At 42.9% G+C, this 66,736-nt stretch overlaps 4 protein-coding genes across 4 annotated transcripts; all 4 read left to right on the forward strand.

The window, feature by feature from the left end:
• The first annotated feature begins 2,263 nt into the window (after positions 1-2,263).
• Positions 2,264-15,911, forward strand: LOC118094587 (vomeronasal type-2 receptor 26-like). Its single transcript, XM_060282042.1, has 6 exons — positions 2,264-2,397; positions 4,388-4,670; positions 5,638-6,501; positions 7,228-7,431; positions 7,839-7,965; positions 15,013-15,911. The coding sequence occupies exons 1-6, from the start codon at positions 2,264-2,266 to the stop codon at positions 15,909-15,911; spliced, it is 2,511 nt and encodes an 836-aa protein (XP_060138025.1).
• A 3,512-nt stretch (positions 15,912-19,423) lies between these two features.
• Positions 19,424-25,765, forward strand: LOC118094588 (vomeronasal type-2 receptor 26-like). The gene is made up of 6 exons (XM_060282043.1): positions 19,424-19,482; positions 19,799-20,081; positions 20,502-21,365; positions 21,601-21,828; positions 24,080-24,206; positions 24,867-25,765. The coding sequence occupies exons 1-6, from the start codon at positions 19,424-19,426 to the stop codon at positions 25,763-25,765; spliced, it is 2,460 nt and encodes an 819-aa protein (XP_060138026.1).
• Positions 25,766-28,202: 2,437 nt separating this feature from the next.
• Positions 28,203-40,473, forward strand: LOC118094589 (vomeronasal type-2 receptor 26-like). The gene is made up of 6 exons (XM_060282044.1): positions 28,203-28,304; positions 30,267-30,536; positions 30,957-31,820; positions 32,682-32,909; positions 38,225-38,351; positions 39,575-40,473. The coding sequence occupies exons 1-6, from the start codon at positions 28,203-28,205 to the stop codon at positions 40,471-40,473; spliced, it is 2,490 nt and encodes an 829-aa protein (XP_060138027.1).
• A 4,987-nt stretch (positions 40,474-45,460) lies between these two features.
• LOC118094590 (vomeronasal type-2 receptor 26-like) lies at positions 45,461-59,345 on the forward strand. The gene is made up of 6 exons (XM_060282045.1): positions 45,461-45,483; positions 47,348-47,630; positions 49,140-50,003; positions 52,461-52,610; positions 57,109-57,235; positions 58,447-59,345. The coding sequence occupies exons 1-6, from the start codon at positions 45,461-45,463 to the stop codon at positions 59,343-59,345; spliced, it is 2,346 nt and encodes a 781-aa protein (XP_060138028.1).
• The last annotated feature ends 7,391 nt before the right edge of the window (positions 59,346-66,736 follow it).

Here is a 66,736-nt window from a genome sequence, read left to right on the forward strand (position 1 = left end):
ACGCACACGGGTACTACCGGTGGCAGAGGTGGACCGGTGGGTGGAGGGAAAACGAAGGGACAGTGTTATATTGTATGTTTTGTTTGTCTTGTTTGTATAAAATTAATAAAAATTATTATAAAAAAAGAAATAATTACAATTAAAAAAACAAATTCAGAAGGAAAATGGGGAAAATATAAAGATTTATTGGAAGAAAAAGAAGGCAAATTGAAGATGAAAAAATATGAGGATGTAAAACATTACTTAACGGGATGGCTGCAATATCATCAAATAAATAGCAGATTTAATGAAGATTACACAAAGAATGGCTTCCTGGCCGAACCCTCTCTATTAGAAACCAATTTGTTACAAAGCAGTAGGAAAGTTGTTTCTAAAATGTATAATACTGTATATTATTAGAATGGGATCTAAAAGATGAAACAGTGAAGGAGACCATGACAAAATGGGCAATAGATCTGGGAAAGCCCATACAAATGGAAAGCTGGGAAAGGCTGTGGAAAACATCGTGGAGATTTACGGCATCAGAGGATATTAAGGAAAATATAGTAAAAATGTTTTACAAGTGGTACCTAACCTCACGCCGGTAAAAATACAAAAAATGTACAAAACCAAAGATAATCTCTGCTGGAGATGTAAAAAAGAAGTGGGGACATTTACGCACATATGGTGGCACTGTGATAAAGTTAAAACATTCTGGAATGTGATATTAGATGAGTTAAAAAAGATATGTAAGTATAATATATTAAAAAAAAATCCAGAGCTCTTTCTATTAGGAATGGTGGGGGAAGAGGTAAAGAAACAGGATGAGAAAGTTATTTTATACGCAACAGCAGCAGCAAGAATTTTACTTGCAAAATATTGGAAAGAAGAAGAAATCCCCAAAATTGGAGAATGGCAAAAGAAATTATTAAACTATGTGGAATTAGCAGAATTAACAAATGTACTTAGAGGGGGAAATAATAAAAAAATTGTTCAAAACTGGGAAAATTTTTGGCGAATATCTAAAAAAAGCAGTGCCCCATGATAAAAACTTGGATTTACTTCTAACATCTCGCACAGATTAAAGATTGGAAACTAAGTGAAGCAGTGTAAAAAGGTATGAGACTTTTAGTCCGGAAAGAAGACAAGTGGAAGTCGGTTTATAAATGAAGGATGTAAATATTGGTTCATGAAATATAGTTGATTCAGAAGAGATATTGGAGATAAAATTTTTGATTTATGTATAATTTTCGATTAATGTTTTAGTTTATTTATCTGGTTCATTTGGAATATTTGTATTATTTTCTTTGTGATATTTTATTATTATTAGTTCTTATGTTTTGTATTTTTAACCTCAATAAAGATTATTTTAAAATTTAAAAAAAAGGGAAAAAAGAATGGTATGTTTGCAAAAGCAAGAGGCCTATTGATTTCTTGCGTGTAAAAAGGAGGGAACAAAAAAGAAATCTAATGAATGAGATGATGAAGCTCAAAAGGAAGTATGAAAGCTTTCTCACAACAATAATATACAGTAAAGGTAATTAGAATTATTAGAAAAATTTAGAATATACTGATAAATGAAGACACCTCACCCCTAAATCAGCAAACAAGACACCTCCCCCAATATATCAGAAGGGATAATAGAATAAATTTTAAGATTTTTTTTTCTTTTTTAATTGCTAAACCAGTGAGTACTATAATCAACACACACACGAGAAAATTATGTAATGTTGTAAACCGTGACAATATCGTCTATTGCTTACTACAAAGAAAAAAAAATATTATATTTAATTTTATTATGGAGACTTAATGAGCAATTCCATAGCAAGGTCTGCTTTTGATGAAATGTCACAAACATGCTTTTACTCCATTCTGTTGCTGTTCCTCACACAAAAGGACCTCATATATAATTATCACAGTTGTCATTACTGAATCTCCTTTGGGATAAGGTCCCCATAGATTTTCAGAGAACACAAGCAGAAGTCTTTAGAAAAACCCTCCCTGCCATTCCGAGCAAGGGTGAGGGAAGAGTAAAAAACTAGATTTCTGCTTTTCTCTGGAAGAGTTGTAAGATAGGATTTTAATCTGTTTGTTGGTAGATAAGTGCTGTTTATGCCAGGGCAGAATATTGTAGTGAGCCTGGTCCTGAAGCTAATGGTCATTTTCCAGATGGAAATAAGGGTGTCAGAAAAGAGAAAAAAATTGCCTCAGTATGCTGATGTTTATTCTGTCCATTCTCTTCCTTTTGCCACATACAGTGTGCAAACATATGACTAGTTGCACCATGCTTAGGATTCCACATGAATACTACTGGCCTGGTGACTTCATCATTGGTGGACTTGCCTCTCACCTCTTTGTTGCTTTGGATAAAGAAGACTTCAAAGAAATGCTAGCCACACATCAACTGCTTAATCTCTTGTAAGAACTTCAAATATCAGATTACCAGATGATACACAATCATCCCTCAACTCTAAGTATGCTTACTCAGAAGCAAGTTCCACTGATTTAAGTGGGATTTACTTCCAGGCAAAGGTGTGTGTGTGGGGGGGAACATTTGCAGTAGTTGAGGGAGGAGCTGGCACTGGACATTTTGCTGCTGTAGAAAAAACTGAAATGTCTCCCAACCCCGACACCTTCCTGATTGCCCATTGCCCTCAAGAGCCAGAGAAAATTATAATAATGGTGGTGGTGATGATGGTGGTGATAAAGTTAAAAAAATATGGAGTGGGAGAGCAAGAAAAGTATAATAACGAACAGCTTTATGTTGGGGTTGGCTGAGAGGAGATGAGGAGGAAAGTGACAGAGATCTGTGAGCGGACAGGGTAGAGAGGCATCAAGAGAAGAGTGAGAAGGGGCTCATTCACATTTTGCCCTGAATTTTCTAAAGCTCCATGTCTGGAAAGAACAGCTAAAATAGTGAAGGGGTTGAAGCCACTCTCCCATAAGGAAAGGTCACAACTTTTTACTGTAGACAAATGGCGAGTAAAAGAAGATCTGGTAGTAGTGTATAAAATTATACCCGCTGTGGAATAAGTAGATAGAGGGAAGTTTTCCTTCCTCTTTCATAAGACGAGATTTTTTTTGGGTCATTCCATGAAGTTGAATGGTGAAAGATTCAGGACAGACAAAAGAAAGTGCTTCTTCACACAATGCACAATTAAATTATGGGATGTGTTGCTACCAGTAGTGGGTGGTGGTGTCCAACTGGGATGGCCCTAAAAGAGGATTAGGCAAAGCCATGTGGGCTAGGAATATCAGTGGCTGCTAGATATGATTGCTGCATACTAGATCCATTGTTGGAGACTATGTGCGTCTCTCTACAAGTTGTTAGAAATTGTACGTGGGTAGACCGCTGCTGCACTCGGATCCTCCTTTTGAGCTTCCCATAATTATTTTGTTGGCCACTTAGAGAATAGAATGCTGGACTAAATAGGCCTTTGTAATGGCACAGCAGGATTTTTCTTGCTTTCATGTTCTCTAGAAGCCCTGACCTGCTATACAGTGTGCTGGGGTGTTGGGAGGGGTGGAGAAGGAAACAGAAATCCTCCTGTCTTCTGTGTTCTTCTTTAAGCCCTGCTACCATTATTCTATCCAGATTTTAAAGTGTGTAAAGAAAAGAATGCATTGGCGATGAGATAGGAAGCTCTTCTTTGCTCTGAATATTGAATTGCACCTCAAAGGAGTTTGAAATGAAGATTATTAAAATCCCACCTCTCCTCTGAGGTGGACTTCCCCCTCCTCCTCCTCCTGGTGGACTTCCTCCTCCTCCTCCTCCTCCTCCTCCTCCTCCTCCTCCTCTTCTTCTTCTTCTTCTTCTTCTTCTTCTTCTTCTTCTTCTTCTTCTTCTTCTTCTTCTTCTTCTTCTTCTTCTTCTTCTTCTTCTTCTTCTCCCAGGTGTTCTCATTTAAGTCAGGCTTAGAACAAAGTCCTGGTGAAAAATGTGTCACAGGTCTGAAAATGATGAGTTTTTAGAAAGTGTCGTCAAGCACATGTAAGACCCCAATGAAAATATCAGTATCGCCTTATTAAGGGTGGGGGAGAAATTAAATTCAGCTCACATTTAAACATGAACCTGCCAAAATTTGTGTGCGCCAAAACAATATAAGAACAAAAATACAGCCATCCCTCGAAATTCACTTATCTAAATTTTGCAACACGGTTCTCAAGCCAAGTAATGTATATAAAAATGCATATACTGGGGTAAAGTGTCAACAAAATATTAGTGAAAGTAGCGCACAAAACACATTATTTTTTGTGTAAAAATGTAAATTTGTGTATATTAGGCAATATTGCATAAAATGTGTGTATTAGGAGAAAATTGCACTAAAATGCTGAAGAATCTTCATAAGGCCTTTTAAAAAATCCACAGCATATCTCCCAAGAAACCAGCATAAAATTCTCATTGCAGTGTGGTGCCAAAGAACTACCAGCATATTCTGGCCTTGGCCTTTGCTGTCAAGGAGATCAATGAGAACCCCAAGATCTTGCCTAATATCACATTGGGATTCCATATCTATGACAGTTACTTCAATCAAAGGATGACCTACAGGGCTGCTCTGAACCTTCCCTCTACACTTATGCCCAACTACAAGTGTGACACCCAGAAACATCTGATGGCAGTTATTGGGGGGCTTGACTTTGATACCTCGGTCTACTTGGCAGACATACTGGGCATCTACAAGATCCCCCAGGTAAGATACTGCCTTGGGCATTTCACACTCATCCTCCATGATCTTTTCTATCCAGAGGTTCTGCACAATAGGTTTTGTACACTAGAGAAATAGTTATGACTTACAAAGGAGGGCAGTTTGTTCACTGTCTGGATTCCAAACCATTCAGGGCTTTAAATGTAAATATCAGGACTTTGAACTGAATCTGGAATTTGGACCATATGTCAAAATTGTGCCAGCTGTCTCTGTACAGGGTACATGCCAGGGTCCCCTAACCGAACTGAAAATTAGGCTCGAGCAATTTAATACAGCTCAGGGAGTACTGCATGGATTGGCGGAACATTTCTGCAACCTATCATTAATTGGGGTATACCCAGCCCACTGGGGTTCTCTGGCAGCACCCTCCGATCTACCTCAGTTCTCTTGTACCACCTGCCCCATCTCTCTAAAGTGTGCAGCTCAGAACTGGGTTTCTGCAATACTCATTGGCTGGTTAGGCCTGCCCCCTGGGAAATCCCTGGACCCAGGCCTGCCTGCCATTGGGCCAATCTGCAGGCAGGCCTGCCGTTCTCCACAGGCGGCCTCCAGATTGCTGATATGGGGCCATGGCCAGGCTGCATTGTAGGTAAGTGGACTTGCCTAGCCAGCTTGCAAATAAATCAGATTGAATGCTAAATAAATAGCTGGCATCATGTAACCACCCCACAAACGTTGTGAAAACAAATCATGGTGAATATTCAATAATAAGATTATCTGGAAATGCTCTCAGACCAGTGGCTGTTGGCTTCTCATCCTTTCCCCTCCCTGGCACTGCCTCATGGGCCAGAGAGTCTAGGGAAGTTGCTTTTTTTTTTTACTCCCTTGTCCATGGGAGAGTGAGGTAAAGAGAACTCCCTACTGTCATTACAATTGTCTTTGCCACGACATCCGCTAGAGGTGCACATACCAATTCCTTCTACTATATTTATGTCCCTTTATTTCCTTCTAGCTCACTTATGGTTCCTTTGCTCTAGAGTATACCGATGAAAGCCAATCCACTCCCTTTTACCGGATGGTGCCAAACGAAGCCCATCAGTACACTGGGATTGTTGAGTTACTTTTGCACTTTGGTTGGACGTGGGTTGGGTTGCTCGCTGGAGATAATGACAGCGGAGAGAGATTTGTTCAGACCCTGAAACCTCTGCTGTCCCAGAAAGGCATTTGCTTGGCCTTCTCAGAGAAAACCCTGAAAACCACATATTTGACTGAGTATTATGCCATGTATTCCCAATGGATCCAAATCTATCATGTTGTTATGGAAAGTAACGCCAAAGTTGTTGTTTTCTATGGAGAAACAAAGTCCATGCTTGGCTTGAGAGCAATAGTAGCTCTTGGTGAATTGGAAAATGTGACCAAGACATCTGTGGGCAAGGTATGGATTCTGACGGCACAGCTGGAGTTCACAGCATTGGCCTATCAAATGAGTTGGGATATGCAAGCCTTCCAGGGTTCCCTCTCCTTTGCAGTTCATTCAAATGTGGTACAAGGATTCAAAGCCTTTCTTCAGGTACAAAATCCTTTGGAGGCAAATGGAAATGGCTTTGTCAAGCAGTTCTGGGCACAAGTCTTTCTCTGTTTATTTCCAAACTCCAATACGGAGGAGCAGACCAGTGACACCTGCACTGGAGAGGAGAAGCTGGAAGATCTCCCTTCATCTGCTTTTGAGATGATCATAGGTGGCCACAGCTACAGTCTCTATAATGCTGTCTATGCCATAGCACATGCCCTACATGCCATGTTCTTGTCGAGGACCAAACACAGGGCAGCGGTGGAAGGAGGGATGCAGGAGCTTCTAATGCTACAGCCTTGGCAGGTAGTGCCTTCCATGAGATACAATTTACTTGACATGGACAGTAACCTGGAAATTAGTGTAGATTACCACCCAGCACTCCAATCGGATAAAATAAATAAAAAACTAAAACATAAACACCCCAGAATTGTCATTTAATTTGTCCATCCATGCTGGATGTTGATTTAAAAAAAGACATTGGATAGGGAAACATTATTTTAAGCTACCTTGTGTGCTCAACATTTGTTTTTGGAAAGGGACAAAACTAACACAATTATTAAATCAAAAGTAATCACCCCTTGCAACACAGGGCTCATCCATACTGCCATTTAATGTAGATACGGTAGTAACCTTCCCGCACCTCCGTTAATTCTCTGCTACCCGTATGACATTCTTCACATCACTGTCTTCCCAAACTTCCCTCCATCAGTATGGGCTCTCTCATTGTATGGATTCTTCAAAAAGAAAACGGCACGAGAAATTCTGGATTGAGGGAGGGAATGTTTAAGAAGGTAGTGATTTTGCGGAGAGTAGCTTTGGGTACCCCTAGATTCTCACTTTTTCTGAAATTTGCTTGCACAAAGGTTACGTGGTGGTCACTTCCCCAACCATTTTTAAAACCACAAAACATGTGACAAAGCGCTTTTACTTCTGCAAACCTAATATTCTGGCATGTGCCTAAATCCACCCCAGAAAATACTGACTATTTGGAGGCATTACTTCATAGTTTCTGTTTTACTTTCAATGCAGATCCATCCCTTCCTTAGGAGTGTCTCCTTTAACAACTCTGCTGGAGAAACGGTATCTTTTGGTGAGAACAGGGAAGTACAAGCTGGCTTTGATATTACTAACATGGTCACTTTTCCAAATAACTCCTTCATGAGAGTCAAGGTTGGAAGGATGGATTTGGAGGCTGCCCCAGGTCAGGAATTCTCCATTGATGACAACAGAATGGTGTGGCACAGAAGTTTTCACCAGGTGGGGCATAATTCCAACATCCATGAGATACAGGAAAACAAAATATTACGCACTTATAGATCATCAGCCCAGCACATACCTGGTTTTCTAGCCTCATTCAAAACATTTTCTTCTAAATTACATTAGATGTGCTTGCTGGATCAGGCCAATGGCTGTCTCTGGTAAACCCACAAGCAGGAACTGAGTACAAAAGTGATGTTGTGGTTTTCCTCTTGTGGCTTTTCGGGTGCCTGAAGGGGGCTAAAAAATGGTCAGTTTGGTCCTGCCTTTGGAATAAGTAGTTCAGTGTCTTCTTACTTCTAGCTGTGGGTTGGAAAACAGAAAGCAAACATGCTATTAATTTCTCTGTGCTAATTTTTTTAAGCGTTTATTTAAATGGGCAGGTTCCACCCCTTTCTGTGTGCAATCCAAGTTGTCCTCCTGGTTCCAGCAAGGAGAAGAAGGAAGGGGAGCCATTCTGCTGCTATAATTGTGCTCCTTGTCCTCAAGGCAAGATTTCATCCCAAAAGGGTAAGAGACACAAGTGGTATACTTTTCAAACTATACGTCATTTTAGAAGTTATGGAAAAGATCAAGCAAACAATTGGTACATATTGTTTGGTTGGAGAATGGCAGCACACATTTTTAGAGAACTACACGTACTTCAGGGCAAGAGTATTTGGGTTCATATGTTGGTGAAAGGAGTGAAATTTAGATAACCTTCCCATTCAAAGGGCAACAAAACCAAAGTTCTCCTCCATCCCTATTGGCAGACAGCCCCCATAAAGGAATATGGACCTTAATAATAACCCAAGATCTCATCTTTGTCAGAGATTTGACTTAGTATAAGACACTTAGTATAAGAACTGACTTAGTATAAGACACTTTCCTTAGCTTCAGAGAAGGATGGTTTCTATTTATAGTTACCCCCATTGACCAACTAAACTGCACAAGCGTCATAAGCTTAAAATTGACAGCACCGACATGGGTCTAAATGTATAGCCTAATTTACTGTCGGTTTCAGTTTTAAGTTTTTTAGATGTTTAGATGTTAAATGTCTAGATGTTTTAAATTTTGTATGGATAAATGTTTATTTCTGACTGACGGTCGAATAAAATTGAATTGATTGATTGGTGACAAGGAAAAAACAGGTACAGTGGTACCTCTACTTACGAATTTAATGCGTTCCGAACACACATTTGTAAGTCGAAAAAAATTGTGAGTCGAATCCCATAGGAATGCATTGGGAGAAAAAATTCGTAAGTAGAAGCAACCCTATCTAAAAATTCGTAAGTAGAAAAATTCCTATCTAAACCGCATCCAAGATGGCGGACGGAGCTCCATTCGTAAGTAGAAATATTCATAAGTAGAGTTATTCGTAAGTAGAGGTACCACTGTATATAAAGGAGAATGCCAAGATCCAGGTATGGGACAAGTACTTTTTGGTTAGAGAATCCCAGCAGAGATTTAAAATAAAAAATCAAGAAATAAGGGAGGACGACATGGGAGCTGAATGCATGTGAGCTGTGCAGGAGCAAGCAAGCTGCCGGCTAGCTTTGCAGAGCCTCTTTTTATTAGCAGAGCCAGTGTGGTGTAGTGGTTAAGAGCGGTACACTCGTAATCTGGGGAACCGGGTTCGCGTCTCCGTTCCTCCACATGCAGCTGCTGGGTGACCTTGGGCTAGTCACACTTCTCTGAAGTCTCTCAGCCTCACTCGCCTCACAGCCTCACTCGCCTCACAGGGTGTCTGTTGTGGGGGAGGAGGGGAAAGGAGATTGTTAGCCGCTTTGAGACTCCTTCGGGTAGTGATAAAGCGGGATATCAAATCCAAATCCAAATCGAAACAGTTGGAAACAGTAGGGAAACCACCCTAAACTTAACATATTTCCAGCAAGGGCACATTTCTAGCGTTAGCGATATACATGTCAGGCAGGTGTTTCCCCTGATGTCAGACAAAGTCTGATCCAACTGTCACACTCCAGCCAAGTGAAACATTAAGCAAAGCTGTCTGTGAGGGAGGCAAAGGTCAGAGAGTGGGCATGGCGGCTAGGCACGCTGTGGTGTCTTATGCTGAGGTGGGGGGCATCTGCCATCCCCACACAAAAATATTAAGAAAAGTAAAGCATGGCAATATATAAGCGGTTAGAGCTTTATTGGTAAGTTAGAAATTGGTAAGTTAAAAATTGGGTTACTACTATTAAAATTTCAAGTAAAACTTGGATTAGCTACAGTAATAAAAGTACAGTGGTACCTCGACTTACGAAGACGATCCGTTCCGCGGCCGTCTTCGTAAGTCGAGGTCTTCGGTTGTTGAAGCGCCGCTTCTGCGTATGCGCCGACCGCGCGTGCACCGCTTTGCGCAGGCGCGTGCGCGGCGCGCGGGGCAAAAAGACTTCCAGGGTTGTCGACTTCGGAAGCCGAAACCTTCAAAGTCAAAGCGTTCCGTTGTCGAGGTACCACTGTACATAAATTATTGGTATAGGAGCACAAGAATGGCTTGTAACAGCCACACAGTCTGAGCTTGGAACAAGCAGTTCAGACATCATCAAACTCTGAGCTTCTAATGTAGACTTAGGACTCGGAGGCTTGATTACCTAGTACTGTACAGTGTTTCTCAACCTTGGGTCCCCAGCAGGGCCGGTGCTAGGGTTTTTTGCGCCCTAGGCAAGATCACCTTCTCCCCCCCCCCCCCCCCGCCAATCATATTTCAAACACAGGTGTATTTCTCATCCAACCTGTTCCTTGTAACCATGATCTCTGCTACATGTTCCAAGTTTGTTCTGGCTATAAGCTTTTGTATGCATGCACACTTCTTCAGGTGAAGTGTGCATGCACACGAAAGCTTATACCCAGAACAAACTTAGTTGGTCTCTAAGGTGCTACTGGACAATTTTTTGTTAATCAACTTTTTCAGCAGGGGGCCGGCCCACTGTCCCTCAGACCTTGTGGGGGGCCGGACTATATTTTGAAGAAAAAAATTGAATGAATTCCTATGCCCCACAAATAACCCAGAGATGCATTTTAAATAAAAGCACACATTCTACTCATGTAAAAACAAGCTGATTCCCGGACCGTCTGCGGGCTGGATTTAGAAGGCGATTTGGCCGGATCCTGCCCCCAGGCCTTAGTTTGCCTACCCATGATCTAGTGCAGGGGTCCCCAGACTTACCCGGCTTTGGGCCGGTGCCCACTGCGCCGATCGCACGGTGGCGCGCTTCCAGGTCGGAAAAATCGCCGAAAATCGTTTGTGCGCATGCGTATGGGCCTCCCCCAACCCGGTCGTGCACCGGAAATGACCTCTTCTGGTCATTTTTCCGACCTGGAAGTGGAACTGGCGATTTTTCCGACCTGGAAGTGGAATTGCGCCGCTGCGCTGCGCGCCGTAAGAACAGGCAGCGGCAGCGGGCGGCGGGGGTCGTCGTGGGCCGGATTGGGAGGCCAATTGGGCCGCATCTGGCCTGCGGGCCGTAGTCTGGGGACCCCCTGATCTAGTGCATTAGACTGTCAGACCAGAACTAGGAGTTCTCATCTCCAGAGCTATGAAGTTAGACTTAGACTATTTACTATCTCTCAACCTAAACTACCTACAGGGTTGTAGTGAGGATGAAACAGGAGAGAGAATTGTGTGGGACATGCTTTATGCTCTTAGCATTTTGTAAGTCACTTAACAGACTTCTTGTGTAGAAAGCAGCTGATACTTTGCAGTAAAAATAACAATGCAATTATAAAATTGGCTTCAATGCCCTCCAAGTGAACACAAAATGCCCCTTTATCTCCACTTCCTATGTGGCTTCTCATATGACCAGACACTCCTGTGCCCCAAATTCTTTTAAAGAATTTTGGTCTTCTTCCAGCATCTTCCCTCTTCTCATTTCAAGTTGACAAGAAGCCCCCGGGGCCCAGAGTAGTGATAAGAGACCCTATTGAGATCATACTATCTGTGGGGATGGCAGTCGGTATGGGGAAGGGTGTGGGAGACGTGAAGGAATGGGTGAGTGATACAGATTTGCCCTGAACTTACCTATGAAGCGGTCTTTTTCCCCCCCCCCCATAATAATCTTTATTTACTTTACATATTTACAGCCGAATACATTTCACTTATGTCAAATTTTCTGTAACATTATTTTCCAGCAGTAAATAAAAGGAGAAAAAAGGGGAGAGGGAAAAAGGAAAAAAAAAGGAAAAAAAAAGAAAAAAGAATAGGAGAGAAAAGAAAAAAAAGGAAAAATTCATTAACTGTAAATCACATAATAATGCATAAATTAAAATGTGAGGGCGATCTGGCTGCGACATCTGTCACCCCATTGATCGCCAGGGTTGATTCGGCTGATCTGGCTGGCTAGGCGGGTGTCCCCTTCCTCCCTCACCGCTCCATGTGCGTCCCTCCCGAAGCTGCGCGCTCGGTGGAAGAGGACGACCTTCCCAGATAGAAGGAGTGTACCGTTCTTCAGTCAAGGGTATACGATAGCTGCGCTCCCCTGCTAGAACCTCCAAACGAAGCTGTCTTACATATATATACAGTGGTGCCTCACTAGACGAATTTAATTCGTTTCACGGGTCAATTCGTATAACGAAAGATTAGTCTAGTGAATCCCATAGGAATGCATTGAATTTTATTTTTATTTTTTTATTTTTTTAAATAAATCTTTATTGAGTATTTCAAATAAAAGTACATATGTACAAGTTGCACACACATATTCATAAAAAGATGTTTATGAATCATGTTTCAAAACATTCATGACAAAAAAACTTTAATCAGAGAATATAGACAATTTATATAGATAAACACAGAAAAATAAAAAATAGAAGGAAAAGAAAAGGAAAAAGTGAAGAGCAGAAAAATTAGAAAAAGCAAAAAAGAATGAAAAGAAAAGAAAAAAAGAAGGGAAAAGAAAAGAAAAGAAAAGAAATAATAATAATATTTTTAAAAAATTGATTTTAGTGTTGACAAAAGGACAAAAAGACAGTTAAGCTAAAAATGTATTATTTTACTTACTGTATGACGAAGCGGTGGAAGTCAATATTATTTTTATTTTTATTTGCCCATAGGAACGCATTAATTGAATTTCAATGCATTCCTATGGGAAACCGCGATTCGCTAGATGAATTTTTCGTAAAACGAATTTGTCTTGCGGGGCAACCTCCGCTCGAAAAATCTCTTCGTTAAGCGAAAAATTCATCTTACAGGGCATTCGTCTAGCGAGGCACCACTGTATTTATTTTATTCATTTAAAGTGTTTATAGCGCACCCTTCATCAATGCAGATACCAAGGTGGGGTACAGAACAGGGGAAAAAAACTACCACCCATTTGCCAATGTAGATTTCAGCAGGTAAGAGAATAGGGACAAAAGTGGAATTAGTTGGCTCTACCTATCATTGGTTCTGCCTACTGTTGGGTCTCCCTGCCTTCCATCCTACCAGTCCCAATGGGCACTAGCCACCACTGCTGCCTGGAAATGGCTCTCCAAGGCCTTGGGCAAGTATCATGCCACACCCTGCAAACTCAGAATGATCCACTGTATTGGAAAGGTTGGCAATTGAACTTACGACTTTCTGCAAGCAAAGCATGTGCTCCACCACTGAGCTACGGTGCTTCCCCATAACTGATGACCAACAGTACTTCTCACTACAGTGCACCCAAAGAGTGGCACAGGTGCTTAGACACTTCCAGCTTAGAACCCTAAAATGAATTCAAACCTGATTACCTCCCTTGGCTTCTTCCCACGCTGCAGGGAACTCATTTTTGTGAGGGTGTTCAGAATAGTCTGAGATTATGAAGGGCCTTCCCATATCTGGCCAAAGGCTCAGTCCACCACCCTTTTCTCACAGCAGCCAACAGGAAAACCAGAAGCAAGACTTAGATGAATCCCCTGGTCCTTTCCAACTCTACAATTCTGTGAGCGCTACCACTCTTCCACTCCTGTATCCCTGGTACTGAATCAGACTATTGCTCTATCTAGCAGCTCAATACTGGTCTACACTAGGTGTAGGGAACCTTTGACCTTCCATAGGATGCTGAACTACAACTCCCATCAGCCCTAGCAAGCATGGCCAATAGCCAAAGATGGTGCCAGCTGTAGTTCAGAAATATCTGGCCAAAGGTCTACACCAGTGATGGCCAAACTTGGCCCTCCGGCTGTTTTGGGACTACAACTCCCATCATCCCTAGCTAACAGGACCAGTGGTCAGGGATGATTGGAACTGTAGTCCCAAAACAGCTGTTTGGTCTACACTGACCTCCAGCAGCTCTTCAGGATTTCAGATGGGTGCCCTACCTGGAGATGCCAAGGAGTGTTTACATGTAAAGCAGATGCTCCACCATTGAACCACAACCCCCCCCATCGTATTGGAGGTGTGTGTGTGTGTGTGTGTGTGTCACACACGTATCCATTCATGCACAAGTGTACACATACATAGCATTCAATCTCGTGTATGAATTGAAATAACAATAACAATAATCCCCACGCCTGCCTTTTCCCTGCACACTGAGTCGGGCCACCGCAGAGAGTTTTGCCATGTGGTTTACCCGTGTCGACCAAGAGAAGCCATAAGGAGTTATTTACGCACGTTGGTGCTCTTCTCGTTTAGCAGCCAGAATGCCAGCGGCAGGTTGGTTCTGCCCCCAAATACTCCCACCTTCTTTCCCACTCACATTCTCTACTTGCGAGTTGGGAGGAGGCGCCATGCCAAAAACCCCACAGAGCAGCGCCTTGCACTGCTGGCCACAGGCAGGGAGAGGACAGGAAGGAGGCAGACGAGCTCTGTGGGGCTTTCGGCATGGCGCCTCCTCCTCCAAGGAGACCCAAGGATACTCCCGAGTCAGCGGAGCGCAGTGGACTCACTGCTGGGCGGGCGAGGTGGTGCATGGGGCCACTCAGCCAAATAGGAAGGACGCCTCTGGGCACAGCAGAGCCCTGCGTGAAAGTAAGCGAGCAGCACCGGGTGGCGGCGGGGGGTGGGGTGTGCAGGCTGGCCAGCACTCCCTCCATTTTGGCGCCCTAGGCAACTGCCTAGTTCACCTTAATGGACGCGCTGGCACTTGTCCCTAGCTGTTGTTGGACCTACATCTCCCATCGCCATAGCTGTCAAGTTCTCCCTTTTTAAAGGGAAATTCCCTTATGCTGAATAGGCTTCCTCGCGAGAAAAGGGAAACCTTGACAGCTATGGCCATCACTCTTGACTACTGGCCTTGCTAGCTAGGGATGATGGGAATTGTAGTCCAGCAACATCTGGGGACCCAAGGTTGAGAAACACTGACCTATTACCTCCCAAGATGAGCTAAGCCTGGCAGGACAGCTTACTCTATGGTCTTAACCTCTTCATTCATTAATAAGACTTAAGCCTGACTGGTTATCCCACAGCTTCTGGGGAGTTAGCAAGCCAGCACAGAACACCTTACATAACCCATTACACAGTGCTGAGGTGAGGGTTCTCATGCATCACTTTGAATCTAGCCTGTCTCATGCATCACTTTGAATCTAGCCTGATACTCCTAATTTAATCTGAAGAGATACTGCCAACATTAGTAGCTGCTCTGCAACATATCTGAAATCTGAGTGTTTTTCCTCTCCCTCCAGACATGGATGAATGTGCTGCGTGCCGTGAAGATCACTATTCAAATAGGGATAAATCACAATGCATTCCAAAGACAATCAACTTCCTGTCTTTTAAAGCGCCTCTGGGGATAAGCTTAGCATGTTTTTCTCTTTTTCTCTCTTTCCTCACATTGGTGGTCCAAGCCATCTTCATTAAACATCAGGACACACCCATTGTCAGAGCAAACAATCGAGAACTCACCTACACTCTCCTCACATCCCTCCTGCTCTGCTTTCTCTGCCCACTGATCTTCCTCAGCCCTCCAGAAAGAGTGAGCTGTCTGCTCCGACAAATGGCCTTTGGACTTGTTTTCACAGTGACCGTTTCTTGTGTGCTGGCCAAAACTATCACAGTGGTTCTAGCCTTTGTGGCCACCAAACCAGGATCCAGAATGAGGAAGTGGGTGGGGAAAAGACTGGCAAGCTCCATTGTGATTTCTTGTTCCCTTATCCAAGTGGGCATTTGCACTGTGTGGTTAGGAACCTCTCCCCCATTCCCTGATTCCGACATGCACTCTGTGATGAGAGAAATCATTCTAGGGTGTAACGAAGGATCAGTTGCCCTGTTTTACTGTGTCCTGGGCTACATGGGCTTTTTGGCCATTATCAGCTTTGTTGTGGCCTTTTTTGCCAGGAAACTGCCTGACAGCTTTAATGAGGCCAAATTCATCACTTTCAGCATGTTGTTGTTTTGTAGTGTTTGGATCTCCTTTGTTCCGGTCTACCTGAGCACCAAGGGGAAATACATGGTGGCTGTGGAGATCTTCTCCATCTTGGCCTCCAGTGCTGGCTTACTGGGCTCCATCTTTGTTCCTAAATGCTACATCATTTTGTTGAGACCTGATCTGAACAGCAAGGAGTTCTTAATAAAGAGGAAATAATAAATTATCCTATCATCTTTGTTTTTTGTTCTAGTAGAATGTGGGCAATATAATCTCTCATTATCCTTATTGTATGATTATATTGTGGGGTTTTTTTTAAGCTGCAATTGCTATGTGCAATTTATTTTAAAAATCTCTGTGGTCACTGTGAGACAGGTTTCCCTAATCTTTTTGGACTTCATGGTGCATTTGGAAAACAAAGAAGCTGTAATGGATACCACAAAATATTAAGGCCTGTTTCATACACAACAGGATCATCACCTTATAAGGGTGCTGTTGTCCTGCCCCTGGATCCTGTTTGGTGGGTAGTGTGTCTGATACTTCCCCTCACCACTGTCTTTCTGCTATCCCTCTTGTTTTATTTTGGCCTGCTTTTACAATGAAGGTGTGTGAACACCCTTTTGCCTTGGAGATGGGGACAGGGGAAGAGGTATTCTGTAATGCTATCTAAGAATCCTTTTTATTTGTGTGTGTGCTGTGTTCTGTATTATAAACACTTTTAAAATGTTGATTAATTTTATTTGTCAACTTATATGACTATTGGGTCTTAGGATCTTTTTCGCTTTAAATCATTGGTGTAGGTCTTGGGAAGGAAGTCCAATTCCACTGCTGGTCATGGAGCAAACGGGAAGAGACATTTGTTCTGTTTTCTTTTCACTAAGGAAGCCGTAGGCATAGAGACCCGTGCTTAGGCACATGTGAATGTCTGAACTTCCCTGGGAGTTAGTGTGTTGTTCCTTTATCCTCACTACCTGGTAAAAGCAGCAAGAGGTGGTATTGTAGCCAAGTTTTTCTTTAATTGATTTAGACATTCATTTCTCACGATGTCCTCTAACTAAACAATACCCAGGGAAAACCAACCCTGCCAGCACCCCTGCGAAGTCACCCAAAAGTCTGAGTCAGGGTACTCAAGTCTTTTCCTGGACATCCAATGACTTTCCCCAAGACAAAAAGCAAAGATCCACTCTTTGTCATCTCAGCCACAAGCCCACAAGTTACTCATTAGCCATAATCAAGCTGCCAGGCACCAGATTCAGAGCAAAAGCTTACAATAAGAAGCCACAAAAGCAAATAGAAGCAAATACTTTATTAAGAGATTACAGTACAAAACAGAACAATTTTACCTTAAAATTACAGTTAAAAAAAGATACAAAGACACATTTGGTACCTGAGTACAGACCGAAAATAACAAAAGCTAGCTTGTCTCGCCCTAAACCCAACAATTAGAAGCACAGGCCCCACCAGCAAGCTTTATCCAAGCATACATGGCTCTTCTGAATGGGGACCATTACATCCTAGATTAAAGACCATTGTCAAGACAGAAAGGCCTGGATGCAAAGCCCAGGATGGTCCAACTTTTCATACCAAGTTGGCTGCAAGAGTACTTTGACATGGAACCCACAGGCCTCACACAGCCTTATCTCACCGTGTTTGTTTGTTTGTTTGTTTGTGTGTGTAAGCACAACATTCTTCCCAGCAACCCTTGCTCTCAGGACTCCTTATCACCTCACATCCAGTTACCCTGGCAACCTTTCAAACCCTTGTCTCTGTTCACATCTTGGGGCAAGGACAGTTCTTTTGCATTGCCATTTTGCATTGCCAATGGCCCTCAGTGGCCTTGTATTGTTTCTTAATGGCCCTAGTTTGGCCTGGGAGTTAGTCCAGGAATTCCTCTGCGGCTTGCAAAATAATAAAAGTCGTACCATTTATTAATTTCTACAAGCGGTCCCCCTCCCAATTTTATGACAATATAAACACACATTCTGGAGTCAGTGTTGTATTGCTGTGAGTGCTCTATTCCTATTTTCAAGCCTACGAAATTTTCCCTGATTAAACCTATCCTGCTTGGCCGCTGGTCTCATACTTTACATTATTTGTTTGGAGAAAAGTTTATTGAATTTTTGTAGAAGTACATTAGATATACATAAAACCTAACCAGCTGTTGGTATCATGACCGTCTGCTGAATAAAATAAATCATGAACATAGAAAAGTTCTTCTGTAGTGATTCCCATTGCAGTGCTGCCTCGCTAGACGAAATTAATTTGTCTAGCGAGTTGCGGTTTCCCATAGGAATGCATTGAAACTTAATCAATGCATTCCTATGGGCTCCGGGGGACTGGCGGCGGGGAAGGCAGGCAGGCAGGCGCTTTGCTCTCTTGCCTGCCTGCCTTCCCCACCGCCTGTCACACGAAGATCGGTGGGCGCTGATAATCCAGTGTCCCACCAAAATTGTACCATCCCGTTTTTGTGGGATAGTGAATTTTGGCTGAGTGCTAGAATCAGATCTAAGCAGAGAATTTGGCTGGAGATTTTTATTATTTTATGTTGTTCCTCAGCCCACCAACTCATTCATAACTTCTGCATTTTAATATATCATGTTGTGTATCTTAGCTTAAAATATTTTAAATATTCCCGATATTTTATATCCTTTATTTATTACAACCCACCTTAATGTGTATATTATAAAATTTTACTTCTACCATTTTTGTTTTTATTCTGTTCAGGTCTATGACAACATGTTTTTTTGGCAGTTGTTCAATTTTCCTGATGTAAAGAGACCTAGTTATTATCTCACCTGTAATTATCAGTCTTGTCATAAATAAATCTCCCTTGGATAATGTCTCAATAGATTCCAAGAGAATACCAGCCATAGTCTAAAGAGAGGTATAAAAACTCCCTCCTGCTAGTCTAAGCAAGGGAGAGGTGATAGGCAGGGAAAGGATTTCTGCTTCTCTATTTGTCGAGTTGCAAAATAGGATTTTCATCTGTGAATTGTTAGGGAAGTGCAGAATACTGAATATACGTTCTAGATGGAAATGAGCATTTCTGATAAGAAATAGTATTTGCCTCAGTATGCTGTTGTTTATTGTGCCTCTTCTATTTCATCTGCCACATATGGTGTGCAAACATACCGGTACCACTAGTTGCGCCATCCATGATCTGTCCAGAATTCCACATGAATACTACCAACCTGGTCATCTTATTATTGGCGGACTTGCTTCTCACCTCTTTACTTCTTTTGGCGAAGAAGACTTCAAGGAAAGGCTACCTATCCATCAACTTCTTGATATCTTGTAAATACTTCATGTGTTAAGTAAACAAATGATACGAAAACATCCCCCAGCTCTAACTGGGCTTATTCAAAAGCAAGTTCCACTGATTTCAGCGGAATTTACTTCTAGGCAGAAATGGTGGGGGGACTTTTGCATAGCTGAGGCGTTGGCTTGGAAGGAGGGAAATGGAGATGTGAATGAGGCTGCCTGTAGGTGTGCTCTCTTCTCCCCATATCCCACCAAATTTCTTCCAAGAAGAGTTTAATAAGCAGACCCACAGCTTAAACTTGCTTAGTTTGAGATGGAAAGTCCTTCTCTGTTTTGAATAATGAACTTCACCTCAGAAAGCCTGGTGTGAGGGGTCTTAGAACTCTACCTCAAAGGAGAAGTGAGCTTTTAAGAGTCCCAGGTGTTCTCATCCCAACTAGGCTAGATTTTTATGATGCTCCTAGTTATAAATGTGTCACAGATCTGAAAGTGATGAGAACTACTCCATTAAGCTTGGGTTTTTTGATCAGTACCTGTAGATATATGTATGTGTATGTTTTGTGCTTTCACATTTCACCAAATGTTGCAGTGCCGTGTTCCAGTCAAGCAATGTATACAAAATGCATATACTGGGGTAAAATGTCAAAAAATAAAATAAAATGCAAATATTAATGTATACAAGTGGAATGCAATGAATTCTTTAAGGGGAAACTGCTTTGCAGATATGTGTATGTTAGAGCAGAATTTGCATGAAAATGTTGAAGAATTGTCATGAGGTTGAAATTTCTATGAAAGAAAATTGCATAGCATATATCCCAAGTTACAGCATAAAATTCTCATTGCAGTATTTTGCCAAAGAACTACCAGCATATCCTGGCCTTGGTATTTGCTGTCAAGGAGATCAATGAGAACCCCAAGATCTTACCTAATATCACCTTAGGCTTCCACATCTATGACAGTTACTTCAATGAAAGGATGACCTACCGGGCTGCTCTGAACCTTCCCTCCACACTTATACCCAACTATAAGTGCAACATCCAGAAACATCTAATAGCAGTTATTGGGGGACTCGACTTTGATTCCTCGCTCCAAATGGCAAACATCTTGAGCATCTACAAGATTCCTCAGGTAAGATACTGCCTTGGGGATTTCACATTCATTCCCCATGATCATCTGACGATTTTATGTCTCTCTCCCACCCCCAGTATTAGTATTCATCCTAATACTTTCTTCCAAAAATCTGTAAGTGCTGGAACATGTGTTCTGAAGAAGCATATTCCTTATTACTCCTCCAGCACGATGGCATTGTAGATACGTAACTCCATTTTGTACAAATGTAGTGCAGTCCAGTATATTCTAAATATTATTTTTTGGTGTATAAGATATAGTTTATAATCTACAGACACATTTGTTACAGAAGCTAAAACATTGTCCCACTGTTCAGGTAAAATAGGAACTGGCTCATCTGCCCTTCTGTGTTTGCAGGCCCTCAAAGGACATATACAGTCTGTCCACTCTTACTGAATATGCACCTTTATTTTCTTTTAGCTCACTTATGGCTCCTTTACTCCAGAGGATGCTGGTCAAAGCCAATCCACTTCCAGCAATAGGATGGTGCCCAATGAAGCCCATCAGTACAGTGGGATTGTTGAGTTACTTCTGCATTTTGGTTGGACGTGGGTTGGGTTGCTTGCTGCAGGTAATGTCAGTGGAGAGAGATTTATTCACACCCTGAAAACTCTGCTTTCCCAGAAAGGCATTTGCTTGGCCTTCTCAGAGAGAACCGTGAAAACAGCATATTTGGCAGAGTATTACGCCATGTATTCCCAATGGATCCATATTTATCAAGTTATTATGAAAAATAAAGCCAAGGTTGTTGTTTTCTATGGAGAAACAGAGTCTATGCTTAGCTTGCGAATAATGGTAGCACTAGGAGCAATGGACAATGGAACCAAGACGTCTGAGGGCAAAGTGTGGATTCTGACAGCACAGCTGGATTTCACAGCACTGACCTTTCAAATGAACTGGGATATGCAAATCTTCCACGGTTCACTCTCCTTTAGAGTTCATTCAAATGTGGTACAAGGATTCAAAGCCTTTCTTCAGGTCCAAAATCCATTTGAGGCAAATGGAAATGGTTTTCTCAAGCAGTTTTGGGCACAAGTCTTTGTCTGTTTATTTCCAAACTCCAGTACAGAAGAGCAGACCAGTGACACCTGCACTGGAGAGGAGAAGCTGGAAGATCTCCCTTCATCTGGTTTTGAGATGAGCATAACAAGCCACAGCTACAGTGTCTATAATGCTGTCTATGCCGTAGCACATGCTCTACATGCCATGTTCTTGCCCAGGACCAAATTCAAGGCAGTAGTGGAAGGAGGAATGCAAGAGTTTCAGAAGCTGCAGCCTTGGCAGGTAAGGCCTATCACGCGGTACAATTTATTAGACATGGGCAGTGATATATAACCCTGGACATTTTCGAGCACTCAGTGCAGGATCATATCCACCCCCTTGCTATGTGAACACTCTCAGGAATGGACTGTGTTTGCATAGCACTACCTGCATGTGCTGACAGTCTGGAGGCATCCTGAGTGCCAATAAGGAGAGACATGAGCATTACTTTTTGATTTCTATTTCCTTTTCAATGCAGCTCCACCCCTTTCTTAGGAGTGTCTCCTTTAACAACTCTGCTGAAGAAATGATATCTTTCAGTGAGAACAGGATAGTAGAAGCTGGCTTTGATATTACCAATCTGGTCACTTTCCCAAATAACTCCTTCATGAGAGTCAAGGTTGGAAGAGTAGGTGTGGAGGCTACCCCTGGCCGGGAATTCACCCTTGATGACAACCAAATAGTGTGGCACAGAAGCTTTCACCAGGTGAGGCATAATTCCTACATCTATGAGAGATAGGGAAATAGAATGTTATTGTACTTGCAGGCCATCAGTCCAGCACATACCTGCCTTTCCAGCCGGAGTCAAAACATTTTCCTCTGCACTGCTTGAGAATAATAGAATAATGGAAGTCATCCTGGAAGTTATGTAGTCCAATCCCCAGTGATGCAGGAAGCTCAACATAAGATGAGCTTGCTGGATCAGGACCATGCCCAACAAGTCCAGGATAATGTAATGGCCTGTCTTGTTCAGTATCCGGACACGACACTTGGCTTTTGGCTTAGGCTCTTTCTGTCCCTGTGAACCACTTGAGTCTCTTGACAAAAAAAGGGTGTTTGTGGCTTGGAGATCAAATGCTGTTTGGTGAGAAGGAAGCAGGTGACATGGAGGTTTGTGGACAGCTGTTCTTTGTCACCAACTGTAGAATGAGGAAAGAGGTTTCTTAGATTGCGGGAGAATCAGCTCTTCCCAGGGATGCTCACCTGGCGTCTCCTTACATATCTTTAAGCACCAAGCTAAAAAATTCTTCCCAGGCCATGGGTAGATTAAACCATCTATGGCCTTTTAACCTGTTTTGTCTGTTTGTTTCATTTGTTATTGTTGTGCATTTTTGTATTTTTACAATATTTTATATTGTAAAGTGCCCTTGGATGGAGGGTGGTACAGAAAATAAATGAATGACTAAATGAATGAATGAATGAATGAATGAATAAATAAATAAATAAATAATATGGTTCCCAGAATGGCTAGAGAGATGCTTTGGGGAAACCCTGAGCAGAAGACCACTCTCCTCTTTTGTGGTTTACATCAACTGGTATTCAGCAACATACTGCCTATGACTATGGAGACATAACCTCTCTCAAGGCTAGGACTCATTGGTAGCTTCTCCTCCACTGATAGACTTATCCTCCAACTTAGTTGGTCTTTAAGGTGCTACTGAAGGAAATTTTTTATTTTACTTTGACCCAGACCAACACGGCTACCTACCTGTTATCCTCCATTAGGTTTTCTAATCCTCTGTTAAAGCCACCCAGCTTGGTGGCCTTCACCGCCTCCTTTTGGAGTGAGTTCCATAGTTTTAAATATACTGCATGAAGAAGCACTTTCTTTTACTTGTCCTGAATCTTCCGATAGACGTCATTGGAGGTCACTGAGTTTTAGTGTTATGAGAGAGGGATAAAAACTTTTCTTCATCCACCTCCTCATTTTCTTCTTCCTAGCATCACTTATCCCATGTTACTACCCACCTCACATCTTGATTGTTTCTAGAGAAGAGCTTAAATGGACCAGTTTGCAGCTAATTATGACTGGGCTTTCAGCAGTTTAATACCCTTTCAGGTTTTGCAGGAAGTAATTTTTCCTTCAAATATTACGTCTTTTCCCCAAGGCTGTTTCAAACCATTTGTCCCGGGAGGACCAGTTTTAGTTCCTTTCACTCCAAAAACAACAACACCCATCTAAGTTACCATAGCTTTGGCATTAGATTCTTTATAATTTTACTGAGACACCAAAGGCAAATTCAATTATTGGTGTGTGTAGTGTGCTTAAATTAGCCACTTGTATCCTAGGGAAAAAGGAACTGTGGGCTAGGGATGGAGGACAATTTCATATAGCAACAATTTAACGAAAACTGATTGACTTTGTATCTCTCAGATTGGTACACAGATGGAAGGATCATTAATTATCCTTCAGGTTTCACATTTCTGTGAATTTTGTGGTCTAGTTCTCAACTGAAAATGGACAAGATTGATTTGAAAAATACACATTGAAGTACAAAATATGTCTGAAGATGCAGCAATTAAGATAAAAAGCATGGCAGGAAGTGTGAAGGGGGCTTCTAAGAGCATTTGGCGGAACTCCTTTCAACTCTCATCATATTTGGGGATGAAGATAACAACACAGAGTTATAGGGAGGCTTCTAAGCATGTCCAGCCTTTTTAATACTTTCTGTTCAGTATGGGAAGGTTGGTGGTGAAACAAGTATTCCTTTTATGTATGGGGGAAGGGCTGGTGAAAATGAACCTCCAGTTCCCTTCCCAGTTTGAGCCTTCAGGCATTCTTTTTCACAGACGGTCAGTTTCAGCATTCTTTTTAAAAACTACTAATAGCAAAACAAATAGTTTGGCCCTCAGTAGTTTAGTGTCTTTCTACTACTGGCTGGGCAAAGAAAAATGTAACCCAAAGCATTAAAAATTTACGTGTGATAAAATGCTTGTGTGCTTATTAATATGAGCAGGTTCCACCCCTTTCTGAGTGTAACCCAAGTTGCCCTCCTGGTTCCAGCAAGGAAAAGAAGGAGGGGGAGCCATTCTGCTGCTATGATTGTGCTCCTTGTCCTCAAGGCAAGATTTCATCCCAGAAGGGTAAGAGACACGAGATATGTACTTTTCAAACATATGTCATGTTAGAAGTTGTTGGAAAAGTTAAGTAAATAGGTAAATAATGGCTATTTTGGCAGACCCTCCAAGTATCCCTATTTTCCAGGGACATTCCTGTTTCTGATTTGATCCCAGAATGTCCCACTTTTCTTTTGGATGTCCCTATTTTCATTGGAGAAATGTTGAAGGGTATGAAGTTATCTAACCCCTGAGCTGTCTGAAGGCAATCCTATATAGGGAGGGTTTTTTAATGTTTAATGTTTCATTATTATTATTATTATTATTATTATTATTATTATTATTATTATATATGTTGGAAGCTACCCAGAGTGGCTGGGGCAACCCAGTATGGGGTATAAATATTAAAATTATCATCATGGAATTGGACATCTCTATTTTCATCAGAGACACGTGGGAGGGTATGATATGGTGAGAATTTACTTCTAAACCACTAAATGCACAATGCATCTTATGGGGACATCCCAAAGAGCATAGGAAAGAGTTATCATGCAGTTATCATGCATCACTTTCAATCTGGTTTGTCTGGAAACACCTGGAAACACCTTTAACCCTAGCAGTTCCATACCAGCAGCATTGGAAGCTCTTCGACACATCTGAAATCTGAATGTATTATTTTCTCTCCAGACATGGATGACTGTGTTGCATGCCCTGAAGATCACTATCCAAACAGGGACCAATCACAATGCATTCCAAAGACCATCAGCTTCCTGTCTTTTAAAGAGCCTCTGGGGATGAGCTTAGCATTGTTTGCTCTTTCTCTCTCTCTCCTCACAGTGGTGGTCCTAGCCATCTTCATTAAACATCAGGACACACCCATTGTCAGAGCAAACAACCGGGACCTCACCTACACTCTCCTCATTTCACTCCTGCTCTGCTTTCTCTGCCCACTGATCTTCCTCAGCCCTCCAGAAAGAGTGAGCTGCCTGCTCCGACAAATGGCTTTTGGCCTTGTTTTCACAGTGACTGTTTCTTGTGTGCTGGCCAAAACTATCACAGTGGTTCTGGCCTTTGTGGCCACCAAACCAGGATCCAGAATGAGGAAGTGGGTGGGGAAAAGACTCGGAAGTGCCATTGTGTTTTCTTGTTCCCTTATCCAAGCGGGCATTTGCACTGTGTGGTTGGGAACCTCTCCCCCATTCCCTGATTCCGACATGCACTCTGTGATGAGGGAAATCATTCCAGGCTGCAATGAAGGGTCAGTTCCCCTGTTTTACTCTGTCCTGGGCTACATGGGTTTTTTAGCCATTATCAGCTTTGTTGTGGCCTTTTTTGCCAGGAAATTGCCTGAGAGCTTCAATGAGGCCAAATTCATCACCTTCAGCATGTTCTTGTTTTGTAGTGTTTGGATCTCCTTTGTTCCGGTCTACCTGAGCACCAAGGGGAAATACATGGTGGCTGTGGAGATCTTCTCCATCTTAGCCTCCAGTGCTGGCTTAATGGGTTCCATCTTTTCTCCAAAATGCTACATCATTGTGTTAAGACCAGATCTGAATAGCAAGGAGCAATTAATAAAAAGGAAGTAGTAAATTATCCTATCATCTCTGTTTTCCATTTTACCAGAATATGGATAATATATTCTCTTTCTCCATATCATATCATGTTGTATTTTATGTTTGGTATTGCCTGGCATTTTCTGGAAATCTTCAAAGATTTTTATTTATGTCCTTTGTTGCAGCTGAAACAAGTAACTGTTATGGATTGAGCTTTGGTTTTGGTCTTTGAGCAGGACATATAGCTAGAACCATTGGTTTTTCAATACTGGTTAGAGACTACTCTCCTTTCAACACATTGTAAAAAGAGAAAAACCCCAAAAGAATTATAATATGGCAGGAAAAATGCCGAAAATAAGAGATTGTCTTCAAAAATCTTCAACAGAAAAATCTTTTTCTTCTTATGGTTTGGGAAGGGGTGGAAGAAGGCTGGCGGGGCCACATGTTGGACCACTGTGCTTCAGCCAATCAGGCCTTAGGGCCTATTTCCCACAGACAAGAATGTGTTCATCCATGAAGCCATGCAGCTAAGTACGTGGATTTCTGTGCAGTCACTGTGTCCTTGATGCAAACATGCACCAGACACTCAGGTGGTAAGCTGCACTAATTGATGGCATGCAGTTATATCTATGAACATAAATGAATGGGGGACGGATCTAGTAAAGCTTTAGTCTGTGTCTATGTGTATAATATATAAACACATGTTCTGCTGCTGTGAGTACTCCATTCCTATTTTCAATCCTGGGAATTATTCCCTGATTAAATCTATTTTGTCTGACTGTTCTCATTATCTGTAAAGATAAAAAGAGATACTGTATTTTGAAGTGATTCTCAAGATTGGAGGTAGCCCCACCAGACTGGTGTTTGAGATCTAGGTGGTCTACGAGGACTATGAGATTTAGCAATATTAATAACAAATGGATACCATGTAACATCAAAATTATCCCATTTCTTTATACCCTCAATGATTCACGTATGTTGGGTCAAATGTTTATATGATGTTATGCCCCAAACAATTTTGTACCTCCCCTCCTTTGTGGGCACAGAACCACCACTTTCAAATATTAGCTAGTTCCAGCTATACTGTAGCCAGTAACACAACGTAATAATCCTCTATATTGAATTCCACGACCATTGCCACTTCCAACTGAGAAGAGGGCTAGAATCTGATATAAGTAAAGGATTTGGCTGATAATTTTTATTCTTGTTATGTTATTCACCCTATCCCACCGACTGTTTTCTTTTTACTCTGTTTAGGTCTGTAACTTCACAATAAATAATTCGATCCTGTGAAGGGAGTGTAATCCCTTTCTCCTCCACCCTGCCCCCTCCCCAGCTCCAGGTGCAAAACCTTGGAAATTACACCTCTTTTGGTTGCACATATATTATTTATGTGCATTTAAATGTGTGCGTTAAGAGGTAAATTAAAGTGTCTCCATTAGAAATCAATAGCCATGGAAGAACCTGCTAATTTCTATTTTACCAGTTTCTCATTTTGCCTATCTTAAATTCAGTTCTCCACATTTTGGCAACGAATTGTAATTCTTTTTTTATTTAAAAATATCCTCATGAAAATTCTTAGCCAGGCCTGTGATTCATCTAGTAATGGAGAAAATGCTCCCAATCTCAATATGCATTGGCTTAGAATAAACCAAGCAATTTTCCCTTCCTCCTACAAAATAAAAAAATTGCTCAGCTGATCCCAAGTCAACTGAAACAAATTGAGTCCCCACCATTTACCTGAAAGTCTTCAAGACCACTTCCCCCATCTAAGCCTGCTCTTCAATCTATGGGATAACCAGCCTTCATATAACCAATGTGCTTAAGTCTAATTAACACATGACAGGATTACCTGCCTTGGCAGGTTTAGCTCACTTTCGGAGGGGCCAGGCAATGAGGCCTGTTGTTTTCCTCCAGTGTACCTGAGAAACACAACATGTGATGTCTAAGATGGTTGCTCCAAGCTCAGACCACATGGCACTCACAAGCCTCTCTTGCATTCCTATACCAATAATTTGGAACCTTCATCACCATAACCAAGCCAAGTTTTTCTGCCTTTTTTTTTGACTGATGTATGGAAAAACACATGAACTTGACCTTTGAAGAGTTTGTAAGTAAACCAGTTCTTAACCTACCAGATGTGTGGTCTTTTTGTATGCTAAGGGAAAAGTGGTTTTTGAAACATACAAGGTCATATTTTAAAGGTCTAACAGCCTATATTTCCATGCTTTACTTTGCTACATAATTCGTGATTTAAAATCTCTGCTGGGGTTCTCCCATCCAAACCTGGGTTTTGGCATACAGGGAATTTTTATAACTATTTTTCCTTGCCACCAACACAAACCATCTACCAAACTCCGTCCCGTTCACCATCTTTTTGTTTTGTATTGGTATAATTGTGACTAAACTAATAAACAAATGGTCAGGTCAGAAATGTAAGCACGTTAGATTAATCATTTGCACTGGTCAGATGAAGCATTTCAGCATTGATAACAGACTGACTGAAGAAGAATTGAAGAAGTATGTGTATGGAAATGCAGAAGAATTTTGTTACTATAAGGAACCAGAAGAGGTAATGGAGGGAAGCCATGAGGTCTAAAGAACCTCAAAGATAAGGTTTTGAAATCTTTTCATGAATGGGGATGGGGGGATATTTTTTTTTGTTTTCTGTAGTTAATTGTGGAAATTAATTGTGAATAAACCAAAAAAAATTATTTACAAAAAATATGCTGTATAGCAAATGAATAGAAACCACGTACGGTAACATCAAAATCATTCCTTTTCTCTATACCCTCCATGACTCGCCTATGTTGGGTCAAATGTTCAGATAATCCAGTGTCCCACCAAAATTGTACCATCCCGTTTTTCTGGGATATTGAATTCCATGATCATTACCACTTCTGATTGAGTGCTAGAATCAGATCTAAGCAGAGAATTTGGCTGGTGATTTTTATTCTTTGTATGTTGTTCCTCAGCCCACCAACTCATTCATAACTTCTGTATTTTAATATATCATGTTGTGTATCGTAGCTTGCTTTAAATATTTTAAATGTTCCTGATATTTTATATCCTTTATTTATTACAACCCACCTTAATGTGTATATTATAAAATTTTACTTGTACCATTTTTGTTTTTATTCTGTTCAGGTCTATGACAACATGTTTTTGCCAGTTGTTCAATTTTCCTGATGTAAAGAGACCTAGTTATTATCTCACCTGTAATTATCAGTCTTGTCATAAATAAATCTCCCTTGGATAATGTCTCAATGGATTCCAAGAGAATACCAGCCAAAGTCTAAAGAGACATATAAAAACCCCTTTGTGCTAGTCTAAGCAAGGGAGAGGTGATAGGCAGAGAAAGGATTTCTGCTTCTCTTTTGGTCGAGTTGCAAAATAGGATTTTAATCTGTGAATTGTTAGAGAAGTGCAGAATATTGAATATACGTTCTAGATGGAAATGAGCATTTCTGATAAGAAATAGTATTTGCCTCAGTATGCTGTTGTTTATTGTGCCTCTTCTCTTTCATCTGCCACGTATGGTGTGCAAACATACCACTAGTTGCGCCATCCATGATCTGTCCAGAATTCCACATGAATACTACCAACCAGGTCATCTTATTCTTGGCGGACTTGCTTCTCACCTCTTTACTTCTTTTGGCGAAGAAGACTTCAAGGAAAGGCTACCTATCCATCAACTTCTTGATATCTTGTAAATACTTCATGTGTTAAGTAAACAAATGATACAAAAACATCCCCCAGCTCTAACTGGGCTTATTCAAAAGCAAGTTCCACTGATTTCAGCGGAATTTACTTCTAGGCAGAAATGGTGGGGGGACTTTTGCATAGCTGAGGCGTTGGCTTGGAAGGAGGGAAATGGAGATCTGAATGAGGCTGCCTGTAGGTGTGCTCTCTTCTCCCCATATCCCACCAAATTTCTTCCAAGAAGAGTTTAATAAGCAGACCCACAGCTTAAACTTGCTTAGTTTGAGATGGAAAGTCCTTCTCTGTTTTGAATAATGAACTTCACCTCAGAGTGCCTGGTGTGAGGGGTCTTAGAACTCTACCTCAAAGGGGAAGTGAGCTTTTAAGAGTCCCAGGTGTTCTCATCCCAACTAGGCTAGATTTTTATGATGCTCCTAGTTGTAAATGTGTCACAGATCTGAAAGTGATGAGAACTACTCCATTAAGCTAGGGTTTTTTGATCAGTACCTGTAGATATATGTATGTGTATGTTTTGTGCTTTCACATTTCACCAAATGTTGCAGTGCCGTGTTCCAGTCAAGCAATGTATACAAAATGCATATACTGGGGTAAAATGTCAAAAAATAAAATAAAATGCAAATATTAATGTATACAAGTGGAATGCAATGAATTCTTTAAGGGGAAACTGCTTTGCAGATATGTGTATGTTAGAGCAGAATTTGCATGAAAATGTTGAAGAATTGTCATGAGGTTGAAATTTCTATGAAAGAAAATTGCATAGCATATATCCCAAGTTACAGCATAAAATTCTCATTGCAGTATTTTGCCAAAGAACTACCAGCATATCCTGGCCTTGGTATTTGCTGTCAAGGAGATCAATGAGAACCCCAAGATCTTACCTAATATCACCTTAGGCTTCCACATCTATGACAGTTACTTCAATGAAAGGATGACCTACCGGGCTGCTCTGAACCTTCCCTCCACACTTATACCCAACTATAAGTGCAACATCCAGAAACATCTAATAGCAGTTATTGGGGGACTCGACTTTGATTCCTCGCTCCAAATGGCAAACATCTTGAGCATCTACAAGATTCCTCAGGTAAGATACTGCCTTGGGGATTTCACATTCATTCCCCATGATCATCTGACGATTTTATGTCTCTCTCCCACCCCCAGTATTAGTATTCATCCTAATACTTTCTTCCAAAAATCTGTAAGTGCTGGAACATGTGTTCTGAAGAAGCATATTCCTTATTACTCCTCCAGCACGATGGCATTGTAGATACGTAACTCCATTTTGTACAAATGTAGTGCAGTCCAGTATATTCTAAATATTATTTTTTGGTGTATAAGAAATAGTTTATAATCTACAGACACATTTGTTACAGAAGCTAAAACATTGTCCCACTGTTCAGGTAAAATAGGAACTGGCTCATCTGCCCTTCTGTGTTTGCAGGCCCTCAAAGGACATATACAGTCTGTCCACTCTTACTGAATATGCACCTTTATTTTCTTTTAGCTCACTTATGGCTCCTTTACTCCAGAGGATGCTGGTCAAAGCCAATCCACTTCCAGCTATAGGATGGTGCCTAATGAAGCCCATCAGTACAGTGGGATTGTTGAGTTACTTCTGCATTTTGGTTGGACGTGGGTTGGGTTGCTTGCTGCAGGTAATGTCAGTGGAGAGAGATTTATTCACACCCTGAAAACTCTGCTTTCCCAGAAAGGCATTTGCTTGGCCTTCTCAGAGAGAACCGTGAAAACAGCATATTTGGCAGAGTATTACGCCATGTATTCCCAATGGATCCATATTTATCAAGTTATTATGGAAAATAAAGCCAAGGTCGTTGTTGTCTATGGAGAAACAGAGTCCATGCTTAGCTTGCGAATAATGGTAGCACTAGGTGCAATGGACAATGGAACCAAGACACAAGAGGGCAAGGTGTGGATTCTGACAGCACAGCTGGATTTCACAGCATTAACCTATCAAATGAGCTGGGATATGCAAATCTTCCAGGGTTCCCTCTCCTTTGCAGTTCATTCAAATGTGGTACAAGGATTCAAAACCTTTCTTCAGGTGCAAAATCCATTTGAGGCAAATAGAAATGGTTTTCTCAAGCAGTTTTGGGCACAAGTCTTTATCTGTTCATTTCCAAACTCCAGTACAGAAGAGCAGACCAGTGACACCTGCACTGGGGAGGAGAAGCTGGAAAATCTCCCTTCATCTGGTTTTGAGATGAGCATAACAAGCCACAGCTACAGTGTCTATAATGCTGTCTATGCCGTAGCACATGCTCTACATGCCATGTTCTTGCCCAGGACCAAATTCAAGGCAGTGGTGGAAGGAGGAATGCAAGAGTTTCAGAAGCTGCAGCCTTGGCAGGTAAGGCCTATCACGCGGTACAATTTATTAGACATGGGCAGTGATATATAACCCTGGACATTTTCGAGCACTCAGTGCAGGATCATATCCACCCCTTTACTTGCGTGCAGAGAAGCTGTGCTGCTCCTTCACACGCAGTTTCTCTGCACACAAGTTAAGGGGCCGATTTGATCCTACACTGAGAGGAGAAGTGAGAGTTGGCAGAGAGAGGCAGACAAAGCTGAAAAAAAATGCAGCTGTGGCTGAGGAAAGGAGATGGGAAAGATTGGGCACAGCCCCTAAAATGGCTGTCCATGACCAGCAAAAAAAGGGTATTTTTTTAAACATTTACTTACTTACATATATACTTACTTACTTACTTTCTTATTTACGGTACTTAGTACGTACTTTCTGAAATCGTTAATTGAAGTCATCTTTGTTAGAAATCCTGGGAAGCCAAGTTTTTTGGCAAGTACTCTTTGGTGAGAGAACCCCAGCAGAGATTTAACATGGCAAAGTAAAAGTGTGGAGATCTAGATTGTAAAACTGTAAACATGTCCTTTCCACTAAACCCCCAAACACTCCATGTCCCTAGCACAAAGATGGACCACACATTTAGTAAGTTACAACAATCAAAGATCAGATTCATGTGCTTTTCTATATTCAGTAGCAGTCACAAAATGGTAAAAGTTCCTAAACTACTGGTATAGAAACATTAGATTCAGACAATGGAAATCGTCAGCTTGTTATGCGAACACTCTCAGGAATGGACTGTGTTTGCATAGTACTACCTGCATGTGCTGACAGTCTGGAGGCATCCTGAGTGCCAATAAGGAGAGACATGAGCATTACTTTTTGATTTCTATTTCCCTTTCAATGCAGCTCCACCCCTTTCTTAGGAGTGTCTCCTTTAACAACTCTGCTGAAGAAATGGTATCTTTCAGTGAGAACAGGATAGTAGAAGCTGGCTTTGATATTACCAATCTGGTCACTTTCCCAAATAACTCCTTCATGAGAGTCAAGGTTGGAAGAGTAGGTGTGGAGGCTGCCCCAGGTCAGGAATTCACCCTTGATGACAACCAAATAGTGTGGCACAGAAGCTTTCACCAGGTGAGGCATAATTCCTACATCTATGAGAGATAGGGAAATAGAACGTTATTGTACTTGCAGGCCATCAGTCCAGCACATACCTGCCTTTCCAGCCGGAGTCAAAACATTTTCCTCTGCACTGCTTGAGAATAATAGAATAATGGAAGTCATCCTGGAAGTTATGTAGTCCAATCCCCGGTGATGCAGGAAGCTCAACATAAGATGAACTTGCTGGATCAGGACCATACCCAACAAGTCCAGGATAATGCCAATGGCCTGTCTTGTTCAGTATCTGGACATGGCACTTGGCTGTTGGCTTAGGCTCTTTCTGTCCCTGTGAACCACTTGAGTCTCTTGACAAAAAAAGGGTGTTTGTGGCTTGGAGATCAAATGCTGTTTGGTGAGAAGGAAGCAGGTGACATGGAGGTTTGTGGACAGCTGTTCTTTGTCACCAACTGTAGAATGAGGAAAGAGGTTTCTTAGATTGCGAGAGAATCAGCTCTTCCCAGGGACGCTCACCTGGCGTCTCCTTACATATCTTTAAGCACCAAGTAAAAACATTCCTCCCAGGCCATGGGTAGATTAAACCATCTATGGCCTTTTAACCTGTTTTGTTTGTTTGTTTCATTTGTTATTACTGGTATGTTGTGCATTTTTGTATTTTTAAACAAAAAAAAAAGGATTTTATATTGTAAAGTGCCCTTGGATGGAGGGTCGTACAGAAAATAAATGAATGACTGAATAAATAAAAATATGGTTCTCAGAATGGCCAGAGAGGTGCTTGTGGGAAACCCTGAGCAGAAGACCACTCTCCTCTTCTGTGGTTTCCATCAACTGGTATTCAGCAGCATACTGCCTATGACAAAGGAGACATAACCTCCCTCAAGGCTAGGACCCATTGATAGCTTCTACTCCACTGATAGACATCCTCCCAGGCGCGGTGCTAGGGCTTTTTGCGCCCTAAGCAAAACACTTTCTGGCGCCCCCCGGGCGCATGCGTCATGATGCACGCACGCCCCAGCGGCCACCTCGCTGCGCCTCTCACCTGTTCAGTTGAGGCGGCCCCAGGCTGCCGCTCCTTGTGCGAAGCTTCGGAGGTGTGCGGGGATCGCTGGGAGTGTGAGCCTGGGGCCGGGGCTGCCTCCTCCCGCTCTCTGCTCCACTGCAGCCTGCAAGACCCTGCTGATTATGCTGGCTGGCGGGCCCCGCTCGTCCTTCTGCTGCTGCCGCTTCTCTGCCGCTCCCCGCGCACCTCCGGAACTTCTCGCTGGGAGTGCAAGCCTGGGGCCGCCTCGCCCGCCTTTCAGCTGTTCAGAGGAGGCGGCCCCAGGCCCGCGCTCCCCACGCGCCTCCGGATAGCGGCCTGAGGCAGCACCGGCGGGTGGCGGTGGGCGGCCTGGTCAGCGCCCCCTCCTAGTTTGCCTTAATGGAAGCGCCGGGGCTGTATCCTCCATTAGTTTTTCTAATTCTCTGTTAAAGCCATCCAGCTTGGTGGCCTTCACCGCCTCCTTTTGGAGTGAGTTCCATAGTTTTAAATATACTGCATGAAGAAGCACTTTCTTTTACTTGTCCTGAATCTTCCGATAGACGTCACTGGAAGTCACTGAGTTCTAGTGTTATGAGAGAGGGATAAAAACTTTTCTTCATCCTTGAAGTACCAAAAATTAGTGAATGGAATATTAGAAAAGGGGGTAGTCCCAAAGACGTGGCAGGAAGCATTTGTAACCTTAATCCCAAAGGGGGGAAGGAAGAGGTAGGAAATTATAGGCCAATATCATTGTTAAATGTTGATTATAAAATCTTTGCGGATATTCTAGCTACTAGAATTAAAGGAATATTAAACAGAATCATAGGGCAGGAACAACAGGGTTTTTTACCCCAAAGGAAGATGTATAATGACATAAGAGTTCTCCTGAACCTATTTGAATATATAGATTGGAGCCCCAGTAAAAAAACTGCGTTCATTTTTCTGGACGCTGAAAAGGCTTTTGATAATTTAGAGTGAGGATTTATGAAAGGCGCCCTAGGTAAATTGGGAATAAGGGGTAAATTTATGGAAGCAATTAAGGCAATCTATAACCAACAGTCGGCCAGACTAATCATTAATGGGAAATGATCAGAGGAATTCGGAATATCCAAGGAACTCGCCAAGGATGCCCCCTATCACTGCTATTGTTCATTGCGGCTTTGGAATTTTTGATTTGTGATATAAAGAACGATGAAGAACTTAAAGGCATCTCAGTGGGGGGAAGGATCTTTAAATTAAGGGCATTTGCCGATGATATTATTATAATGATGGAAGACCCAATTGAGGGAATGAATAAATTGGAACAGAAATTGTTAAATTATGGAGAATCAGCTGGCTTCAAAGTAAATGGGAAAAAAACCAAAATAATGACAAAAAAGTTGAGGAAAGATGAATTGAATAAATTGAAGAATATTATTGAGTGGGAAATAACGAATAAAATAAAATATCTAGGAATAATAATAACACCCAATAATGTTAATTTATTTGAGGACAATTATATTAAAACATGGAAGGGGATTAGAGAGGATTTGGACAAATGGGGAGGATTAAATTTGACATTTTCAGGGAGAATAGCGATGATTAAAATGATGGTATTACCCAAAATATTGTTTTTATTCCAAATGATACCAATCAGAATTAAAAAAGAGACATTTGACACATGGCAAAAGGATATTAGTAGGTTTATTTGGCAAAAGAAAAAAGCAAGGGTTCAATTCAGGTTGCTGACAGATGCCAAAGAGAGGGGAGGCTGGGGGGTTCCCAACTTGAAGATTTATCATGCGGCGGCGTGTATATGCTGGATGAGGGAGTGGTTCTTGCTTGAAGATCAGGATTTGCTTAAGCTGGAAGGGTTCAGGAATGCAGGGGGTTGGCATTCGTATCTGTTAAAAGAAAAAACAGGAGATTATAATACCTTCTCCGATCACATTTTCAAAAAATCTTTGTATAATACATGGAATGAATATAAGGAATTATTAGAACCAAAAGTCCCGTGGTGGGCCTCACCTTTGCAGATGTCTTCAATGAGTAAGGAACCTAAAGGCGGGAGGTGGGTAACATATAAAGAATTGGTAGATAAAGTGAATGACCAGTATGTACTAAAACCATATCACCAAATAGAGCAATTTTGTTTGAGCTGGTTTCATTATTGTCAGGTTCAAAGTATTTTTAGTAAACATAAAGTGGTTGGCTTCGTAGAAAATAGATCAAAATTTCAAGAATTATTATTAGACAATCCCAGGAAATCTTTGGCCAAAATCTATAAATTCTTACTCGAATGGGATATGAAAGACGAGGTGGTTAAGCACGTCATGATCAGATGGGCACAAGATGTTGGAAGAACGATCTATAGCGTTCAGTGGGACAAATTGTGGGGGGAGGACCTAAATTTTATGGCCTGCATGGGAATAAGAGAAAACATGTGGAAAATGGTATTCAGGTGGCACCCGACACCGGCCAGATTAGCTAAAATATATAAAAAGGAGGCGGATACATGCTGGAAGTGCAATGTAAGAACAGGAGATTATCTCCAGTGCTGGTGGAGCTGTAATAAAGTGAGCATATTTTGGAATGAGGTATATGAGAAAATGAACAGAATGTTAAAGTGGACATTTGAAAAGAAACCGGAGATCTTCCTTCTAAGCTTAATACCGGAGAACACCCCTAAGGATAGGAGAAACATCCTCCTGTACGCATGTGCAGCGGCCAGAATGGTGCTAGCAAAAAAATGGAAAGGAGACAAAGTTCCATCAGTTCAAGATTGGCACCTAAAATTGGTAGAGTATATGAATTTAGCTAGAATCACAGCAATAATCAGGAAAACACCCAAACAGAAAATAAAAACGGAATGGAATTATGTGGTAGATTATTTTCATAAAGAAGGAGTGAGTTCAAGATGGGCGATTTGTCTAGATTAGCACCAACAAGTTATTAGACAGTTAATTAAAATCAAGGAAGATAGATGCTAATACATATATATATATATATATATATATATATATATATATACAAACATATCCGAGGAATATCTATAAATAGTGAAGGAATATATCTGGAAGTTCTTTTTATTTTATTATACCGTCTTTTTACTGTAACTCTTTTTTTTGTTGTATTTTGTGTGTTTTGTATTTTACGTTCAGTTCTTGTTTTTGTTATCTTATGTACTGTTTCTGTTATTTTTTGTATTTATATGGATTTTATTTCTTAAAAGAAGTAATAAAGATGTTTTTAAAATTTAAAAAAATAAAAATAAAAACTTTTCTTCATCCACCTCCTCATTTTCTTCTTCCTAGCATCACTTATCCCATGTTACTACCCACCTCACATCTTGATTGTTTCTAGAGAAGAGCTTAAATGGACCAGTTTGCAGCTAATTATGACTGGGCTTTCAGCAGTTTAATACCCTTTCAGGTTTTGCAGGAAGTAATTTTTCCTTCAAATATTACGTCTTTTCCCCAAGGCTGTTTCAAACCATTTGTCCCGGGAGGACCAGTTTTAGTTCCTTTCACTCCAAAAACAACAACACCCATCTAAGTTACCATAGCTTTGGCATTAGATTCTTTATAATTTTACTGAGACACCAAAGGCAAATTCAATTATTGGTGTGTGTAGTGTGCTTAAATTAGCCACTTGTATCCTAAGGAAAAAGGAACTGTGGGCTAGGGATGGAGGACAATTTCATATAGCAACAATTTAACGAAAACTGATTGACTTTGTATCTCTCAGATTGGTACACAGATGGAAGGATCATTAATTATCCTTCAGGTTTCACATTTCTCTGATTTTTGTGGTCTAGTTCTCAACTGAAAATGGACAAGATTGATTTGAAAAATATACATTGAAGTACAAAATATGTCTGGAGATACATGAATTAAGATAAAAAGCATGGCAGGAAGTGTGAAGGGGGCTTCTAAGAGCATTTGGCGGAACTCCTTTCAAGTCTCATCATATTTGGGGATGAAGATAACAACACAGAGTTATAGGGAGGCTTCTAAGCATGTCCAGCCTTTTTAATACTTTCTGTTCAGTATGGGAAGGTTGGTGGTGAAACAAGTATTCCTTTTATGTATGGGGGAAGGGCTGGTGAAAATGAACCTCCACTTCCCTTCCCAGTTTGAGCCTTCAGGCATTCTTTTTCACAGACGGTCAGTTTCAGCATTCTTTTTAAAAACTACAAATAGCAAAACAAATAGTTTGGCCCTCAGTAGTTTAGTGTCTTTCTACTACTGGCTGGGCAAAGAAAAATGTTACCCAAATCATTAAAAATTTACGTGTGATAAAATGCTTGTGTGCTTATTAATATGAGCAGGTTCCACCCCTTTCTGAGTGTAACCCAAGTTGCCCTCCTGGTTCCAGCAAGGAAAAGAAGGAGGGGGAGCCATTCTGCTGCTATGATTGTGCTCCTTGTCCTCAAGGCAAGATTTCATCCCAGAAGGGTAAGAGACACGAGATATGTACTTTTCAAACATATGTCATGTTAGAAGTTGTTGGAAAAGTTAAGTAAATAGGTAGATAATGGCTATTTTTGGAAGACCCTCCAAGTGTCCCTATTTTCCAGGGACATTCCTGTTTATGATTCGATCCCAGAATGTCCCATTTTTCTTTAGGATGTCCCTATTTTCATTGGAGAAATGTTGAAGGGTATGAAGTTATCCAACCCCTGAGCAGTCTGAAGGCAATCTTATACAGTGGTGCCTCGCTAGACGAATTTAATTCATCCCACGGGTCTTTTCTTATAACGAAAAAATTTGTCTAGCGAGTCCCATAGGAATGCATTGAATTTTTTTGAATTGTTTTTTGCCCATAGGAACGCATTAATTGAATTTCAATGCATTCCTATGGGAAACCGCGATTCGCTAGACGAAAATGCATTCGTCTAGCGAAGCAACCTCCGCTCGAAAAATCCTTTCGTTAAGCGGAAATTTGGTTAAGCAGGGCGTTCGTTAAGCGAGGCACCACTGTATAGGGATGGTTTTTTAAAAAAATGTTTAATGTTTTATTATTATTTTTATATATGTTGGAAGCTACCCAGAGTGGCTGGGGCAACCCAGTATGGGGTATAAATAGTGAAATTATCACCATGGAATGGGACATCTGTATTTTCATCAGAGACATGTGGGAGGGTATGATATGGTGAGAATTTACTTCTAAACCACTAAATGCACAATGTATCATATGGGGACACCCCAAAGAGCATAGGAAACAGTGCTGAGGTGGAGTTCTCATGCATCGCTTTCAATCTGGTATGTCTGGAAACACCTGGAAACACCTTTAACCCTAGCAGTTCCATACCAGCAGCATTGGAAGCTCTTTGACACATCTGAAATCTAAAAAAATTCCTTCAGTAGCACCTTAAAGACCAACTAAGTTTTTATTTTGGTATGAGCTTTCGTGTGCATGCACACTTCTTCAGATACCTGCATGCACACGAAAGCTCATACCAAAATAAAAACTTAGTTGGTCTGAAATCTGAATGTATTATTTTCTCTCCAGACATGGATGACTGTGTTGCATGCCCTGAAGATCACTATCCAAACAGGGACCAATCACAATTGATTGCTACTGAAGGAATTTTTTTATTTTACTTCGACCCAGACCAACACGGCTACCTACCTGTAACCAGAACATCTGAAATCTGAATGTATTATTTTCTCTCCAGACATGGATGACTGTGTTGCATGCCCTGAAGATCACTATCCAAACAGGGACCAATCACAATGCATTCCAAAGACCATCAGCTTCCTGTCTTTTAAAGAGCCTCTGGGGATGAGCTTAGCATTGTTTGCTCTTTCTCTCTCTCTCCTCACAGTGGTGGTCCTAGCCATCTTCATTAAACATCAGGACACACCCATTGTCAGAGCAAACAACCGGGACCTCACCTACACTCTCCTCATTTCACTCCTGCTCTGCTTTCTCTGCCCACTGATCTTCCTCAGCCCTCCAGAAAGAGTGAGCTGCCTGCTCCGACAAATGGCTTTTGGCCTTGTTTTCACAGTGACTGTTTCTTGTGTGCTGGCCAAAACTATCACAGTGGTTCTGGCCTTTGTGGCCACCAAACCTGGATCCAGAATGAGGAAGTGGGTGGGGAAAAGACTCGGAAGCGCCATTGTGTTTTCTTGTTCCCTTATCCAAGCGGGCATTTGCACTGTGTGGTTGGGAACCTCTCCCCCATTCCCTGATTCCGACATGCACTCTGTGATGAGAGAAATCATTCCAGGCTGCAATGAAGGGTCAGTTCCCCTGTTTTACTCTGTCCTGGGCTACATGGGTTTTTTAGCCATTGTCAGCTTTGTAGTGGCATTTTTTGCCAGGAAACTGCCTGAGAGCTTCAATGAGGCCAAATTCATCACCTTCAGCATGTTCTTGTTTTGTAGTGTTTGGATCTCCTTTGTTCCGGTCTACCTGAGCACCAAGGGGAAATACATGGTGGCTGTGGAGATCTTCTCCATCTTGGCCTCCAGTGCTGGTTTACTGGGTTCCATCTTTTTCCCCAAATGCTACATCATTTTATTGAGGCCTGAGCTGAACAGCAAGGAGCAATTAATAAAAAGGAAGTAGTAAATTATCCTATCATCTCTGTTTTCCATTTTACCAGAATATGGATAATATATTCTCTTTCTCCACATCATATCATGTTGTATTTTATGTTTGGTATTGCCTGGTATTTTCTGGAAATCTTCAAAGATTTTTATTTATGTCCTTTATTGCAGCTGAAACAAGTAACTGTTATGGATTGAGCTTTGGTTTTGGTCTTTGAGCAGGACATATAGCTAGAGCCATTGGTTTTTCAATACTGGTTAGAGACTGCTCTCCTTTCAACACATTGTAAAAAGAGAAAAACCCCAAAGAGAATTAAAATAATGGCAGGAAAAATGCCGAAAATAAGAGATTGTCTTCAAAAATCTTCCAACGGAAAAATCTTTTTCTTCTTATGGTTTGGGATGGGGTGGAAGAAGGCTGGCGTGGCCGCACGTTGGACCACTGTGCTTAAGCCAATCAGGCCTTAGGGCCTATTTCCCACAGACAAGAATGTGTTCATCCTTGAACCCATGCAGCTAAGTACGTGGATTTCTGTGCAGTCACTGTGACCTTGATGCAAACATGCACCAGACACTCAGGTGGTAAGCTGCACGAATTGATGGCATGCAGGTATATCTATGAGGTAAATTAAAGTGTCTTCATTAGAAGTCAATAGCCATGGAAGAACCTGCTAATCTCTATTTTCCCAATCTCTCATTTTGCCTATCTTAAATTCAGTTATCCACATTTTGGCAATGATTTGTAATTCTTTTTTTATTTAAAAATATCCTCATGAAAATTCTTAAGATACACAGCCAGGCCTGTGGTCCATCTAGTAATGGAGAAAATGCTCCCAATCTCAATATGCATTGGCTCAGAATAAACCAAGCAATTTCCCTTTCCTCCTACAAAATAAAAAAATTGCTCAGCTGATCCCAAGTCAACTGAAACAAATTGAGCCCCCACCATTTACCTGAAAGTCTTCAAGACCACCTCCCACATCTAAGCCTGCTCTTCAATCTATGGGATAACCAGCCTTCATATAACCAATGTGGTTAAGTCTAATTAACACATGACAGGATTACCTGTCTTGGCAGGTTTAGCTCACTTTCGGAGGGGCCAGGCACTGAGGCCTGTTGTTTTCCTCCAGTGTACCTGAGAAATGCAACATGTGAAGTCTAAGGTGGTTGCTCCAAGCTCAGACCCCATGGCACTCACAAGCCTCTCTTGCATTCCTATACCAATTATTTGGAACTTTCACCACCATAACCAAGCCAATTTTTCCTACTATGTTTTTTGACTGATGTATGAAAAACACATGAACTTGACCTTTGAAGAGTTTGTAAGTAAACCAGTTCTTAACCTACCAGATGTGTGGTCTTTTTGTATGCTAAGGGGAAAGTGGTTTTTTGAAACATACAAGGTCATATTTTAAAGGTCTAACAGCCTATATTTCCATGCTTTACTTTGCTACATGATTTGTGATTTAGAATCTCTGCTGGAGTTCTCACATCCAAACCTGGATCTTGTCATACAGGGAATTCTCTTTTTTATAACTATTTTTCCTTGCCACCAACACAAAACTCCGTCCCCTTCACCATCCTTTTGTCTTGTCTTGGTATAATTGTCAGTAATCTAATAAACTAATGGTCAGGTGGGAAATTTAAGGACGTTAGATTAATCATTTGCACTGGTCAATTGAAGCATTTCAGCATTGATAACAGACAGACCCGCTCTTATTTTCTTCCTCATTGCAGTTAATTCTGCATGCACTTTTGATGTCCCATAAAGGGACAGAAACCACTTCAAATGAAACACCATAAACATGTTTTTTGTCATCTGTTTGATTTTCTTGATGCAAAGAGAGATAGTTATTATCTCATCTGTAATTATCCCTTTCACCATGACTAATTCTCCCTTGGATAATGTCTCAATAGATTTTCAGAGAATACCAGCCAAAGTCTAAACATGAGAATATAAAAAACCCTACTTGTGATTCTAAGCGAGGGAGAGGGCGGAGGAAGAGGCAGGATTTTTGGTTCTCACATTGTCAAGTTGTAAAACAGAATTTTAATCTGTGAATTGGTAGGCAAGTACTGTTTCTGTCAAGGCAGAATATTGTACTGATGCCTAAGGGTCATGTTCTAGATGGAAATGAGGGTGTCTGATTAGAAAAAATATATACACCCCAGTATGTTGTTGTTTTTCCTTGTGCCAATTCTCTTTCATCTGCCACATTTGGTGTGCAAACATACCACGAGTTGCACCATTGATGATCTTTCCAGAATTCCACATGAATACTACCAACCTGGTGATCTTATTGTTGGCGGACTTGCTTCTCATCTCTTTACTGCTTTTGACACAGAAGATTTCAAGAAAAGGCTAACTACCCATCAACTTCTTAACAACATGTAAATATTGCATATCTCAGATAATCAGTTGGAACAGAAACATTCCCCAGCTTTAACCTTGCTTACTCAGAAGCAAGCTACATAGATTTTAGTGGGATTTACTTCCAGGCAGAGTTTGGGTGTGGGTGTGTGGAAATTGGTAATCTAGTTCTGAATATTGAACTTCACCTCAGAAAGTTTGGGATGAGGGCTCTTAAAAACTTGCCTCTCCTTTGAGGTCGATTTCTAAGAGCCCCAGATGTTCTCATCCACGTCAGGCAAGATTTATAGGATACTTCTAGTGGAAAATGTGTCACAGGTCTGAAAATGATGAGAACTACTCGATTAAGTTAGGCTCCCTGCTTCTCAGCATTTCAATACAGCTCTTCTGTTGGATCAAATCAGTAACTGTCTATAAATGTTGTGTATATGTTTTTGCCAGGCACCCCCAAACTTTGGCCCTCCAGATGTTTTGGACTACAATTCCCATCTTCCCCGACCACTGGTCCTGTTAGCTAGGGATCATGGGAGTTGTAGGCCAAAACATCTGGAGTGCCACAGTTTGGGGATGTATGGTCTATGCTATGCACTTTCAAAAGATTTTAAAGGTCTCTATTGATGTCAGTGTGTGGCTGTCAAAGTTGTGCTGTTACTATGGTGCAGGCCTGTTCGGTGATTGCTACTTGGTGACAGAGGAAGAGAGGAAGGGGGAAGAGAGACAATTGGTGTTTCATATTTATAGAAAGGGCCTGGATCAGGTACATTCATTCTCTTTTTTTTATAATTATATTTATTGAAGTTTTTACAATAAAAAAAATACCACACAAAAATACAAAAGCTTAAAAAGTAGAAAAGAAAAATTAAGAAAAACAAAAGAAAAGGCACAAAAAGGAAAAAAGAGAAAAAAGAAAAATAATATCTCTAACAATATCTTGTCCCCGACTTCCCCGTCCCTCCCCTCCCGGGTCTATTCCATATCAAATTTCACAACTTCTTTTTTTACCCCACACAACAATTTCTATTAAATTTTAAACTACATTGCTTTTAACTATTTCTAATAGTTTCCTTTAGCCTATATTTTCCCCCTAAAAAGATATACCTTTTCCTGATTCAGATTCTATCCAATCTTATAGCTAAACCTCAAATCCCACCCCTCCCTCCCCAGGTAGCAGTTTCCCCTTTTCCCCGGCCAGCGTCTTCCTACTGTCCAATTTCAAACCTTTTGATCCATCCATTCATCTACTTTATATTCCTTCTTTACCCCACACCCACTCTTAGCCATTCTAAACCACCCCATTCCTCCTTCTTCCCCTTCCGTTGTTTTAATTCTTCCACCAGCCTCCCACCCTCATCTTTATTTCCAGTGTCCCCTGTTTCCAATCTTCTGTCTGGTCTGCGTCCCCTCACTCTCACTGGGGGGGCAATGGCCAGACTCTTTCCTCCCTCCTCAATTTCTTTGTTTCTTTCTGGGATCTGGTCGCCCTCTCTCACTGGGCAGACCAGGTCCCAGAGTCCATCTTGGTCCTTAGCATCCAAAGTCATGTAGGTGGTCAATGCTTCCTCTCTCACAGGTTGCATTGATTTCTCAATCCATTGCTCCTTATTTTCAATCCGTTGTTCAATGATTTCTTCTTCCTCTTCCAATTCTAAAATTTCCGTTGGGGATATCTGTTGTTGGTCTTCTTTTAAAGTCTGAACGTTTACTTTGCCATAACGTACTTCCTCTGTCATTTCTCTAATAAAGTCTAAAATATGTTGCAGCTCGACCTCCTCCATTTGTAAGCGGGTTATTTTGGCTGGCAGCCTTCTTTGTCCTTCTATGTTCCCGTGGGAATTATAACCTGATCCGCCAGAGATGGTGCTATAATGTCCAAACTAGTTCCTTTGTTTATTTCCAACCATATTTGTCGTTTATAATTCAAATTCTTAATTCAAATCTTCCAATTCTCCACTTTGTCACAGCAATCAACTTAAATATAGTCCAAAGTAAAATCCAAAAAAAGATCACAGAGTCGCAGCAATTACTCTTTATAAATCCTTATGTTGTCAACTGGTCGCGGCTTTAGGCTCCTGCCCCCGGTTTCCGGGGGGGGGGGGTTCTTGATCACGATATCAAATTTGCCAACGCAGTCTAAAAATATATATTCCCCCCCTTAGTTCTGCCTTCTAAGGGGGGATACAAGTTCAATTTTCAGGGGGATCCGCGCCCCTTCTCTTCAATCGGCTGCAGGCAAGTTAGTTGTGGCACAGCCTTCCGGGTAGGGGGGGGGGAACGACCTCCGTTTTTTATTCCCCTCCCAAGTCCAAATTCTTCTTTTAAAATCAAATTGAATTATCTTACTCACAGTCCAGATCTTGATTTGAAGGTATCTGCCGCTCCTCTGTCTCCGGCTCGGAGCTTCCCGCTACCGGGGTAGCAATGGACCCAAGGCTCCGCCATGTACAGCCTGCTCTCGGAGGCTCCAACGGGGGCTCTCCGGGCGGTTTCCATGGCTTTTTTTGGAGCGCTGCTGGGTATCAGCCCCCAGAACGCACAATCTGGGGATTCTCCGGGAGGTCGCGGCGCCCGCGCGACTCTCCCCCTCCCCGGCAGCGGCGGGTGTCTCGGAGACCGAAACGAACCCCGCCGGCGGCTGATGGCGGCAGACCGGAAGTCCAGGTACATTCATTCTCAATAGCCTGAGCAACAACAGACTGTAATCGGCTGAAGGTTCTGATCAGTGAAGAGTGACAGTTACCGTATATACTGGCGTATTAGACGGCTTTTGAACCCAGGAAATTTTTTTCAAAAGTTGGGGGCCCGTCTTATACACCGGGTCCAAGAATCTGCAGTCACCACATACGGTGGGGGGAGCTCAAAAACGGTCGCATCCCCACTGTATGCAGTGAGCATATGAACGCAAAGAAGCGCGCTCGGGAGGGGGCTGCTCCCCGCCAGGGAGAATGGCTCCCTCATGGCTTTGTGACCTGGATCAGCGCAGAGATACAGTTTTGTGTATTTCATTGGTGTCAAGCTGCTGCCTCTTCTTTTTTTGTCAGCGCAAAGCAAAGGGATCTCTCCGTCTCTCTCTCTCTCCGCTCTCTCTTTCACTGCTGCTCAGCGTCTTTCGCTGGCTGTGTGAGCCTCCGATGTCTCTGCCCCTCTATCGCTATCCTCTCTATGGTTTCTCTCCCTCTCCCTGGCTTCTATTCCCCTTTTGCTCACTGAGCCAGCCTCGTTGTCTCTCTCTCCGCTCTCTGGCTTCTTTCCCCCTCTCAATAACTAAGCAAGCAAGCAAACAAACAAACCACCATTTCCCCGGCTGCAGACTTGAGTGCTGGAGAAGACAGCCTCCCCTCCCCGCCAAAAAAGGGCTGGAGTACATCCCAAATTCTATATTTTAACTTGAAAAGTAAGGGGTCGTCTTATACGCCCAGTCGCCTTATACGCCAGCATATACGGTAACTGTCAATTGGTAGAAGTAATGAGTGGGGTGTGAGGGAAAGACCAGAGAAAGCTGAGGTGAAAATGGACAAAGAAGGTATCAGTATTAAGCCAATGATCCCCAGTGTGTTAGTAATATCTTGTGGTGAAGATTAGAACAAGTGAGCTGGTGTCTATTTTAGGCTGTCCGGTTCTTACCAGAAGAATGTCATAAAAGCAGGTTTCTTTAATGAGCTCAACTGTCCAAGCAGCCAGAAATACAATTGGATGAACTTTGAGGTCAGAGACAGATTAGTTCAGCTGCTAGTTACAATTTGTGAGTGAATTGGGAAGAAGTGGTGGAATAGGGAATCTGGTCTGAGGTAAAAGCCTTCAGAGACTGGCGCCAGCAACAGCATCTCTGGAATCTTTAGAAAGTGTCATCAAGTGCATGTAGGACCCCAAAGCAAGTAAGCCAGTGTGGTGTAGTGCTTAAAAGCGGTAGGCTTGTAATCTGGGGAACCGGGTTCGCGTCTCCGCTCCTCCACATGCAGCTGCTGAGTGACCTTGGGCTAGTCACACTTCTCTGAAGTCTCTCAGCCCCACTCACCTCACAGAGTGTTTGTTGTGGGGGAGGAAGGGAATGGAGAATGTTAGCCGCTTTGAGACTCCTTTGGGTAGTGATAAAGCGGGGTATCAAATCCAAACTCCTCTTCATCAGTATTCCCTTATTGGAGAAAGGGAGGGAATTCAAATCAGTTCATATTTAAACATGCACCTACTAAAATCTGCCTAAAGAGATGTCGAAACACAGCTATCATTTGCCATTCACACTTCTCCAAATTTTGCAGTGCAGTTCTCCAGTCAAGGAATGTATCCAAAAATACATACACTGGGATAAAGTGTCCAAAAAAATGCATATATTAGTGAAAGTGGTATAGAAGTATACAAGTGGAATACAATGCACTCCTTTAGGGAAATTGTTTTGTAGATATGTCTATGTTAGAGCACAATTTGCATGGAAATGTTGAAGAATTGTCATGAGGTCCTGACCTGATTTTTTAAAAAGAAAATTGCATAGCATATCTCCCAAGTAGACAGCATAAAAATCTCGTTGCAGTGTTGTGCCAAAGAACTACCAGCATATTCTAGCCTTGGCCTTTGCTGTCAAGGAGATCAATGAGAACCCCAAAATCTTGCCTAATATCACATTGGGATTCCACATCTATGATAATTACTTCAATGAAAGGATGACCTACCGGGCTGCTCTGAACCTTCCCTCCACACTTATGCCCAACTACAAGTGCAACATCCAGAAACACCTGATGGCAGTTATTGGGGGACTGGACTTTGATACCTCCCTCCAAATGGCAAACATCTTGGGCATCTACAAGATCCCTCAGGTAAGGTACTGCCGGAGACTTCATACTTATTCAACATGATCTTTTCTATGCAGAAAGGTTTTGTACTGTAGAAAAATAGTTGTGACTGACAAAGGCGGGTGGCCCTGCCTTTCACAAAAAGTGTCTGGTATGCTTTTCACAATTTATTAAAATGTGTAGCATAAAATTGTCAGGTAATAATGAGCCATCAGCAACATTTAAATATCTCTGCTCTAGGTGGGCTTTCCTCTCCCCCCTTATTGAGCACACTGGCAATTTTCCTCTGCTGCAGGAATGAGTATTCCTGTATGTTCTATGCCTCCCCTAACCCCTCTAACTCGTCTGATGTCTCAAGAGCAGTGGATTATGTACTTGAGTCGGTTTCTATCTCAGGCAGCAGAACGTCTTTGACTGGGCTTGGCCTCACTCAGGGAGAAGGTGGCCCTTTATATAAACAAGTTCTTGAAAATTCAGGGCTTTTAGAGGCCAATACTAGGACTTTGAATTGAGATTGGAAGCAATCTGACAAAATCCTGGCAGCTGTCTTCTGTACCAGCTGAAGCTTTCTGCTGCTCCTCCCAATACAGGCTTAAAACATTTAATTCACCTGCAGGGGGTACTGTATAGACTTGTGGGTCCTCTCTGCAACCCACTGTGAATTGGGGTGCATATACAGAAAATATTTAAAGGGAACCACCAATAATCTTGTGGTGAATTTCTTTTGAATGAATGGGTGGCTGTCAAGTGCCAGAAAATAGCATTCTCCTATTCATTCTTACTCAATGGCAAATCATCACACCACTGAAAGGACTATAGAGCACCTGCAATGAATGGAGAAGATCCTGGGCTCACGCCCTGACATCTCTAGGTAGGTCATTGAATGTGTCTTTCCACTCAGTTTTAACAATGCTGAGGTAGATCGATCAATGTTCTGACGCAGTTGTAGATACCATGCTGTGTTCTGTATTTTCCTCCACTTTTCTGGCTGGAGAATGAACCAGCTGGCAGTCAATTTCCTGAAACAGGGGAGATTGTCCTGCTTCCATCTGAGGTATTTAGCTGTGAGATGCTTTCATTCCCAGCAGCAGCAGCAGCAGGAGGAGGAGGCAGCAGCCATAGTACGCGGGGAGAGCAAAGCACCATGCACTGAGAGCCTGAGCTACAAGCAAGATTTTTGTAGATCTCGGGATGCTTTCCAGACTGTCACTGTTTCAATTGCATATCAGCAAATTCAGGTTCTGCAATTAAATGTGATTCAGAATTTGTGAGCAAAACTACTCCCCACCCCACCCCAAATGATGGGAAAATGAACAGGAAATATGGGATAACATTTGCTTGATGCAACATTGTCTAAGCACCTCACAAGAAAATCATGATGCCAGCTTGTATTCATTATCCACAGAGGCTAAATGTGCCACTTCTCCCAGTTTTCTGGAGCCTGCCTCTCTGAGGAAACTGTCTGATGTTGCCTTCTGGATGAGCAGGCAATGAATACACATTTATGAATTCTGCCCCGTTATTTCCTTCTAGCTCACTTATGGCTCCTTTGCCCCAGAGGATGTTGGTCAGAGCCAATCCACTTCCTTCTACCGGATGGTGCCCAATGAAGCCCATCAGCACACTGGGATTGTTGAGTTGCTTCTTCACTTTGGTTGGACATGGGTTGGGTTGCTTGCTGGAGATAATGAGAGTGGAGAGAGATTTATCCAGGACCTGAAACCTCTGCTCTCCCAAAAAGGCATTTGTTTGGCCTTCTCTGAGAAAACCCCGAAAACCACATATTTGGCAGAGTTTTATGATGTGCAGTCTGACTTCATCCAAATCTATCAAGTTATTATGAAAAGTAAAGCAAAGGTTGTTGTTTTCTATGGGGAAACTAAGTCTATGATTGACTTGAGAGAAATAGTAGCACTTGGTGAATTGGAAAATGTGACCATGACACATGAGGGCAAGGTGTGGATTCTGACAGCACAGCTGGATTTCACAGCATTAACCTATCAAATGAGCTGGGATATGCAAGTCTTCCAGGGTTCTCTCTCCTTTGCGGTTCACTCAAATGTGGTACAAGGATTCAAAGCCTTTCTTCAGGTCCAAAATCCTTTTGAGGCAAATGGAAATGGCTTTCTCAAGGAGTTATGGGCACAAGTATTTCTCTGTTTATTTCCAAAGTCCAGTACAGAGGAGCAGGCCAGTGGAACCTGCACCGGAGATGAAAAGCTGGAAGATCTCCCTTCTTCTGGTTTTGAGATGAGCATAGGTGGCCACAGCTACAGTCTCTATAATGCTGCCTATGCCATAGCCCATGCTCTACATGCCATGTTTTTGTCCAGGACCAAATATAGGGGAGGGATGGAAGGAGGGATGCAGGAGCTTCAGAAGCTGCAGTCTTGGCAGGTAATTCCTTTCATGAGATACGTTTTATTTGACCTGGGCAGTGATATGTAGAATAGTACCCGGAAAATTTCTGAGCACTCAGTATAGGATCAGATTCTCCCCTTGTGTGCAGAGAAGGTGCTCATGAAGCAGGATTTGATCCTGCATGGTGATGTTCCTTCACAAGCAGCTTCTCTGCACACAAGAGGATGATATGATCATCCACTGAAAGAGGGCAACTTGCCCTTGGAATAAGACATCCAAGGTGGTTGTGTGGCCCCATCAGGGACCTGCTGGACTCAAGCTATCATGCCAAGAATGCCCTGTGCCTCCCAACTGCCCTGGGCCCCAGAGAAGTTTTGCACAGGTCTGCAAAGAGGAGAAAGGGGGAGTTGGGGAACAGCAAGTGCAGCACTCACAATGGTTGTCCCTGACCAGTAAACAACAAACAAGAGGACTTTAGCTCTCTCTCTCTCTCTCTCTCTCTCTCTCTCTCTCTCTCTCTCTCTTCTTGTTGCAAGGCATTTGGGCAAATTACCCTAGCAGGCATTTAACAGTGGCAAAACATGCAGCAAATAAAAGCATTTAAATATAGGCTGTATTATTTAATATAGGCTGTATATAGGCGGGCAGGTAGGGTCTCAGCCTGCGTACCAGATGGAGCTGATAGACAGCTGCCCTGGACACAGAATTAACCTGCGCCTCCATGGACAGCTGTGAGTCCAAAATGACTCCCAGGCTGCGCAACTGGTCCTTCAGGGGCACAGTTGCCCCATTCAGGACCAGGGAGTCCTCCACACCTGCCCGTCTCCTGTCCCCCACAAGCAGTACTTCTGTCTTGTCAGGATTCAACCTCAATCTGTTAGCCACCATCCATCCTCCAACCGTCTCCAGGCACTCACAGGACCTTCACCGCCTTCACTGGTTCTGATTTGAAAGAGAGGTAGAGCTGGGTGTCATCCGCATACTGATGAACACCCAGCCCAAACCCCCTGATGATCTCTCCCAGCGGCTGCATGTAGATGTTATAAAGCATGGGGGAGAGGACAGAACCCTGAGGCACCCCACAAGTGAGAGCCCAGGGGTCTGAACACTCACCCCCCCACCACCACTTTCTGAACATGGCCCAGGAGGAAGGAGCGGAGCAGGCCTGGCTCTAGGTGTAGTCCCGGTGGCGCGGGGCTGGCAGGGGGGGGCGCTGCACGGCAAAGCTGCGCGAAAGCCATGCTGCGAGGGCAGGGGCACCGGAGCGATCTCCGCGCCTCAGCGCCAGGGCGCCCGACCTGCTTGAGATGGCCCTGGAGCGGAGCCACTGTATGACAGTGCCCCCAGCTCCCAACCTTCCCTTTCCAGTGAACCCCAAGATATCCCACTTTCCTAATACACAGGTTCAGTAAGTTATCAATTGGTTTACTTGCAATCTTCTTGTAAGGTTAGATTTGTGTATTTTCTGTACAGTCAGAAAAAAGTTGAACAGGCGGTATGACATAGTTTGGTTACCACATGGCAAAAGTTCCTAAACTGGATAAATCTTTGTGGCTGAAGGGAGCAGCTCAGAGCTCCACACACAGTGAAATCTGAGCAGAACCAAAGACTCTGGTGCCGCTTTCCTCACTAGGTGAGCAGAAGTGACATCCGCCAAGCCTGTCCGGACAGGCTTAATGCATTAATTAGACTCAAGCATGTTGGTTAAACATAAAATCAAATAACAAATAGCTTTATTGGCATCACAGTATAGAACATTTAAAATCTCTGGGATAATGAAAAGGACAAGTGTGAAGTTGTCGAAGGTCATAAGGTCACACTGTGATCATGTGCACTTATATATTCTGTTTCGCCCTGTCAGTTCCCTGAAGGGATGGTTCTTTAGGAACCCTTCGGGTAAGCATGCTGGTTACATGAGGCTGGTTACCCTACAATTCTCTTGTTGAGTTAAGATGCAAACAGTTGGATTTGAAAGCCATGGGTTGTCCCCCCCCCCCACATTTCTTCTTGGTCAGGAATGTATTGGGATTTCCCCCATGGGAAATAATGGAAGTCTTCGGCTCACTAGGCAAATCCCTTCTGAACCATTTCTCAGGAACGGATTATGTTCGCGTAGCATGTATTGACAGCCTGGAGGCATCCTGAACAGGGGCGCAGTGTTGCTTGTTGGTGCCCAGGGCAGGTGCATGGATGCCAATTGTGGGTGGAGTGTGCTTGCCTACCCCCCCCCCTGGGTGGGCGTCCACACGCTGGGCAGGGGCAGGGCATTGAGGGTGCTTTTCACCTTGCACTCTCACCAAGGCCCCCCTCCCACCAGAGCCAGGCAGGGTGCAGGAATCTTTCTGGGGGCCTGGGGGCCTGGTTCACACACACCCACACACCAAGATTCTGCACCCGGGGCCGCAGCCCCTCTGCTCCCTGCCACTGATCCTGAGAGCTAGTAAGGAGAGAGATTTTCATTACTTCATAGTGACCATTTTTCTTTCAATGCAGCTCCATCCCTTTCTTAGGACTGTCTCCTTTAACAACTCTGCTGGAGAAACTGTATCTTTTAGTGAGAATGGAGAAGTAGATGCTGGCTTTGATATTACCAACGTGGTCACTTTTCCAAATAACTCCTTCATGAGAGTCAAGGTTGGAAGGGTAGGTGGGGAGGCTGCCACAGGCCAGCATTTCACCCTTGAGGACAACAGAATGGTGTGGCACAGAAGCTTTCACCAGGTGAGGCATAATTCCTACATCCATGAGATATTAGAAAATAGAATGCAGCCTTGTAATGAAGGCAGCCTTGTAATGGGAGGTTTTAAAGGTTTGATGTTTTGCTGTGCTACGTTTGAAGTTGCCCAGAGTTGCTGGGGTGACCCAGTCAGATGGGTGGGATACAAACAAACAAACATGGGCCAATTAGAGGAGGGCAGGAGGCATTGAGTCTGGAATTATCCGCCCTACCACCTTACTGTGTAGTCGTCCGACTGGAAGTTGAGCAGGCTAGAATGTGATAAGACCTCACTTGGGAATACTCTGTAACTGTATTTGGGGGCCGGGAGGAATTTCCCCCGCAGACTTACTGCCCCGTTTGTGGGTTTTCACCTGCCTCATATTGTCAGAACTTGACTGTTAAGGCACTGGGTGCGTATCTTTAAGATCTGTGTACCCCTTCATGGATCACTGCCTTGCCGTGACGAAGGGGCTTAAATAACTTAGAGAAGTTATGTTTTGACCAAACGTGATCCACCTGGAGAAGGAATTGGCAAGCCACTCCAGTATCCCTGCCAAGAAAACTCTATGGACAAAGACAACAGGCATATAAAAGTTATGACGCTGGAAGATGAGCCCCTCAGGTCGGAAGGCGTCCAACATGCTACTGAGGAAGAGCGGAGGACAAGTACAAGTAGATTCAGAGCTGATGAAGCGGTTGGGCCAAAGCCAAAAGGTCGCTCAGTTGCGGATATGCCTGGAAGCGAAAGGAAAGTCTGATGCTGTAAAGAAAAATATTGCATAGGAACCTGGAATGTAAGAACCATGAACCCTGGTAAGCTGGATGTGGTGAAAAATGAGGTGGCAAGAATAAATATTGACATCCTGGGCATCAGTGAACTAAAATGGAAGGGAATGGGTGAATTCAGTTCGGGTGACTATCATATCTACTACTGTGGGCAAGAATCCCGTAGAAGAAATGGAGTGGCCCTCATAGTCAACAAAAGAGTGGCAAAAGCTATAATGGGATGCAATCTCAAAAATGACAGAATGATCTTGATACGAATCCAAGGCAGACCTTTTAACATCACAGTAATCCAAGTTTATGCACCAACTACCGGTGCTGAAGAAAGTGAAATTGACCAGTTCTATGAAGACTTACAACACCTTCTAGAAATGACACCAAAGAAGGATGTTCTTCTCATTACAGGGGATTGGAATGCTAAAGTAGGGAATCAAGAGATAAAAGGAACAACTGGCAAATTTGGCCTTGGAGTTCAAAATGAAGCAGGGCAAAGGCTAATAGAGTTCTGTCAAGAGAACAAGCTGGTCATCACAAACACTCTTTTCCAACAACACAAGAGACGACTCTACACATGGATATCACCAAATGGGCAGCATCGAAATCAGATTGATTATATTCTCTGCAGCCAAAGATGGAGAAGCTCTATACAGTCAGCAAAAACAAGACCTGGAGCTGACTGTAACTCAGATCATCAGCTTCTTATAGCAAAATTCCAGCTTAAACTGAAGAAAGTAGGAAAAACCACTGGGCCAGTAAGATACAATCTAAATCAAATCCCTTATGAATACACAGTGGAAGTGAGGAACAGGTTTAAGGATTTAGATTTGGTGGACAGAATGCCTGAAGAACTATGGATGGAGGCTCGTAACATTATACAGGAGGCAGCAACGAAAACCATCCCAAGGAAAAGGAAATGCAAGAAAGCAAAATGGCTGTCCAACGAGGCCTTACAAATAGCGGAGGAGAGGAGGCAAGCAAAATGCAAGGGAGATAGGGAAAGATACAGGAAACTGAATGCAGATTTCCAAAAAATAGCAAGGAGAGACAAGAGGGTCTTCTTAAATGAGCAATGCAAAGAAATAGAGGAAAACAATAGAATGGGGAAAACCAGAGATCTGTTCAAGAAAATTGGAGATATGAAAGGAACATTTCGTACAAAGATTACCATAATAAAGGACAAAAGTGGTAAGGACCTAACAGAAGCAGAAGACATCAAGAAGAGGTGGCAAGAATACACAGAGGAATCATACCAGAAAGATATGGAGGTCTCGTACACCTCAGGTAGTGTGGTTGCTGACCTTGAGCCAGACATCTTGGAGAGTGAAGTCAAATGGGCCTTAGAAAGCATTGCTAATAACAAGGCCAGTGGAAGTGATGATATTCCAGCTGAACTATTTAAAATTTTAAAAGATGATGCTGTTAAGGTGCTACACCCAATATGCCAGCAAGTTTGGAAAACTCAGCAATGGCCAGAGGATTGGAGAAGATCAGTCTACATCCCAATTCCAAAGAAGGGCAGTGCCAAAGAATACTCCAACTACCGCACAATTGCGCTCATTTCACACGCTAGCAAGGTTATGCTTAAAATTCTACAAGGCAGGCTTAGGCAGTATGTGGACCGAGAACTCCCAGAAGTGCAAGCTGAATTTCGAAGGGGCAGAGGAACAAGAGACCAAATAGCAAACATGCGCTGGATTATGGAGAAAGCTAGAGAGTTCCAGAAAAACGTCTACTTCTGCTTCATTGACTATGCAAAAGCCTTTGACTGTGTCGACCACAGCAAACTATGGCAGGTTCTTAAAGAAATGGGAGTGCCTGATCACCTCATCTGTCTCCTGAGAAATCTCTATGTGGGACAAGAAGCTACAGTTAGAACTGGATATGGAACAACTGATTGGTTCAAAATTGGGAAAGGAGTACGACAAGGTTGTATATTGTCTCCCTGCTTATTTAACTTATATGCAGAATTCATCATGCGAAAGGCTGGACTAGATGAATCCCAAGCCGGAATTAAGATTGCCGGAAGAAATATCAACAACCTCAGATATGCAGATGACACAACCTTGATGGCAGAAAGTGAGGAGGAATTAAAGAACCTTTTAATGAGGGTGAAAGAGGAGAGCGCAAAATATGGTCTGAAGCTCAACATCAAAAAAACCAAGATCATGGCCACTGGTCCCATCACCTCCTGGCAAATAGAAGGGGAAGAAATGGAGGCAGTGAGAGATTTTACTTTCTTGGGCTCCTTGATCACTGCAGATGGTGACAGCAGTCACGAAATTAGAAAACGCCTGCTTCTTGGGAGAAAAGCAATGACAAACCTAGACAGCATCTTAAAAAGCAGAGACATCACCTTGCCTACAAGGTCTGTATATTTAAAGCTATGGTTTTCCCAGTAGTGATGTATGGAAGTGAGAGCTGGACCATAAAGAAGGCTGATCGCCGAAGAATTGATGCTTTTGAATTATGGTGCTGGAGGAGACTCTTGAGAGTCCAATGGACTGCAAGAAGATCAAACCTATCAATTCTGAAGGAAATCAGCCCTGAGTGCTCCCTGGAAGGACAGATTGTGAAGCTGAGGCTCCAATACTTTGGCCACCTCATGAGAAGAGAAGAATCCTTGGAAAAGACCCTGATGTTGGGAAAGATGGAGGGCACCAGGAGAAGGGGACGACAGAGGACGAGATGGTTGGACAGTGTTCTCGAAGCTACGAACATGAGTTTGACCAAACTGCGGGAGGCAGTGGAAGACAGGAGTGCCTGGCGTGCTATGGTCCATGTCCAAGAGTCGAACACGACTAAACGACTAAACAACAACAACAACCTCGCTAAAGGGGTTGGGGAAGGGCTATTGCTCTCTGGGAGCCCATATGGGGGCTGATGGGCAACAACACCCCTTCATAGCTGCCAAGTTATCCCTTTTTTAAAGGGATTTTCCCTTATGCTGAATAGGCTTCCTGCGAGAAAAGGGAAAACTTGGCAGCTATGCACCCCTTCAGGGGGCAGCCCCGGAGGAAGTGTCACACTCAATTTATGTTGCAGGTGGGTGGGTGGGGGTGACCTCTTTTTCCACAGTCAACCCAACCAGTATTAACCAGTGGATGAGTTGCTTGATTTAGGAGGCAAACACAATTCCTTCACTAAAACAATAAAGTTGTGGCCTATTTCATCCCAATACCGATGTCCTGTGTCATTGGAGCATGCAAGCATTATTTTTTACAAGTGCTATGATAGGAAAATGGAGGATGGAACAGGTATTCCCTTATGAATGGAAAAAACGGGGGCAGGGCTAGTGAAGACTACCCCCATCCCCTTCCTAATTTGAACCCTCATGCAATTTTTCTGAATGCCTGAAGCGGGATCAAAGATGGTGAGTTTCTGCACTGTTTTCAAAAACCATGAATAGCAAACCATATTTTTCCGTCTATAAGACACCTCCATGTATAAGACGCCCCCAAATTCTGGACATTAATTGCTAAGGGAAAAATCTAGTCTTATACACTTAAAAATTAGGTAGGTAGTTTATCTTTGAGTTTGGAATAAGTAGTTTAGTATTTTCCTACTGAGCGGGGAAAGGAAGTCAAAAGTGCTACTAATTTCTGTGAGTTAAACTGTTTGTGTGTTCATTTAAATGGGCAGTTTCCACCCCTTTCTGTGTGTAACCCAAATTGCCCTCCTGGTTCCAGCAAGGAGAAGAAGGAGGGGGAGCCATTCTGCTGCTATGATTGTGCTCCATGTCCTCAAGGCAAGATTTCATCCCAGAAAGGTAGGTGACACAAGATATATACCAGGGGTAGGCAACCTAAGGCCCGTGGGCCAGATGCGGCCCAATCACCTTCTAAATCCGCCCCATGGTCGGTCCAGGAATCAGCATGTTTTTACATGAGTAGAATGTGTGCTTTTATTTAAAATGCATCTCTAGGTTATTTGTGAGGCATAGGAATTCGTTCATTCCCCCCCCCCCAAAAAAATACAGTCCGGCGACTGTATACATCAGGGGTCCCCAAACTAAGGCCCGGGGGCCAGATGCGGCCCAATCACCTTCTCAATCCGGCCCGTGGACGGTCCGGGAATCAGCATGTTTTTACTTGAGTAGAATGTGCCCTTTTATTTGAAATGCATCTCTGGGTTATTTGTGGGGCCTGCCTGGTGTTTTTACATGAGTAGAATGTGCCCTTTTATTTAAAATGCATCTCTGGGTTATTTGTGGGGCATAGGAATTCGTTCATATTTTTTTCCAAAATATAGTCCAGCCCCCCACAAGGTCTGAGGGACAGTCGACCGGCCCCCTGCTGAAAAAGTTTGCTGACCCCTGGTATACATACTGAGCGATGGTGGACCAGCCCGCGGTTAAAAAAGGTTGCTTACCCCTGAGATATACCGTACTTTTCAAACATAAGTCATTTTAGAAGTTGTGGGAAAGGATAAGTAAATACTTGGTAACATATTTTTTTGTCTGGAGAACTGCACTACAATTTTTTAGAACAGTACACATTTTTTGGGGGGGGGGCAACTGTATTTTGGTTCATGTGTTGGTTCAAGGAGTGCAATTTGGATAACTTTCCCATTCAAATGTCAACAAAACTAAATATCTCTTTCATCCCTATTGGCAGACAGCCCCCATAAAGGAATATGGACATTGTCCTAAAAAGACAAGGTTTGTCACCCATGAAATAAATGGACTATTGATCTGACTGAGTATAATATGCCTTCCTTAATTCTTATTCTATGCCTTCCTTAATTCTTATTCTAAACAATTATAAGGATGATTTTTATCTGTAGTTGCCACTCTTGTCCATCTAAACTGCACCCCAAATAGCCTAACACAAAGTGGTGAGGTGGGGTTCTTAGCCATCACTTTGAATCTGGTTTATCTGGAAATATCTGTGATACTTTAACATTATGAGTTCCATACTTGCTGCATTAGTAGTTGCTCTCCAACACATCCAAAATCTGAATGTATTATTTTCTTTCCAGACATGGTTGACTGTGTTGCATGCCCTGAAGATCACTATCCAAACAGGGACCAATCGCAATGCATTCCAAAGACCATCAGCTTCCTGACTTTTAAAGAGCCTCTGGGGATGAGCTTAGCATTGTTTGCTCTTTCTCTCTCTCTCCTCACAGTGGTGGTCCTAGCCATCTTCATTAAACATCAGGACACACCTATTGTCAGAGCAAACAATCGGGACCTCACCTACACTCTCCTCACTTTCCTCCTGCTCTGCTTTCTCTGCCCATTGATCTTCCTTAGCCCTCCAGAAAGAGTGAGCTGCCTGCTCCGACAAATGGCTTTTGGCCTTGTTTTCACAGTAACTGTTTCTTGTATTCTGGCCAAAACTATCACGGTGGTTCTGGCCTTTGTGGCCACCAAACCAGGATCCAGGATTAGGAAGTGGGTAGGGAAAAGACTGGCAAACTCCATTGTGATTTCTTGTTCTTTTATTCAAGCTGGCATTTGCACTGTGTGGTTAGGAACCTCTCCCCCATTCCCTGATTCTAACATGCACTCTGTGATGAGAGAAATCATTTTAGGCTGTAACGAAGGGTCAGTTGCCCTGTTTTACTGTGTCCTGGGCTACATGGGCTTCCTGGCCATTGTCAGCTTTGTAGTGGCCTTTTTTGCCAGGAAACTGCCTGAGAGCTTCAATGAGGCCAAATTCATCACCTTCAGCATGTTCTTGTTTTGTAGTGTTTGGATCTCCTTTGTTCCGGTCTACCTGAGCACCAAGGGGAAATACATGGTGGCTGTGGAGATCTTCTCCATCTTGGCCTCCAGTGCTGGTTTACTGGGTTCCATCTTTTCCCCCAAATGCTACATCATTTTATTGAGGCCTGAGCTGAACAGCAAGGAGCAGTTAATAAAGAGGAAATAGCAAACATAATCTCTCTTTATTTACATCATACTGTGTTCTATCTCTTACCATTGTTATGTGCAATTCTTTTAAATATCCACTATTGGTATCTTTGCAACAAGTGTCTCTAATCTCTTTTCACCCTAATATTCATTTGGAATACTAAGAAGCTATCATGAGTACCACAAAATATTGATGCCTGACATGAGCCTTAGAGGGTAATTGATCATGAAGAGGACAAGGAAAAACAATATATTGAGAGGCAATTAAAAAACAAACAAACATGTCTTACTAGCTGACCCGGCCACGCGTTGCTGTGGTTCTTTCCTGTGATCCCACACACACCCTGTCCCGATCCATGACGTATCCTGCCCCTCCTCCCTCCACCCCGGCTCATCCCTGTGTTTCGGTAGGATACCCTTTCCTTTGTTGTCCCTGGGGAGTGTTGGCCCCTCCCCCATGTATCTCCATACCTTGGCCCCCACCCTTGGAGAAGGAACTGTTAGCTTCTAGGTTCTATTTCCCAGCGTGCACTTTTGTCTGAGCCTTCTGTTGTCCCTGGGGAGTGTTGTCCCCTCCCCCTGTATCTCCATACATTGGCCCCTGTGCATGCATCGAGAACATTTCTATATATTTAGATTAAGGATCAGGGGTGTTGATGTGCCCTGGGACGGAGAGAACTACTTAAAAAAATCCCGAAGGGGGGGTTTAAAAACAGGGCCACATTATCTACCTGGACCGGGCCCTGTAAGGGCCTGGCAACAGAAGGCGCGTTCTGAAGCACCCGAGTTGTTCAGTTCCATTAAAAAACCCAGGAAGTGGCAAGGGGAAGGTAGGGGATTGTAAATGGGGTGGGGTGTGTGCACTACAAATATCTGAGGACTTAAACTGGGGAGAGAAAGTGAATGGTTGTTTGTTTGTTTTAAAAAGAAGACACAGAGGCTTACAATCAGTTGTTTCTCCTAAAATAAGACATACCCATAAAATAAGCCATAGCAGGATTTCTAAGCATTTGTGCAATATAAGCCATACCCCAAAAATAAGACATAGTTATAGGCGCAGTTCTGGAGGACCCCAAGGAAGAGGCAAGGCTGGACGCAAAATAAAAAATAAGACATGCCCTGAAAATAAGCCAATGTGGTTTTTTTTTTAGGAATAATAAATATAAGATGGTGTCTTATTTTTGGAGAAACACGGTAAAGCCTAGATTAAAAGGGGCACGACTGCCCTTACTTAAAATGGCCACCGGAGCCTCGCATGTGACACAACGCCCACTAAATTATAAAGCAAAACCCCTTGCTGTGCCCCCAAGTGCGTGTTAGGAGAAATTATGAACGACTGCCTAATGCTGCCAGGCGTTTATTAATGCAGCCGCCGGGAGAGGCTTTGGGCTTGGGGTGGAATGGCTGTTTTCGTGGTTGAATGGCCTCCTGTTTTACAGGATCTCGTGGCAGAGGCGGGGTTTGTGGGTGTGGCGTGTTGTTGTGGCTAATCCCTGTGATTGCCCCCACGTGTCCCGATCCATGATCTATTCTGTTTGTTGTCCCCCCCCCCTCCATGACCGGTGTGTCTCAAGACGTTTTGAAGGATGGTATTTATTTTTGTTTTGTGGATTTTGGGGGGCTAGTGTTGCTAAATTGTAAAGTAAAAACCCCTTGCTGTGCCCCCAAGTCCATTGCTGTGGGTTATCTACCCCCCCCAGCCTATGTCAGCCCATGACCTATTTGGGCTCCTCCTCCCCCCACCTCCCACCCAGGGCTCCATTTGGGATAGTATTTAAAGGGCTGTAGAGCTGAGCCCTAGTCTGTAAAATGGAGCCAAGGCCACCTGTTTTACAGGATCTCGTGGCAGAGGCGGGGTTTGTGGGTCCCGATCCATGATCTATTCAGTTTGTGTCCCCCCCCCTCCATGACCGGTATATCTCATGATGTTTTGAAGGATGGTATTTATTTTTGTCTTGTGGATTTTTTTTGGGGGGGGAGTGTTGCTAAATGGTAAAGTTAAAACCCCTTGCTGTGCAGGGTCTTACATAAATCAAAGGCCGTGCTGCGTCCTGTGCCCCCCCCCCCGGCAGGCCCCAACCTCCACTTGGCAATGTTGGTTTTTTGGTGGGGTTTTTTTTGGGGGGGTAGTGGTGCTAAATGATAAAGTAAAAACCCCTTGCCGCGCCCCCGAGTGCGTTGCTGTGGGTTTCCCCCCTCCCCGGGCCTGTCAGGGGCCTACATAAAGGCCTAGTGGTCTGATAATGGCCGCCTTGGTGGTTTCAGTTGCTTGGTTGATGATGATGTCATTTGGTTTGTGGGTGTGGCTTAGATTTCACAGGAAGGGAGGGGGTGTACTGTAGGAGGAATTCCACTTGAGGGCGCTGTTTGAGTTGGTGGAAAACCAGGTCTGTACCTGCGCAGGTGTGTGATTTGAGGGTTTTTTGCCCCCAACAGGGAGTAGCCTGGATCGTTGTGTCAAAATTTCAGGATGATCAGTCAAGCGGTTACGGAGAAAAGTTGAACCTGGATTTTCACGATTTTTACATTTATATATATATAGATTCCTTTCTATGTTATTTTCCTGCAAGTAAGGTTTCAGTAGAGTTGCTGCTGTCATGATTAACCAGTCCCAGTGATTTCAGTACAGCCACTTCACACTTAATTGGGGGTTATGTTCCGAACATCAATGAAGATTGCGTAAGTTCGGAGCACCCTCTAAAACCCGTTTAATGTCTTCTCTGCTGCTCTTTCACCATTCCACACACCAGATTCAGAGCAAAAGCCATTTTTTAGCCATTATCAGCTTTGTTGTGGCCTTTTTTGCCAGGACAGGAAATTGCCCGAGAGCTTCAATGAGGCCAAATTCATCACCTTCAGCATGTTGTTGTTTTGTAGTGTTTGGATCTCCTTTGTTCCGGTCTACCTGAGCACCAAGGGGAAACACATGGTGGCTGTGGAGATCTTCTCCATCTTGACCTCCAGTGCTGGCTTACTGGGCTCCATCTTTGTTCCTAAATGCTACATCATTTTGTTGAGACCTGATCAGGAGCCTGAACAAGGCAAGGAGCAAGGAGCTGTTAATAAAGAGGAAATAATAAATTATCCTATCGTCTTTGGGGGATTTTCCTACCCAAATATGAGCAATGTAATCTCTCTCTATCCACACCCTTAATTTTTGTTTTAATCTCTGTGTTGCAATTCTCTGTTATGTGCAATTTCTTTTAAAAATCCCCTATGGTCTCTCTGAGACAGAAGCCCTAAGGTTTATTTGGAAAACTAAAAAACTCATGAGTACCGCAGAATATTGAGGCCTGATTAGAACTTCAGAGGGTAATTGATTAGAAACTGAACATGAAAAAACAATATATTGAGACTATATATTAAGACCAATTGCAGTCGTTAACAGTCATCAACAGGTTTACCACTCCTATCAGCCAATCACCCATTCCCACCACCCTTCTGAGTAATACCCCTCCCCACCCTCTGACTATACACAAGGGTCCGGTGACTTCTGTTTCAGTGTATCTGAAGAAGTGTGCATGCACACGAAAGCTCATACCAAAATATAAACTTAGTTGGTATTTAAGGTGCTACTGAAGGAAATTTTGTTTATTTTGTAACCCGTTTGTTACAGTCTGGGAGAAATTAACCACCAGAAAGGAGCCCAATGATGTAATCTACTGAGACACCTCCTGTGGCCACCGTTGGGGGGCGTCATAAGGCCCTGACCTCCGCAGGCTCAGGACAAAGCTACCGCCCCTGGAACCCCTTTAACGGGATTAAATCTCCAATTTCTGGTCAGACGATGATGTAATCTGCCCCCCTTCTTCTTTTATGCAAATTTCCAATGCCTAACCGCCAAACCAAGTTGTGACAAATTGCTATGAGGTAGGCGAAAAAACCAGTTTGGCTAGTCCAAGTGGAAAAAGTCCTACCAGGCCCCTGGCCAACCAATGCGACCAACCGAAGTCCATAGCAGCGTCGGCCTAACCTGCCTAGCCTAAAGAGCGGGCGGGTGGGTGATCCGAGCGGGCTGAGAGCTGGGGCAAAAGAGACCGAGTTCCTGCCTCCGGCTCGTTTAAAAGGGGGAAAGCCCCGCCTCCCGGCCGACCCTATTGGTCCGCCCTGGTATGACGGAGGCAGGAACATCTCGCGAGGGGGGCTGAGCGCTCAGCCCCCATCATGAGAGTTCACTTAGGCCACGCCCACAACGCCACCTCCATGAGATGCAGAAGTGGCTTTTCTACACCCTTTTCTTCACTGGGGACCAGAGTCTGTGTGTCATGGATTGTTATTGAACTTTCTCAAAGCATCTCTGCAGCTGGGGTCATGTGACACTAAAGGTTCAAAACTCTGGAGATAAATATCATGCTACTGAGCAGTTCTGTATCCTTTCTCTATCTTTCTCTTTCTCCTGTATAATCTTCCTGTCTTTCTTGTTTCTCTAACTGGATACACACTTTTGAGTTAAGTTTTGACCCTTGTAAGGGCATCCAGCAAGAATTGTGGGCTTTATAACCATTCTTAAGCTTTAAGAACCTCAGTAAAATATTACTAAAGAACGTCTGCTGCCTGTGTATGTTTTACTTTGTTTTTTAAAAAAATAATTTTTATTAGTTTTATATAATAACACAAAAAGACAAAACATAAAAAAACAATTCTATCCACCTTCCCTCCCTCCCCCCACAAGTCCCCTTCTGCCACAAGTGGATCCTGCAGGTGTTGAGAGTTGAAGCTAGTCCATTTTGAACCTGGGTTTGCCCTCACCCCCCTCTCCTTAGCTCCTGGACCCACCCCTGCCACCAGGAGGCCCCGAGACGAAAGGAGAGATTGGGATAAGGAACCCCCCAACTATTTATATATAATCCTCCAACATAATAGACAAACAGACAAACAATTAAAAATATCAATTTCTTACTTTGTTAAACATTGTATTTGTGACTTCCTCAGATCCCTTCTTCCTGATTTTCATAGTTCCTTAATATAATTATGGCGGGTTTCTTTTCTTAATTCCGATTCTTATTCTTAAAGATCAACATTATTTCCCTCCATCTTCGTGCCGCCTCCCCACAAGCCCCCTCCTGCCACAAGAGGACCCATGAGGTGTGACCATCCAAGGGAGGTCTATTTTGTAATTGGGTTTCCTTCCACCCCTCCCTCCCCCCCAGAGCCCCCCCTGCCACCAGAGGCTTCAGGTCGATAGGGAGGAAGATAGGTGGCTATCCACCCAACTACCTAACTAAACATGGCATTCTACTCAACAAATCTAAAGTTTCTTTCCCCAGCCCTTCCTCCACCCCCCACAAGAAATGTCAATTATTACATATTATTAATATCTCTAACCAAACATCTTAACATTATTCTCTTAAACGCCCTCTCCCCCCCCCCGGAGTCTTTCCCCCATTTGGTCCAGCATTTCCTTCAACAAGCCAAGATTTCAGAACCGTTTTTCAGCCAGCCTATATAACAGTTTACCAATTTTTCATCCCACACCAAATCTATCCCAGTTCACAATTCCGGTCTCTGTCCTCCCCTCCCTCTGCTTTCCCCACCCCTCGATCTCACTTCTCCCTTTTCTATTTTCCCCAGTCTCCCCATTTTCAAAAATCATTTTCCATTGGAAGTGATGCTTCTCCACGAAGATTGTTTTCTCAATTGAATTTCAAGAGCTAATGCTGATTGTAGTCTTCTCTTCATCTTCTTCTTTTTCCACCTTTTGTCGAGCATCATCCTCTTCTTGATTTTTGAGATCACTTTTATTTTCAGAAGTAGCATCTTGGTCCTGTCCATAGTCCACTGTGCTCCCCAGCGGTGAGCTAAATTGTTCCTGTACCTGTAAGAGATCTCTCAGAGTTTCCAGAATTTCCAAATAGTCTAGCACAGTCTGCCGGAAGACTGCTGAATAGGGTGTTGACATTCTTTCTTAACCACAGACAGAGTGAAGATTAGAAGACAGTAGACACTGGAAATTTCCTTCCTCAAAGACGGTGACCTGCATCTTGGCTAACCATTTTCAAAGTCTTTAACATCTTCTAATCTTAAATAACGTCCTTAACGAAATTTTCTCCTTCTTTCCCTTTTTGACAGCTGTCAAATTTATTTAATAACCTTGCTGAGCCTCGTGGGGTGCCAGCTCCAGGGTCAAGAAGGGGTTAGAAAAAGCTTTCTTTCTTTGGAGTTATAAGGCAGTCAATTTCCCTTTCGGCTTTGGGATATTTTCGCGCCTCTAAAGTCCACAGTAGGAAGAGATCGACTTCCGTTTTTTTGGAATCTCTTCCTATAATTCCAATTGACTTTCCAAAGTTCCAAATAGAGATTTCACTTACTTTATCAAAATCTTTTGTTTCTTGGGAAGAATCTGCCGCTTGCTGGTAGAAGACTCGGGGCTTCGCTTCTTGGAGGTGACGGTGGTGCCCAAAATGGCTGCGGCGACTCCACTTTGCTGGCTCTCGGCTGACTCTACTGAGTCTCCCGGGCAGCGGAGGAATCACAAATTGGAGCTCCGCTGGGCAGCTAAGCCCCCAGGGCGCTCTTCCCGGGGTTTTTATGGGGAATCCGCGTGCCCCGCGGATTCCCCCCCCCTCCGCGATGCCAGAGACCTCGGAGCTCGAGGTCTCTACGTCCTCTTGCCAGCGCGGCAGACCGGAAGTCCCGCGTATGTTTTCCTTGGGCTCTGTATGAGAGCTGCACGCGCATTACTTTTCCACGTATCAGCTACTCTAATATTTTCTGCCAGGCCTTGGAGATACTGCACACAGGCATGAGCCAGGATTTCCCCTTCCTCCTACAACATCAGAAAATAGCTCAGTTGATTCCAAATCAATGGAAACCAGTTGAAACCAAAACATGGTCCCCACCATTTACCGGAAAGTCTCCAAGGCCAATATGCTTAAGTCGAATTAAGACAAGACAGGTATAAGGCTACAGAGCAAGCTGTTGTGCCAGGCATAGCTAACCTTGGGAGGGAATTAGTAATCAGGCCTCTTGCTCTCCTTCACTCTACCTGAGAAGCACAACGTTTTAAGTCTGAGCTGGTTTCCTCATACTCAGACCACTTGGTTCTTAGAAGCCTCCCTCGCATTCCTATACAGTGGTGCCTCGCTAGATGAATTTAATTCGTTCCACGAGTCGCTTTGTATAGCAAAAAAATTCGTTTTGCGAAGCGGCTCCCATAGGAATGCATTGAAGTGCGGATTCCCATAGGGTGCCTCGCAAGACGTAAAAAAAAATTGTCTTGCAAGGCACCCTATGGGACAAAAAAAATCATCTTGCTAAGCGCGCTATAGGAAACTTCGTCTTGCGAGTCTCCATTGAAATCGCAAAACGCATTCGTCTTGCGAAAAATTCGTCTTGCAGGGCATTCGTCTTGCGAGGTACCACTGTACCAAGAATGTGGACCTTTCAGCATTGTCAATAAGCCAAGTTTTG

The sequence above is a fragment of the Zootoca vivipara genome, chromosome 13, assembly GCF_963506605.1.
Source record: "Zootoca vivipara chromosome 13, rZooViv1.1, whole genome shotgun sequence".
Lineage (NCBI taxonomy): Eukaryota > Metazoa > Chordata > Lepidosauria > Squamata > Lacertidae > Zootoca > Zootoca vivipara.

Coding starts and splice junctions, on each gene's coding strand:
- LOC118094587 (XM_060282042.1), top strand. CDS start 2,264: ATGCTTAGGATTCCACATGAATACTACTGGCCTGGTGACTTCATCATT. Junction 2,398..4,387: donor CATCAACTGCTTAATCTCTT/GTAAGAACTTCA, acceptor TTCTCATTGCAG/TGTGGTGCCAAAGAACTACC. Junction 7,966..15,012: donor CAAGATTTCATCCCAAAAGG/GTAAGAGACACA, acceptor CTCTCCCTCCAG/ACATGGATGAATGTGCTGCG.
- LOC118094588 (XM_060282043.1), top strand. CDS start 19,424: ATGTGTCACAGATCTGAAAGTGATGAGAACTACTCCATTAAGCTTGGG. Junction 20,082..20,501: donor GCATCTACAAGATTCCTCAG/GTAAGATACTGC, acceptor ATTTTCTTTTAG/CTCACTTATGGCTCCTTTAC. Junction 24,207..24,866: donor CAAGATTTCATCCCAGAAGG/GTAAGAGACACG, acceptor TTTTCTCTCCAG/ACATGGATGACTGTGTTGCA.
- LOC118094589 (XM_060282044.1), top strand. CDS start 28,203: ATGAAGCATTTCAGCATTGATAACAGACTGACTGAAGAAGAATTGAAG. Junction 30,537..30,956: donor GCATCTACAAGATTCCTCAG/GTAAGATACTGC, acceptor ATTTTCTTTTAG/CTCACTTATGGCTCCTTTAC. Junction 31,821..32,681: donor AGAAGCTGCAGCCTTGGCAG/GTAAGGCCTATC, acceptor CTTTCAATGCAG/CTCCACCCCTTTCTTAGGAG.
- LOC118094590 (XM_060282045.1), top strand. CDS start 45,461: ATGGCGGCAGACCGGAAGTCCAG. Junction 50,004..52,460: donor AGAAGCTGCAGTCTTGGCAG/GTAATTCCTTTC, acceptor CTTTCAATGCAG/CTCCATCCCTTTCTTAGGAC. Junction 52,611..57,108: donor TGAGAGTCAAGGTTGGAAGG/GTAGGTGGGGAG, acceptor TTAAATGGGCAG/TTTCCACCCCTTTCTGTGTG.